Source organism: Nicotiana sylvestris, chromosome 3 (assembly GCF_000393655.2).
Source record: "Nicotiana sylvestris chromosome 3, ASM39365v2, whole genome shotgun sequence".
Taxonomy (NCBI): domain Eukaryota; kingdom Viridiplantae; phylum Streptophyta; class Magnoliopsida; order Solanales; family Solanaceae; genus Nicotiana; species Nicotiana sylvestris.
The window spans coordinates 162917124-162989212 of NC_091059.1; the positions used below are offsets into that span (position 1 = coordinate 162917124).

The 72089-nt window shown below is 38.4% G+C and overlaps 4 protein-coding genes across 8 annotated transcripts; 2 read left to right on the top strand and 2 right to left on the bottom strand.

The window, feature by feature from the left end:
• The first annotated feature begins 4328 nt into the window (after positions 1-4328).
• On the top strand, positions 4329-16750 carry LOC104237948 (uncharacterized). Of its 2 annotated transcripts, XR_713782.2 has the most exons (11): positions 4329-4884; positions 5626-6382; positions 7326-7935; positions 8856-9027; positions 10231-10591; positions 11411-11521; positions 11807-12167; positions 13945-14170; positions 14787-15008; positions 15651-16300; positions 16465-16750. XR_713782.2 is itself a non-coding variant. In XM_009792184.2 (10 exons), exons 1-10 carry the CDS (start codon positions 4376-4378, stop codon positions 15802-15804), a joined length of 3483 nt encoding a protein of 1160 aa, XP_009790486.1. In that variant the 5' UTR covers positions 4329-4375; the 3' UTR covers positions 15805-16750. The 2 variants fall into 2 exon arrangements, 1 of the variants encoding a protein (XP_009790486.1); XM_009792184.2 differs by having other exon boundaries at positions 15651-16750.
• A 197-nt stretch (positions 16751-16947) lies between these two features.
• LOC104237945 (tubulin-folding cofactor B) lies at positions 16948-30693 on the bottom strand. Of its 2 annotated transcripts, XM_009792179.2 has the most exons (10): positions 30651-30693; positions 30287-30313; positions 30073-30185; positions 29656-29807; positions 29368-29486; positions 28195-28256; positions 24996-25037; positions 23966-24099; positions 22544-22613; positions 16948-17427 (listed from the first exon to the last, which is right to left on the bottom strand). In XM_009792179.2, exons 3-10 carry the CDS (start codon positions 30172-30174, stop codon positions 17380-17382), a joined length of 729 nt encoding a protein of 242 aa, XP_009790481.1. In that variant the 5' UTR covers positions 30175-30185; positions 30287-30313; positions 30651-30693; the 3' UTR covers positions 16948-17379. The 2 variants fall into 2 exon arrangements, with proteins under 2 accessions (XP_009790481.1, XP_070027232.1); XM_070171131.1 differs by lacking the exon at positions 30651-30693 and having other exon boundaries at positions 30287-30465.
• On the top strand, positions 30608-39343 carry LOC104237946 (uncharacterized). 2 transcript variants are annotated; one of them, XM_070171130.1, is made up of 8 exons: positions 30608-30818; positions 30906-31004; positions 31504-31843; positions 32351-32485; positions 35768-35850; positions 37482-37587; positions 37688-37781; positions 39242-39343. In XM_070171130.1, exons 1-7 carry the CDS (start codon positions 30685-30687, stop codon positions 37766-37768), a joined length of 978 nt encoding a protein of 325 aa, XP_070027231.1. In that variant the 5' UTR covers positions 30608-30684; the 3' UTR covers positions 37769-37781; positions 39242-39343. The 2 variants fall into 2 exon arrangements, with proteins under 2 accessions (XP_070027231.1, XP_009790483.1); XM_009792181.2 differs by lacking the exon at positions 39242-39343 and having other exon boundaries at positions 37688-38777.
• On the bottom strand, positions 38868-42997 carry LOC104237947 (NAC domain-containing protein 54). Of its 2 annotated transcripts, none has more exons than XM_009792182.2 (3): positions 42733-42997; positions 42055-42335; positions 38868-39411 (listed from the first exon to the last, which is right to left on the bottom strand). In XM_009792182.2, exons 1-3 carry the CDS (start codon positions 42887-42889, stop codon positions 39118-39120), a joined length of 732 nt encoding a protein of 243 aa, XP_009790484.1. In that variant the 5' UTR covers positions 42890-42997; the 3' UTR covers positions 38868-39117. The 2 variants fall into 2 exon arrangements, with proteins under 2 accessions (XP_009790484.1, XP_009790485.1); XM_009792183.2 differs by having other exon boundaries at positions 42058-42335; positions 42733-42975.
• Between the last annotated feature and the right edge of the window lie 29092 nt (positions 42998-72089).

A 72089-nucleotide genomic window follows, 5' to 3' on the forward strand; every position in this document is an offset into this window, starting at 1 on the left:
TCAATAATATGATACATCACTACCACCAAAACTTATTCACCACCACCCAAACCCAATCCAGAAAGTCTCATGATATATCTCCGTATAGAATACTGACTTCCATGGATCACACCACTCTGACTCGCCCTCTTACCCTAAAGGAAATTTCCAAGCCATAAACTCTCTCTAATCACTCAAAGCTCCAGGGCCAGACGGTCTACACCCCTTGTTCTATCAAACCTACTACCCCCAAATTGCCTGCTTAGTGATAGACTTCTGTAATGACTTTTTCACTAATCAGCGTATCCCACCACAAATTAACAAGACCTATATATGCCTTATCCCCAAGGTTAAACATCCATCATCCATTACTCAATACCGGCCAATTGGCCTTTGCGATACTATCTATAATTATTATCAAAATAATAGTTTCTAGACTCAAGCCTATTATAATTAAAATAATTAGCCCCGAGCAGTCTGCTTTTTTAAAAGGAAGACAAGCTTCGGATAATGCCTTAATAGTCCAAGAAATCCTTAATTCCTTTCGTAAAAAGAAGGGTAAGTATGCTAATTTCTTACTCAAGCTCGACCTAGAAAAAGCCTTCGATAAAATAAAATGGAGTTTCATCAAAGAAACTTTGCACTTCTTTAATTTTCTAAGCCAATTCATAAACCTAATTATGTCATGTATCAACACCTCTTCCATTCTATATGATCATCCGACACCATATTTCTCACCCATAGAGGGCATTCGCCAATGTGACCCCTTATCTCCCTACATTTTCATCTTATGTATGTATGGAACGTTTATCACGACAAATTCATAATTTAGTTGACTACCAAAAATGGAAGGCCATAACGATCTCAAGAAATGGCCTAGAAATTTCTCACCTACTGTTTGCCGATGATATTACATTAATTTCCAGGTTAACCACTACAAGGTCCACTTTATTATAGATACTCTTAATTAATTCACACAAAAATCAGGACAAAGCATTAATTTTATTAAGTTAAAAATTTGTTTCTCTAGAAATGTAACTCAAACTGATAAATCTTTTGTCCTAACCTCCTTCAATAAGAAAGAAGGAGTCTAGTTTGGAAAATATTTGGGCTTCCCCTTATTTGTACAAAGACCCACAAAATTCGATTTTCAGTTTATCCTAGACAACTTTAAAGCAAAATTGGCGAGGTGAAAAGTGAATATGCTTACAATGGCAGGCGAACTACCTTCATTAAATCTACGCTAAACACTCCCTAATCATGTAATGCAAGTCATTAAACTCCCGCAACATGTCATATCCAAAATCAACCGGTATCAACGTAATTTTCTTTGGGGGTACTACTCAATACAAAAAGAAAATTCACCTTATTAAGTGGTCACTCGTTCAACAACCAAAATATCAATGAGGCCTAGGCATTCAAAATTTGAACACCAAGAATAGTGCCCTACTAGGAAACTTAGCATGACGACGTTTTAAATTTTCTGGCTCATTATGGGCGCCCTACTACTAGCTAGATTTACTACATCAACTCACCAAAGCCAAACCTCTAACATCTGGAAAGCTATCCAATTAGGCTGGAAGTTTGCCAAAAAGGAGTTATCTGGCATATCACTACAGGCCAACATATTAACTTCTAGAATGAACCTTGGATAGGACCAAATATCACACTTAGGAAAGTCATAGAAGGGCCATTACCCAACCACGAAGAAGATTCCAAGGTCAATCAACACATCACAAGTAATATGATCAATACTACTAATTTATCTTTTGACCTACCTATCCAAACCCTTTCATAAATCCGTAAAATTCATGTTCCAACACTTGCTAACTTCCAATCCGTTGATCAAATAATTTGGGGCCTTACATCTTCAGGATATTTCTCAATAAAATCTCTATACAACGTATTAACTGGCACTCATAACCAATACCCCTACGCTTGGCTTTGGAAATTAAATCTACCTCCAAAAATCATCCTTTCCTGTGGTTAATTTTCCACCAAAGGCTACCAACCGCCACTCATCATTATAAGATACAAATCACAACTTCGAACATCTGTTCAATTTGCTTACACAGCAAGGAAATAAGTAACTACCTCTCGTTCCAATGCCCAAATGCTCTCCGCATATGGACTCAACTAGGTCTCGCAAACAATCTACACTATATGGATATTCCAAACACACAACCTATTCAATCATCCACACTTTACTTACCATAAATAATCGGCCGTTAAATCTACCTTCACGATTATTAATTCCATATACAACATGGCATATATGGAACCTACACAATCGATTCATCTTCCAACATCAAACACCCACCCCAAAAATTAAGCAATTAGTTTCCAAAAATTAAGCAATTAGTTTTACAAGGAGCTGAATATAACTTTATTATTCAAAGTCAATCACAAAAACCAACAGTCACACCCATGTATATCAAATGGTACCCTCCTATATTGGGTACTATTAAATTAAATACGGACGGATCCTCTAAAGGCCAACCACCCAGAAATGGCATATGCAGAGTTTTCTGAAATGATATGAGACATTGATTACTTGGATTCATGGGCACACGACCAACAAGAAACTCTACATATATGGAACTATGTGCCTTATTACAAGGATTACAATTAGCATGTCATCATCAGTTCATCCCATTAGAAATCAACGTGGATTCTACAAAGGTAATCTCGATGCTAAACCATCATAGTTTACATTACTCATCAATACTAAGGGAATGTAGGTACTTGCTCCGGCAATTGGGTAACCCAAACATCAAGCACACATACAGGGAGCAGAATCGCATCGCAGATAAACTTGCACAATGTGGATCCACATAAACCCCAATGGAACAAACACTCATTCTACAACAACCACCCACCTTTTTGAATCAGCAACTTCTAGACGACCAAAGGGGTAGTGCTTACGCAAGAAACGTAACAATGCCTACATCAACAAACAACATGTCCTATGGTATGCATGAACATGACAGTGGCGATAATATTGTAGCTCAACCTAGGGATCATTATAATGGTCCATATATCACTTCTTTTTGTAACAATATGCAAAGCATACACTTTGCTTCTAGGTTGACTATCACTTTTAATTTAATATAAATTCGTTTGTTGACAAAAAAAAAACTTATATTCTAAGGGTCTAACATGTACACTCTTATCAGAAAGATTTGCAGCACTATCTTTTCTAAAGGTATCTGTTTAACCATAGGTGCCAAGTGCCAAATCAAAAGACATATTGCCAACCTAGCTGATTATCTATAGTAACGCCATGTTTGGATCATTGTTATTCATCATTTTATAATGTATTGTATTGTACTGTATTCTATTGTGTTGTATCGTTTTATGGATACAACGTTTGAATAGATTGTATCGTTTGCTGTTGTTAAATAACCGTTTTGTTGTTTGGTTTGACTGTATCGTACTGTACTGTAATTGATAAGTTCGCTAAAATACCCGCAATTATTTTAATAAAATTTATCAAGAATTACACATAAAAATAATTTGAGAAAACATCTTTCTACTAATTTATCATTAATTAGGTAGCTTGGAAACAAGAGAAAAAACTCTGAAGAAAAAGGTTAACTAATATTAGCAACAAAAATTAAATTAAAATGATGGAAAGAGACAAAGAATCGAATGGAGACTTGAATAAAAAGAACACGGCGAGCCAACTCTAGAAAAGATGGAAAAAATAAAGTATGTCAATAGGTTGGAGATTTGGAGTTAAAATAAAAAAAAATGTAAATGATAAAATAGAATTATAGTAATAAATAAGAGCATAATTAAAAAAGAAAATAGGATACAATCTCACCATACCAAAACGGTTGTTTCATAAAATAGGGGTTTTGATTGTTCCAGAACAATAAATTTAATAATACAATACAATCAATTTTAAATAAACAATCAAAACAAATATTATTTTGTGACAATAATACAATGCGATACAATAGGTAATGTAAGATTAACTTGTTAGACCCACTTCAAATTAATTAAATCACAACACGCTCTGGACGGGAATTGAAAGGGCTAGAAATGTAAATTGAAAATTTAAATTACGCTATTTAATATACCCAATTAGACAAAAAGAATAATTTTTTAAATGTCTACATTAATTATAGAATAATATTAACAATCTTATAGAAGAAATTTTATTTAAAATTAAAGAATAATTTGATAGATCTCCCGTTTTGGCACACTAATATCTCTTGTGGTTTATGCTAATTGCTAGTATATAGCTACCTATCTTATTTTGATTTTTTGTAACAATTATTTTAATCAATTTATTATTAATAGGTACATTTTCAGTAATATGACATTATGACTTGGAAAATACGCGGGGTTTATTAGTAGTTTATAGAAGAAGATTGAAACAGAGTCCGCCATGGAAGAAATCGAATCAAAAAGTTCATCGCTATTTCCCGTTTTCCCCCAATCTCAGATATGTGCACCGCCCAATCCCTCCACCTCACACGACGCCGTTCCTGAATGGCTTCGCAATTCCAGCTTCACAACCGACATCTCCGTTATAAACAACACCGTTTCAACGAACTACGGTAATATCCAGTTCCCCGAGAATCTAGAAGACGAAGAAGGAGAAGACATAGAAAAGGAAGAGGGAGCACGGTATGAGTTGCTGGACTCGTCCGCGTCGGAGCGGGGCCACTCGTCTACTTCTGATGATGATGAGAGAAAGAGTAAGAAGAAGAAAAAGAGGAGAAAGAAAAGGCAGCGATTGAGTGATGAGGGCCCACATTATGACTATGCACTTTCTTCTTCTAGAAAACGTGATGTTCGAACTTGGGCTTCTTCTTCAGCTACTGCTAATGATAAAGACTATTACTTTGACTCTCGTGGCGATCGAGACAATTTAGCTTTTGGTACTCTCTACAGGTGCGAATGCTGCTTTTCTATGCATTCTTTTAAGCTACGTAGAACAAGTAATCAGAAAGAGTCGTGACGCAACTTGCTTAATTTTTCTAATTTTACTGTACTTTGATTTGTTAGCTGTCAAGAGAATTTAAAACTACACATAATTGGAACTTATATGTGGATTTAGCAGTTATTGGTTCACTATGGGCAATGCAATCGTAAAACATAAAGTGAGATTTCTTCTCAACATCTACCACAGTGGGAGCAATTTGAAAATGTTAGAATGACGATTCAACCAGTTAACACAGTGGAATTGTCATCTGAAAAATCATTGCAGTGCAATTTTTTTTTTGTTAAACTATTCGTATTTGCAGCAAAGTCCATCAATCAATCAACTACGCCTCAAACACGGATCAGTTATGATTTCTTTTTTGTGTGTAGTAAAATAGAGTTAATGAGATTAGTGTCCATTTGTTATCATAGGGGCATGCACAATGATTTTATGAGTTACATATGGACATGGTGAACTCGTGCTTTCTTTTCTATTATGGTGAGGGTAAATAATGTATGAAGGAATAAACTGATTTTATGTAATTGATTTTTTGAGCTTTCGTAGAATCATACTTGATTTCATCATTGAGGAAAAGGATTTTTAATTTTGTTCTACACAAAAAGGTGCATTTGAAACACCTAATTTGTTTTAGGTCTTAGTTTGATTCACTTCACTTTACTAACTGTAGAATATTTTCTGCTGCACTGTAGAATGGATGTTGCTCGTTACAAGCTTCATAATTCGAGGAAAAACTCTGAGCTCAATTACTATAGGCTGAATGATAAGAGAACTTTTGAAAGAGAAAGTGATATTGATGCGCTGGACAATAAACTAAGGTCTGGAGGTCGCTATTGGTCTGCAACATACGCTGCAATTGAGCACCATAAGAACTTGAAACGTCTAAGATTTTTGGCTCCTCTCAAGCCCATGATGAGCATGCCAGCTGATTTCATTTCATTGCCAGATGAAGTTAAGTCAGATGAAGGAATCAGAGGAGATACTGTTTCAGGTAATGCAGTGGTTGAGGAATCTTGGGAGGATGAGGTCTTTCGCAAAACAAAGGAGTTCAACAAAATGACAAGGGAACGACCACATGACGCGCAAATTTGGTTGGCTTTTGCGCAGTTCCAAGATAAGGTAGCAAGTATGCAACCACAGAAAGGTGCCCGTTTGCAAACACTTGAAAAGAAGATCAGTATTCTGGAGAAGGCTACTGAGCTGAACCCTGACAGCGAAGACCTGCTTCTCTCTCTTATGAATGCTTATCAGAGCAGAGATAGCATTGATGACCTGATTAGTCGATGGGAGAAGATACTTCTCCAGAACTCAGGTAGTTACACATTGTGGAGAGAATTTTTGCGGGTTGTTCAGGGCGACTTTTCAAGGTTTAAGGTTTCTGAAATGAGAAAAATGTATGCAAATGCAATCCAAGCTTTATCTGGTGCATGGTCCAAGCAACATAGGCAGGTCCTCACCTTTGACACATTATGCTCTTTATTTATTTATTTATTTTTTTTTGGCATAAGATATTTATTAATTTGAGCATACAGACTTTCAGTTTTCTTGCTGTTCTGAAAATTTGATCTTTGTGTTGGGTGCTTGTGTGGCTTCTGATAAAGTCCTTATCATCTTATACAAGGTAAATGATAAAGATGATCGTGCCCTTCTGGGTCAAAACTGATGGTATCATTAACCGTCAAATAGATGAGAAACTGCATAGTAAAATCCTACTGCTTGCCGTAGATCCTTGAAAGTGCATTTGTCCTAAGAGCACCTTCTCTGGACTCTTGGGAGAGAGACTGTATCCAAGTGTTTATGAAGGATAAATCCTTGAAGTTGTTGGGGAAGGGTAGGGTGGGTAGTAGCTTCCAGCATGAACTTGGCGAGGACCAGATCAACAAATATTGGTGTGTGCATATCCTAGAATGTCCTTATTTGGTTGCTGAAGTAGGATAATAGTGAAAGATTTCCAAATAAGAAGTTGCTAAGTGAGGCCTTTGAATGGCTCAAGGGTCAAACTGTATGATCATTACTAAATTTATACATATTAGTGTCCATGTATATCCAGAATATTGGATTCATTCACAACTTAAAGATAAAAATTTACTGTAGGTGCAGCACTACCTTGTAAAAATGAAATTTTGCATGGATCTCATGAGCATTAAGTACTGTATGTTTCCACTGTGTTATATCTAGAAATTAATTGTAAAGCAATTTTGAAAACTTAGATCAAACTAATAGGAAGTAATCCTTTAAATAGTTCAGTATATTCTCTTTGATTTTATGTATGTGAAATCTTACAGGGTTAGCACATGCTGTGGTGCAAGAGTTTAGAGTTACTGACTACTAAATTCATCTTGATCTTTTCCGTCACTCCATTTGCTGATGGAGATGTATTTGTTGGATACAGGTTTCTGGAAGTGCTAATTCGCCTTCTATGGATCCCGCTATTGTAAGACTTGAACATGGTCTGGTTGATATATTTCTCAGTCTATGTCGGTTTGAGTGGCAGGCTGGGTACAGAGAGTTGGCTACTGCCATGTTCCAGGCGGAGATTGAATACAGCTTGTTCTGCCCTTCTTTACTTCTTAGTGAGCAAAGTAAGCAAAGACTATTTGAGCATTTTTGGAACAGTAATGGTGCTAGGGCTGGGGAAGATGGTGCACTCGGCTGGTCAAAGTGGCTGGAGAAAGAGGAAGAGCTGAGGCAAACTATGAGGGAGGAGCCTTCACATGATTCTGAAAAAGGTGGTTGGACTGGTTGGTCAGAACCGTTATCTAAAAGTAAAGAAAATAATGACGCTATAGAAAATATAACAGAGACAGATGGTGCTCTTGACGAATTAGCTGAAACAAAAGATGATGAGCAGACAGATGATACTGAAGCTTTGCTGAAAATGCTTGGGATTGATGCTGCTACTGAAGCTAATGGTGAGATTAAAGACACACGAACTTGGACTAGGTGGTCAGAAGAAGAGGTAGCAAGAGACTCAAGCGAGTGGATGCCAGTCCATGCTAAAAGTAATCCTCTTTATCCCATCCCTTTTCATTCCACTGATCTTTCCTTTCCTTATTAAGTTTAATTACACTTTTTTGGGAAGAAATATCAAGTGAAGGAATTGCTTGAAGAGAGGCCATCACTAACTAAATCAGGGAAAAAATATACAAATTAGGATATAGACTGAACAGAGGGATAACAAGGCTGGCATCCCCAAGAAAAAAAAAGGAAGGTTGATCTTTGTGCAAGGGAGAACTGTTCTCTGGAAGGTTCACTCGCTAGAGTGGAAAGCTGAAACATTCTCTGTACTAAATACTCTCTTTGTCACTTCATGGACCTTTTACTTTTCACTCCCAATAAAAGAACTGTTCACTTCTGAACACTTAGGGTCAATTTCTGTTTCAATGGCTTAGCTTCTCTATCTCTTTTCTTCAAAAAGCTTGGCAATTCTATCTCTTTTTACTGTCTCCAAAGGCTAAATGACAGTAGACATGCCAATAAAGCGGCAGTCCAAAATTATTTATCGTGTGACTGAGTCATGAACAATAGTAATTTTCTGGATAAAATTCAGTGTCATGCTCTCCACCCTGTACTTATAATAATAGCTCCCGTTTCATTTTCATTTTCGCTGTGTTGTTAGCAGCATTCACCTATCATGCTTAACTCCACCCAGTTATGTCTATCCATTGCCATGACTATGAATATCTATTATTTTGATTTTGGGGCTAATTTTATGCTTAAGAATGTTTTGCGTTTGCAAATGGAGTGTGATAATAGCTTGTTATTATTTTCCTTGTAAAGATTTTGAACTAACTGTTCTAAGTGTCAGTGTACTGCCTGTAGTTTCCAAGCGATGAGTTGCTTCCTGCCTCCTTTTTCTCTTCTTCTCTTTGCATCTGTTATCTGGTAGACAATTAATTTCTTGCGTATTTTTGTGAAACAGCTGGGAGTTCTCATAGCGAGGATCCTGCTGCTGCTCCAGATGAGGAACAGCTTTTGAGAGTAATAGCATATGAAGACGTGAGTGACTACCTGTTCTCGATAAGTTCTGAAGAAGCACGTTTTTCCATGGTATCGCAGTTCATTGATTTTTATGGCGGGAGGATGGCTCAATGGTTCGTCTTCTTAACTTGAATATTAGATTGATTTCACTAGTGCTCACATTGATTTTACTAGATAATAGAGTTAAACATGTCATATTGCTCCAATAAATGAAACGCAGAGGTCCATGTCACGCATTAGAGTTTCATGCTTGAGGATCTTATTACTGTGTGAATGTATCTGGATAGAAAAGGGTGGTCTTTTTCTAGCATACTTGGGAAGGATCTCATATGCTAAAGTTATGAACTTTTTAACTCTGAGAACTGAGAACCAAGTCATCCTGTCACATTTACAAGTAGGGGTTGGATAATGCTATCTAGGTTCAGCTTGGTTCCTGTAGAAAGCGCCTGAGCTTGCTATTACTTGGTGAGCCTAAAGCCCTAAAGTTTCGGCACTTTTGCTCAACTAGCTAGGATCATCCTTTTTATGTCCTGATACTTTTTTCCACCTTGAATGATATTAAATTGTTAAATTATTTGTGTTGACTGTTCTACATATTCGCATCTAGCATTGGCTAGTTAGTGCTTTGCCTAAGAATATAAAGAACGTTGTTTTGGTTAAAACCCTGAATCTGCCCTGCTTTTCCTTGACACTTTAGAAGGGAAAGGGTCAATATGTTAAAATTATATGCAGAAAAAGGATTTTGGATATTTCTTTGAATTTTTTTGGCTTAATTCAATTAGTTTCTCTCTCTCTCTCTCTCTTTGCAAGTCTCTGGATATAATCGACTTCCATTTAGAGGTTAAGGGAACCTAGATGGAGAACTGCAAACTTTTTAATCTACAAATTCTAATAATCGTTTCCAAAATGCTGTCTGCAATATGAAATCAAAGATTCAAGAGAAGATCTAGGAGAAGGATCGACAAAAAACTTGCTGCATTTAAAAGATGTTTCCTTGTGACATTCAATTAGGTCTTCTTTTTCTTGGTTGCTGAGGAGTGGGTTGTTTTTTTTCTTTTGATAAGTAAATATTTACAAGTTGCTGAGAGTGAGTTGTGATTCAGAGATTATTACTTGTGTTTTAGTTTCTCAATCATGTCAAAATATATGGTTTGATATGTTGGTTCTCTGTGTTACTATGGTTCTTCCTCTTTGACAATCGACACTGTTAACTGAGATCAGAAGCCACTCGGAGGTGCTTGGTAAACTATATAAGGAATGGAAACAAGAGTAATATACTTAGCTGTATGTAAGTTACTTCCTTTTAATGCTTGCAGGACTTGTACAAACAGTTCAAGTTGGGCTGAAAAAAGCCTTAGTTTGGAGGCAATGCCAGACTCTCTCTTTGATGAACTAAGAAGAGTGCACGATGTTTTAACCAAAAAAGGAAGGAACCAAATTGATACAAGTTTGGAGCAAGTTTTTAGTAGCTCCGATGATATCTCTATGAGGACTAGCATGATGGAATTTGTTCGAAATGCTACATTGCTTTGTTGCACTGTATTTCCCCAAAATCACATTTTGGAAGAAGCTGTTCTTATTGCGGAGGAGCTATCAAATACAGCGATGAATACTTCTAGTTGTTCAGTAACACCATGTCGAACTTTAGCAAAAAGCCTTTTGAAGAGTAACCGTCAGGTACATCTTTTATTCATCTTGTTGGTCAAGTATTCTACGTGTGTGGTATATTCACATTGTTTTCTAAAATAGTAGAGTACATGTCTTTAATCTTTCATATTGCACGCCACCTTTTTATAAAATAATTGCTTGCAAATAAATATAGAGGTAAATTTGAACAAAGAGGTAAATTTGAACAATCAAGAAATGGTAACTCGCTCCTGGTTATGTAATTTCATGATATCTTTGTGTAAGAACATCAATGCACGAATAGTGGTCTCATTGGTGACAATAGGTTATTGAGGTTTTGCAAGTCCTCATCAGAATGGTGCTTGTTTGTTTTACTGAGATGTCAGCTTTTCTCTTTCTCGCTCGTTTTCTTTCTTTAAAGCTTGACAGTAAATAAGGTGCACCTTTTATGCTCTTCTGTCAATTCCTTTGAACTTTATTGAATATGTTGGAGATTGATCAGGATCTCATGTGATTACAGCTGCTGCATAATTTGTTGATCAAAACTCAACTTTGTAGTTTACCTCATTGCTCTATTAGGTGCTTAGAGACAGTAGCAGTGTGATAGGTGTTAGAGACTTGATATTGATTTGTATCCTCGAAAATGATTGGTGTACACTTCACTTGGGCCCTGCCCTTCCCCATGATTGTCATTTTGGTTCATTTACTTTTCGTTCGTCCCTGTTCATCACGATTTTTTTTTATTAAGTTTGCGTCACAAATGGATTTGTGCTGTAAACTTTGTGTGCTTCTGATGCCTCCATTGGGTTTATGCTTCTGATGGCTCAACTTGAAAGTCACTTGTTTGTCTTTACTTTTTTTTCCTCACAGGATGTATTGCTTTGTGGAGTTTATGCACGAAGAGAAGCAGTATTTGGAAATACTGACCATGCTAGAAAGATTTTCGACATGGCATTGTCTTCAATGGATGGAATTCCACAGGTACATTCTATTTCCTGTTTAACATGATGTTCGCGTGCTGTATCCCTTCATTGGAGAGCAGTACCGCTTCAACAGGCCCTGTGATTTATAAGAGGCCTCTTCTATTCTCTAGATAGTGCCTAAATCACCATTTCCTTCACCATGAAATAAGGTTTTCCAGCCAATATTTTCTCCAGCAATCTCAGTCAATTACTGGTCTTATTTCTTGTTGGTTAATTTTTCTTCGCTACCTATAAATTTTTTTGTCATTTGATGTTGTAGTGTTACTTTTTATTGAATAAGTAGGATTTTCAGACGAATGCATCTCTCCTATATCTCTGGTACGCTGAAGTGGAGCTCGGAAACGGTACTCGTGGAGGCTCTGTATCAGCGGAATCATCTTTACGTGCTATGCATATTTTATCTTGCTTGGGAAGCGGTATGAAATACAGTCCATATAAATGTAAACCATCAAGCCTGCAACAGCTGAAAGCACGCCAAGGATTCAAAGAACAAGTGAATATGCTATGTTCATCATGGACACGCGGTTTAATTGATGATCAATCAGTTACTCTCATATGTTCAGCTGCTTTATTTGAAGAGATAACAATTGGATGGACTGAAGGTGTTCAAATTTTGGAGCAAGCATTCACGATGGTGCTTCCTGGTAATCAGTTTTTCGCTGCCTCTCATTTTCTCCCTTTTAAACATGGAATTTCATGTCCTTTGGGTCTATTGTAGCTAGCTGCGCCTGTTTGCATGCTCTCATTGAGTTTGATTTTTCCAAGCTTTGTTCGTTATACATTTGTTTCTGGCTCTTTAAAGCTATTGCACAATTTCATTTTTTCTAGCACAAATGGTCTTACCTAAAGAATATCGTGATGCTAAGGATAAACGTAAACTGCGTTAAGGGTAAACGACATTCTTGCTGATGCTATATCTCCATGCTCCATTTTATTTTACTATATTGCTTTCCGTTTCCTTTCTTTCATGAGGAGTATTAATTGGTGAACAATTGATGTGCCTTTATCATGTCATATCACATATTATTGTTATTATTATATACATACCGTTGTAATTGGTATTTTAATGAGAAAGAGAGTTAATGAACTAGACAGCAAATATGGGGCAGAGGACTTGTCCCTAACTTAGAAAACATTTCATTATGTTGAAGCAAAGCCTTTTAATCCCGTCGGAGATTAATCAAGGGGGATATGGATATCATAGTTAGACCTTCACGGCATTCCAATCTCTTGATTTCTTATTGTTTTTCCTGTTGAATGTTATGAATTTTATGTGAAAATATGTCTATATAATTGTTTAAACTGGATGCTCGTTTTCTTTTGTCCTTTTTTTTTGGGGGTGGTGGGGGGTGGGGGAGGGAGGGGGAGTATTGATTGTCGGAAATTCATCTTACTATTCCATGAGAATTTTGATTTCTCTTTTGGATAATGTTTTTCCTAATCAATGCAACTAGTAACATTTTCATCTAATGTAACTTGCTGATATGTGTTTCTGAAAAAGAAGCTGAAACCAATGAAAAGATAAATTTTGATTTTGTTAATATGCTATTTGAATCAATGGGGTTATTTTCTTTTCAGACCGTGATCACGGAATTTATATATTAATTAGACATCTGAATACTGGTGTAATATGCGTCTGGAATCAAACTAATTCTCTCGTTGGGTTTTGCTTTATAAGAGTGTTTGAAGGTGTAGAGATTGATTTTGTACATTTGAGGAGTAGCCTCTTATCTCTTTTTTCTTTTTGGTGTACCGATTAGGTTCCTTTATGTATAGAAGATTGGGTGTTGTTTGGAGAAAGCCATATCTTTGTGTAGGTTTCTACATTTTGGTATACTTCTTGTATACAAGCATCATTAACAAAAACGTATTACTTTATCAAAAAGAGGTCTTCAGTATAGCTGCTAGTTGGATACAAGTCCACTATTCGGTGTTCAGAGTTAGTTTCAATAGAGTAGGACTATATTCAATGCGATGAAATTCTACTAATACTTACGTTCAATTCAGGTGTAGAAAATATACTTTATATGTTGTAGACGTCCATGTAAGTAGAGTTTAGATAGTTGATGAGAGGGGAGGCATATCTGTATTGTTCCTGCATTTATTTGTAAATATTGCTAGACCTAAAAGTTGTGTTGACAGTACGTGTAAATCCTCCAAGCTACGTTAAGATTAAGTTATCCTTGTTGGGCATACCTTTCTCTAGTTATAACTTATTCTGTAGTTTGGAATCCTCACCTCGACGCCCTCACGGCCAAGAATTAAAAGAGAGAAACAGGAGTATGTTATTATTTTTTTTTTTTAAGAAGTTGTGTTACTAATTGATAATCTATGTGCTTTATCATTGTCTTGAATCTCACACATCTCTTCCGGATGGAATATTTCATCTTACTGATGGTTACTGCAATGACCTTGCTGTAGAAAGGAGGCGGAACAGTAGTCATCTGGAGCATTTGTTCAACTTTTACATGAGGATGCTTTGCAGACATCATCAAGAAATGAAGCTGTCAAAATTTTGGGAATCTATGGTGAAAGGACTGAATATATATCCATGCAGTCCAAATGTTTACAATGCTTTAGTTGAAATTGGCCATCTCTATGTGTCACCCAATAAGCTGCGGTGGATCTTTGACGAAAATTTCCAAAAGTATGGCCCTCTTAACTTTTCCCCCAATTCTATGTCAGTAGTCAGTCAATGTTAGTTCTCTTATTTTTTGTACGACTTCTCAAGCAGCTAAGTTTGCGAATCTTTACTTTCAAATGCATGTTTATACATGCGTTTTTCTATCTGAGTGCTTCTTAAAAGTATTTAATCTGACTTTCAAATGCATGTTTATACGTGCATTTTTCTATCTGAGTACTTCTTAAAAGATCTTTCTCTAAGGGCTCTGTTTGTGGCAGGCTTTTGGAATGAAAAGCTGTGTCAAGCATGTATTATAGAAGGTCTCCAACGTCAAGAGTTCCGCCTCTTTCATGTCGGAGAGCCTTATAATGGACAATTAGATCTAATTTCCGTCCTCCTTAAATCAGTAAATTCAAAAATGAAAATAAAACACGAACAAGAAAAGTTAGGATGACGCCTTTTTTGACGGTATTATAATCTTTCTTGGTTTGTATTTGAAATCTATCCTTTTGAAAGAAGATGCAGAAAGCATACATACCTAAACTTGTAGCTGTTTAAAGCTGTGTTTATATTGTTTTGCATCTACTGGATTCAAAGATTTATTCTCACTCTTTCTTGTGTCCCTTGCTTAAACTTCCAGGAAACCATCGCTTGTTGCTTGGCTCTTTGCATTATCATTCGACATGAGCAAAGGTGGTACAGAGCATAGAATACGCAGACTTTTTGAGAGAGCATTGGAGAATGAGAAGCTACGTAACTCAGTTTTAATCTGGCGCTCGTATATTGCCTATGAAAGTGATATAGCATGCAACCCTTCTGCAGCTAGAAGAGCTTTTTTTCGGGCCATCCATGCTTGCCCGTGGTGAGTATATTATTCATGATATGCTGTAACAGTGAAATGATTCAGGATAAAAAGGAATTTCATACTTTAAGAGGCCAAGAAGGAAAGAACTCGACATAATATTATTAAAACAAACAAAAAAAGAAAAAGACTAAGAGGAAATTGTTACTAGAGTCGGGTTCACGGGGAGAGGAAGGGAAATCAAACTCTTTATTTCTAGTCATTCCCCTCTTCCAACTGTTGGACAATATCCATGTACTTTGTATTAGAGCCTCCCATTTCACTTCAGCAGTTAAATGCCCTTGAGGGAGTGAGCCTCTGTTTACTCGTATCTTGTAGCTTTGGTGCAACTTCTATCGAGTCATGGATTTATTGTATAACTTTTTGTTTCCCATGGATGGCCTACCATTTTTGTCCCTCTAGCACTATGGTGTCAATTCCTACATTTCCCAAGTTGTCTCCTTGCTTACCATAACACACATGTCGCTCAGTTGTAGGGTTTTCTTACTCTCTTATTTTAATATTTCTTTAGCATTGACCTAACCTTAAAACTGTAGTTTGCAACGCTGAAAGATTGCAGTGTATTCATTTTAACACCAATCAGGTAATTTTTATTGCTGTGCTTTGTAATAACCTCATTACTGTTGCTCTACATTTTCACAGGTCAAAGAGGCTCTGGCTTGATGGTTTCATCAAGTTAGCTTCTGTGCTTACAGCAAAAGAGTTGTCGGATCTCCAGGAAGTAATGCGGGATAAAGAACTCAATTTGAGGACTGATATTTATGAAATACTATTGCAAGATGATGATGAATCTTAAGTCGTGAAAATCAAGATTTCGCCAGTTTGGGATGGGTTACATGCCTGTTATATGACGTGTCACATTCTGTTACATGGCTGTTGTCAGGGCTTAACTATGAAGCACCTGCCCTTGGTTGGCTTCGTACAAGGGCGTGAGTGATGCCTTTGCGCTTAGTATATGCTGTTACTGTCATGTTGTGAGTAGAAAGAAAGATTTTTCTTTCCAATGATGATAACAGAAACTGTAGATATTGTATATGTATTACTTGTGTGATTAGTTGTATGACAGCCTGGTGATGCCTTTTCTGTAATCATTCATCATAACGTGATTAAATCAGCAGCTAGTAGTGATACATTGGTAACTTGGTAAGTGGATGGTTGATGTTACAGCTACCCTCTGATGATATGCTTCAATCTTCTACCAACAATAGAAGAATTAGCAAAAAGAAAAGAAAGTGTCTTGCGAAGGATTACGGGAAACGCATGTCCTTCTCTTGACCCTGAGCATTTCTCTGGTATACATATTTCTGTTATGTTTCATTCTGTAGCTTCCATGGCTATAATTCCAGTTTGTGAAGGAAGAGATGACTTAGTTTGCATTGTTGAAACGCAGTTGTCTTTTCTTCCCCTTTTGATAGTGGTCTTAACTGTTTGAATAAACTCCCTTGTTTTTCCGCAGAGATGACTGATGGCTTCTAAATGCACTACCCAAGGGCCTCTAATGTGGTTAGTTAGGCAGATAATTACACCTATGCTATGCAGTGAGCAGCACTTCCAACGATGGGTTAAAAAAGACTCCTAAGCCAGCTTTTGTTCCTCTAGGGAGCCGCGTCTCCTCGACGGTTTCAAGCAAATTTTGGTTGCTGGAAACGCACTACGGCTTTTTTCTCTTCAGATTTTTGTAATAAGTCACAATTGCAGCATATTTACATTTATCATTATTTGAGACTCTGATTTCTTGTTTCTTTCAGTTCTTCAACATTACTTGTAGGTAGATAACCTCTACGATAGATAAGTATACACTGGGACAGCCAATGTCACATGTTCTTGCATTCAAGTCATTCCATTCCCTAATCTTGCAGACTTGCACCCTCTTGGAGAGGCTGAAAGTTAGCTTTAGTTCCTATCTGAAACCACACAAATGTTAAAGACAGTAGGACACTTTGCAGTAAATGATTTGAAAGGGATGAATATATTGATACAAGTGCTAAGGAGAATGTTCTCCAAAAGATGAAGTTTAAAAAAGAGGCTATCCTATATGATATATTTCACTTAGGTTGCTATGTCACCCCATCACTAGCTTCTGTCCACTGAAATAAACATCTCTGAAACTTGCCAACCGATTTGTACTTATGATCAACAGTTAGAACACATTCACAATCACAATAGCAATTGGTATACAACTGCCAAGCAAATGTTATAACTCACTCAGGTTTCGTCATCGACGTGAAAATTTTCTGAGTATTACCGTGACTTTCAATTAGGTAAGCCTGCTCATCTTTTCTGCTCAATTGTATATTTAAAACCAGCATTTCCAATCTATTAAAAGATCAAGCAAAGCAAACGGAGCAGCAGACTGGCGATTTCTTGAAATTTAAATTTCCTCTTCCTCAAAGGGGTCTTTTTCTGGATAATCTCCAATCTGCAACGCAAAATTTAGAGCTTGTCAAAAGGCCAGATCTAATGTAATAATTTACAACACTAACACAGAACTGTTTTCACATTTGCATCCCAAACATTTTTCTTGGGGAAGTCGGTCAAGGGGCTGCACTTGTTTTCCGGTAGCCATTTCTAATTTCTTGACTCCTTTATGAAAACGAAATTTCAAAAATTGTAGTTTTAGATCAACCAGACTATGTGAAGTCAACTACACACCCTGTTCTGTGTCCCCCAAGATCACAAAACTTAACAGCTAACCCACATTTACATTCTCCAATACAGCTTGACTTCTATTTTATCAACTTCTTAAAACTAAGGTAAGCCATGAGTCCTCCATGTTCCTCATTAAATTATCAGTCATTTGATTTTTTTTTTTTTTTGGCAATCCACTAGGCAAGCGCCTAGGGCTAGTTTTTTATTAATAAAAGAAAAGAAAAATACAACAATTAGGAAAAGTACAAATAAGGGGACAATAGCACCGGAATTGTTACCCATATGCCTTGGCTATATAATCACTCCTCTGCGCCTCACACTGCCTTATGATGACAGCCTCATGTAGAGGATTCATGGTGTAGCTGTCGGCAACGTCTCACGAGGGCATATAATCTCATAGCCGTGTGGATATTTTCCAAAGGCATAGGAACAAGGCAACACAAACCGGGCTAAACCTTACCTTACTAATCCTATTGAGGCAAATAAAAAGCCTCACTTACTAACAAGCATGTAAAAAGAAAGAACTGGAAAGTACCAAATATTTAATGATCATCACAGAGTTTATAACATACTCTGTGATGATATTACAAATGAGTATACTAACATAATGGTAGAATAAAATGATGAAGGAATTAAAATGTTGTCCTTTTTTGTCCGAACTTGTAATTTCTTCAATTTGTAATTCTTTTTCATCACAGCCCCAATTCTTCAAGATGTATTCAAAATTCATGATTTCTTTTTTGAACGATTGGACTTTGTAGATGCAGTTGGGGCGGCCTTCTTTTGTTTGGCAACTCTCATTGGAGGTCGCCTAACATTTAAAAAATCACTAACCTTGTCATCCCAACTATTTTTCCTTGTATGAGATTTGCAACTTTTTCCACTATGCATTGGTGATAGATCCCCTTTTCTTGCTGCCCTGCATTGTTGTATCATTGCATCGTCCTCTCCTTCTTCAAAAATTTCCCTCCCCACATTCACAGATTGTGGAGCATTTTGGACGATGTCTAGTGTCACCAATGCAGATTGTCCCTTTGTATTTGTCACCATTGCCTTGCTTTGATGTTGATCAGTTTTTTGCATTTTATTCCTGCTCTTACTCACAGGTCCAGTGCTATATGCATTTAGATTTACAGGATTTAACGAAGTAGAACTCCCAATTGCATCCAAAAGCTTTCTCTCCTCCTCTGAAATAACTGGGACAGTTGTAACAATTTGATTCTGTCCCAATTGCACTGCTGTGACTTCTCGATCACCTTTAGAACTAGATGCTGTACTAACCTTCGTTGTAGGTGGTGTTGCATATGTACTGGTTATCACACCTTGAAGCTGCCCATTTTTTGGTGGTACTATTGTAGTTCGATCACCTGTAGGATTAGTATTTGAGGAATTGGGATCAATTTGCTGCTGCTGCACAGTAACTGAAGGTGATCCTGTTGCTGCATTTTGCATACCAGAATTTGAATAACTTCTGGGAACAAAAGCAGGAGCATTGAGGTTCAGATTACTCTTGGCACTTGCTGCTCGTACTTGACCATGTTTTTTCATGGCCATTGAATCAATCTCTTTCCCTGCACTATCATGATTAACCTCTTTATCAGCGTCTTCTGATGAATAACCAGCGAAACCATCGCCCTAATCCTCTTCATCGTCATCCTCACGCTGCTCTTGCCCAAGCTTGGATTTGATAGCCATCAACCTCAGATTTGACTGTATCACCTCGTTATTATTCCCCGTTGACAACATGATCTGCCCAGATTCACCTTCAAAATCCCCAAACGACTCCACTGATTGAGATGGGACATCAAATACGGAAGTATTCAGCGTGACCAAAGGTTGTTTAACCAAAGTAGAATTCATCATCATTTCATTTTGGGCATTTTTGATGATTCGCTCTACATGATGATTGGAAAAATGCAACATAGGCACATTGGAACTATTAGCTTGGTTGCTTGTTAGTTCAGTTCCCAATTTGGTTTTAGAGTCACTTCGTAACACCCAAAATTTCTGCCAATTCATTTTTTAGAGTCACTTCGTCGAACACCCTGTCTTTCGTCACATTACCACTGCCTTGAACTGGTTTCCCACTGTTGGAACTCGGAATTGATTGTTGCTGTTGTTTTCTAGTGGCTGATGATTGCCTGGGTTTTATATTTGTCTCATGTTGAACCTGCTGCCCTTCCTTCCAAACATCTTCCAGATCTTGTTCATTCATCAAAACCTCAAATGAGTTCGAAACAGTAACATTGTTTGTTTCACTCGTCTTTGTTTTATGAACTGAAATATTGTTTTTGCTAGGTGAAGCAGTAGTTTTAATAACCCCAGCAGTAGCCCGATCAGCAACTGCCCTTGATGTACCAGCTTCCTCCAAATTTGAACCTAGTAGTTCCACATTTGTTTTGCTAGCCTTCACACCATCAGGAATACCAACAAAGGCTACTAGTTTTTCACCTAATATTTGCTGAGAATTAGACTGAATCCGCCTTGTATCAAGCTGTCTAGTAACTGAAGGGAAATTATCAGCATGAGAGATCAATGCAACAGTAGCATTCAAATTTGAACCATCTGTAGCTGCTGCATTTTTACGTGGTTTTGCAATGTCATTCAGAGTCGCATGCACCCCAGCTTGCACGTTCAAAGTCTGCTGCTGCATAAAGACCTGTGTAACAGCTGTAGCATTAGGAGTATCTTCAGCTGTAACAATTAACTCAGTAGGGCTATCCACTATTTTCCTTGACAAGCTGGTATGTTCTCCAGCACTTCGATCATCCTTATCAACAACACCTATAGAGACACCTTTAATTGTTTGATCAGATTCCTTGGCATATACAGCATTACTCTTGAAGCCTATACCAGATGAAAATACAGCTGCCTTACTAGCCATGTTATCATAGGCCTGTACAATTGGATTCACGACATTTGAAATCCTAGCTAAGGCTATGCTAGCAGGGACATCTCGTGAAGGCTTTGTTGGACCCTTATCCAATTTTGCAACATCACCTACAGTGATTTCTTTAAAGCCTGGATTATTGACATTCTGGTTGCTCAAGCTAACACTTTGTTTTCCTCCTTCAATTTGCAAAACCTGCTGATCAACAGCATTTTCTTTTGCTGTGTCAAGTCCTTGTTTATCATCCTTATTTGGTAAATCCTTACCTATTTGTCCAGCTCTAATAGCATTTAAATAATCCCTTGCATCCCCTTGTAACTTTTCTACATTAGTACCCTCCATAACAGGCAGATCACTGTTCATATGCACCCTCTCTGTCGTTCCCTCTGTTTCATCTTGTACTTTCATTACTCGACGCACATTTTTGTCATGCCCTTGATGCTTGCAACAATTGCAATACTTAGGAAGATTGTCATACACTATTTCCTGATAATGCACGACATATTTACCAGTAGCTCTATCCACAATCTGAAGCTTCACCTTTTTGGGGTGTTTGTCTAACAAATCAATTATAACTTTAACTCTAGCAGCACTAGGTCTGGTTCTTTGTTGTGTGGCCTTGTCCACAGCAAGAGGTTTTCCAACAGCTGATGCTATAGACAGTAAAGACCTCTTTGCAAAGAAATTAGGTGGAAAACCTGGTAATGATATCCAGACGACTGCCATAGAAGTCTCTTCCTTCGGATTGAAGCCTAGCGTCCATGGGAAAGTTCTGAAGAAGTATTCGTCGCCTTTGGATTTAAAATATCCAGTCGATCTCGAGAGGAACTGAACATAATCATTGAATAAATCAAACCTGACCAGCAGGTGATGATATTCCAACTGTCCAATATTGCAATAACCTTTGACGTCGAATTGTTTAGGTATCAACTGTCGCAACTTCTGAAGATCAGGTTTTCCATATGAAAACTTGATGATGACTGCTTGATGTAACCCTTCTTCTATGGTGAAAGCATTCACCTCCTCAATGGTGAATTCCACAGAAGGTTCACCATGTTCAAACGTAACAGGACATAACTCCAATTTTGACGATTTTGCGGCAGAACTTTTTTGCAACAGCTGCGATGCATATGACTGCATTGTATTCTGATTATGGACTGTTTCTTTGTTGTTTTGGATTGCCTCTCCCACAGCCAAAGGCTGGGGAGAGGTCGCAGCAGACACGAAGATCTTCAAAGCTCCATTGTCGTGAAGAAGCACATGAATTTAACTACAATTTCTGCGCGCTACAGTAATCGCTACAGTAATCGCGAAATGAAAATTAAGATCTGGAAAAATTGGCTATGAATTTGAGAGTGAAACCAATTAGGGATTGTGCGCAAAGAGTAGATGCTTCTTTTGACACCAAGATTGCGACAATCCACCGCCGGATGCCGGTGTTATGGCCCGATGAATAGTGACGGAATTACTATTCACCTTCTTCCTAGAGAGGAGGAGGATTTTTTCCCAGTCTTCAGAATTAGCAGTCATTTGATTTAAGATATATAACTCTGAATCTTTTTTGAAAAGGCCTCTGACTCTTCTTATCTTCATAGCATGCTCTTAAACGTGGACATTCAACTAAGCAACAAGGTTGTATAGCTTGAATTGCATTAGATGTCCCATAGCTAATATTGAATGCCTAGTATTAACAGCTGAGAATAATCTCTTCATTTTATAAATCACTAAAGGCACAGTGGAATTGGATGTTAGTTTACGACATTCTAATCACAGCATCTCCAACTTCTCACATTATGAATATTCCCAAATCAAGATTCTATGACTTGTAATAAGTGTAAATATATCCATCTCAAGAAGATAAACCATATCACATTTCAGCCCACGCATGAAACAGATACAAGCAACATTAACTGACAAGTATAATTTTTTTATCAGAAAATTATCCGGCAAGTTTGTTAGGGCATTGAAATATGGCAACGATACCCTTGATACAAACCTTTACTTTGTCTGGTCGGACCATTGCACCATGAAGGGGAGGGCAGTCAAAGTAACGTTTCCCTTTCACCCTGTGAAACATATGAGAAGAATTTGGTTTAGATGCAGCAATTATTGTAGGAACCTTTTGAACAGTTTCCCAAATATAGCATTTCTTCAGAAGTGAAATCGCAAGTGTGGAGTATACAACAACAACAACAACCCAGTATAATCTCACAAGTGGGGTCTGGGGAGGGTAATATGTACGCAAACCTTACCCCTACCCCGAAGGGTAGAGAGGCTGTTTCCAGGAGACCCTCGGCTCAAAAAAGCAATAGGAGACGATATATATCAGAGTAAAAAAAAATCACTTGTGCGGTGTGCCAATACACAAGGCAAGCATTTATGGCAAAAGGAATCTGCAGCAATAAACCTTTAGAGAACTCTGGCCAAGCATTACACTTTATAATGCAGCAGAGCAGATACATCATTTGCTGCTCAGGACAGGTGAGTTCCATATGACTTGTTACCTATAAATTGAACTTGTTACCTATAAATTGCTATCCCATTATTTTAAAATTCCCAATTTTCTGTTGATAATTATTTTCTTCACATAAATGAAACTTATCCCAACATCTTATGAAGCAAGATCTCGAGTGGATTATGCACCATCCGTGCTTTGGTAGTAACTCTTAAGTTATAACCCCATTGGAACTGGATCTATTCCACTCCTCTATATCCTGTAGCATCCCAATAGTTCAAATACAATTTTCCAATTAATTTGGTGAATGCATATACCAATAGCTATTTACGTGCACCATTACCTGCCCACCCACCCCACCAGAAAAGAAAATCACATTTATCAAAAATTAGTATGTTCTTTGCCATAAATTTGTGTACACCAACTTTAGGACGTGAAACTAAAGCAGTAAATAACTCTAGGCTAGTAACAGATTTTACAGTCAATTGACTAAATATTTGGTTAGACCTGGAGAAGAAGAAATCTAATGCTTCTGTTTGAAAACAGAATCGTCAACACCAGATTGAGTTCAATCATAACAGAAGGAACACGTAACTAGTTTATCATCTGAAATCTCCTTCAAAATAATTCATGCAAGTAAAGATCTATTAAGCTTGTGGATGCAAGGGTAAATTTTTTCTGACTATAATAAGCACCAAGGGTGAAGAATTGGTTAACGCATGTCTTACAGTTGAAATTGGACATGTAAACATGGCTAAAGTTTCTAAATCAAGGATTGGTGCAAACGAGCCAATACAAGCAAACCATACGATCTTTCACCGGTAGGCAAGTCATTCATAAGAGAGATGCATAACACATGCTTCCTCACAGAGTAAACTCTCTACTGCTAGTTACTACCAATAAAATATATGTATAGCTACTTCAAACTAAGATTTAACTAGGAAGTTTGTGTTTCTGACATACATGCCGTCATGTTTTCCTGCTGGTTCATCAAACTGAACTCCAACCCAAAATCCAGGTGCAAGTGTTTCTGCCTGACCAACAAATTTGACCGTCCCTCTTCTCTCTCCAGGTTCCACTTCACATCTGTCCCCTATCTGTGATCACGAAGATAACAAAATTGGAACCAAACAAGTTAACCATAACGCAAAACGATTATTCTTCTGAAACAGAAAATGCTAAGTTGCAGAAAGAAAATAAAGGAAAGAAGTATCCAGAAGAACATAACTCCTGCACCCCCACTGAGGGAAAAAAAATATCTAAAAAGGGGAAGAGGAAAACATAAAAGAGAAGGAAGAATCTTAACAAATTTAACAACAAAAGTACTGTATATGAACTAAAGAACCTATCTGTTGTGTTTCAGGTCAGGTAACAAATTGCAAATTTAATTCCATTCAGAAATAGAAGCACTCGAGGTATAAATGGTTTTGTCATAAACATATTGATGGCCTACCATCAAGTATCAGTAGTAACAACTATGAAATGGAAAGTGTTACTACAGATTATGTATCTCCACCCATAGTTACAAGTCAAACTATCAATGATCAATCAAAGAAAAAAACTAATCTACAATAACTACCTAATGTATGCTAAGTTAAACCTTTCTCTTTCTATTTATTTGAATGTATATATTTTCTAATTCGGGTTGGAGGCACTTTTAGTTGCAGGAAAATACATTGTTGCAAATTGTTTAAAAGGAAATATGCATACAAGGAAATTTCTTAGGGTACTTAGGGCAGGTATATTAGTCAACTATTTCATTAGGTATATAGCATCTTCTCTGACAATCAGCAAACAAACTCTTTGCTTCAGCAAGAGATAGCGTATACCAAAATAATGTACATAAAGGCAAGCCTCAATAACTGCATATTTAAAAGGCTCACGTGAGAAAACTGAAGTATGGTCAAGAATGTATATACTGCTTTAATATGAGAATGCAATAGACATATTAAATAGCTTGAAAGAGAACCGCAATAGGGAAAGATCAACTAACCTTAATATTTGCACATAGATCTCCCATAAAGTTGTCAGATATCTGTTAGAAAAAGCAAAGTGAGGAAATGAATAAAAGACCTAGCATCGCAAAATATAATAACATGACACAAAAATGACAAGCAAATAGTACTTTCAGCGACTGGTATTGTTCAGCACCAAAAAGCTCTTCCCAAAAAGAAGTAGCGAGGCAAGGAACTTGCTATATTTTAGTGACAGTGATTAACTTAAACGTTGCAGCAGTTCCATAACCACCTGACCTTCTCTTCCAAACATCCACTCTAGATGGCATCTAAATTTGGTAAGATGCCAAAAAATGCCCTTCATTTAAGGGTGAAGTGCTGAAGAGGTGGGTATAAGACAAGATATGTGGGAGGGAAAGGGTGAAGTGCTGGGAGCCTGGGAGGGTTGTGAGGCTAGAGCTTGTCAAGTGAAAGTGTTTGCTCTGAAAATGGGTGTGGGAGACTAAATATGCTGGGAAAAGGGGAAAGGGAGTGATCCAGTTAAAATAAGCCGGTTGAATTAACTGTTAATCAGCTAAAGCTTGAAAAACCCTTTCATCTTCTTTTTAGTTTTACAAATCAGGATAATTTTATTGCTATTGTTGCATCAGGCTGATGCCAAATACATACAGAATGATCTATCAACATAGTAACAACCTTTTTCTCTTACTCTCCACCATATGTTATTGGGGTAATATAATCGGATTGGAGGGTTAATTTGGAGATAAAGTTGAAATTTTCAAAATAATTTAGCTATTTAAGGTCCTAACTAATAACATAGTAAACTAAAGGGGAGATCCATGATATTTTGTTAAACTTGAGCAGAAGTCTTCTCTGGTGGTCACAAAGACGACTGGTGGTGGAATGAAGTGGTCCAAGGTAAAGTGGAAGCGAAGAAGGCGCCGTACTTGAAGCTAGTAGGGAGCACTGACGAGTAGGAGAGGAGAGCGAACAGTGAGAGGTATAAGGTAGCTAGGAAGGAGGCGAAGCTGGCGCTTACGGAGGCTAAGAATGCGGCTTTTGCTCATCTGTACGAGGACCTGGGGATCAAAGGCGGGGAGAAGAAGTCATTCAGGCTGGCCAAGGTGAGAGAGAGGAAGGTTCGGGATCTGGATCAAGTGAGGTGCATTAAAGACGTGGACAGTAGAGTGTTGATGGTGGGTGATCAAATTAAGTGGAGGTGGCAGACCTACTCTCGTAAACTTTTGAATGAAGAAGGGGACCGAGATATTGTGCTAGGTGAATTGGGGCATTTCGAGAGTCACTGTGACTTTAGGTATTGTAGGTGCATCAAGGTTGGTGAGGTCGTGGAGGCATGCATAAGATGAGTAGGGGCAGAGCTACAGACCAGACGAAATTCCGGTAGAATTTTGGAGGTGTGTGAATAGAGCAGGCTTGGAGTGGCTGATTGGGTTGTTTGATGTTATTTTCAGAACAAAGAGGATGCCGGAGGAGTGGAGGTGGAGTTCGGTGGTTCCGTTGTATAAGAACAAAGGTGATATCCAGAGTTGTAACAACTATATGGGTATCAAATTACTGAGTCATACCATGAACGTCTGAGAGAGGGTGGTAGAAGTGAGGGTGAGGAGGACGGTATCTATTTCAGACAACCAGTTCGGGTTCATGCCGGGGAGTTCTACCACGGAAGCTATCCACCTTATTAGGAGGTTGGTGAAACAATTCAAGGAAAGGAAAAAGGATTTGCACATGGTGTTTATTGATTTGGAGAAAGCCTATGATAAGGTTCCTAGAGAGGTTCTATGGAGGTGCCTGGAGGCAAAATGTGTGTCGGTTGCTTACATTAGGGTGATTAAGGACATGTATGATGGAGCTAAGACTCGGGTTAGGACAGTGGGAGGCGACTCGGAGCATTTCCCGGCTGTTATGGGGTTACACCAAGGGTCTGCGCTCAGCCCATTCCTTTTTGCCCCGGTAAGGGATGCACTGACACACCATATTCAAGGGGAGGTGCCATGGTGTATGTTATTTGCTGATGACATAGTGCTGATTGATGAGACGCGAGGCAGCGTCAACGAGAGGCTGGAGGTTTGGAGATAGACCCTTGAGTCTAAGGGTTTCAAGTTGAGCAGGACTAAGACAGAGTACCAAGAGTGCAAGTTCAGCGCTAAGCCGACGGAAGCGGGGTTGGATGTGAGGCTTGATTCACAAGTCATGCCCAAGAAGGGTAGTTTCAAGTACCTTTGGGTCGGTTATTCAGGGGAAGGGGAGATTGACGAGGATGTCACACACCGTATAGGGGTTGGGTGGATGAAGTTGAGGTTAACGTCTGGAGTCCTGTGTGACAAGAAAGTGCCTCAGATTCTCAAAGGTAAATTTTATAGAGCGGTGGTTAGAGTTAGACCGGCCATGTAGTATGGGGCTGAGTGCTGGCCAGTTAAGAACTCACATATCCAAAAGATGAAAGTAGCTGAAATGAGGATATTGAGGTGGATGTGCGGGCACACCAAGATAGATAAGATTAGGAATGAAGTTATTCGGGAGAAGGTGGGTATCGCCCCCATGGATGACAAGCTGCGGGAAGCAAGGCTCAGATAGTTCGGGCACGTCCAAAGGAGAAGCCCAGATGCGTCATTGAGGAGGTGTGAGCGGCTGGCTTTGGTAGGCACGAGGAGAGGTAGAAAGCAGCCTAAGAAGTATTGGGGAGAGGTGATCAGGCAGGACATGGTGAGGCTTCAGATTACCGCGGACATGGCCCTAGACAGGAAGTTGTGGAGATCGAGCATTAAGATTGTAGGTTAGGAGGTAGTTGAGAATATCTCTACGGCGTCGCAGAGTGAGGATAGTCTGTTAGGACTTGGTCTTCGACTGTTAGTGGTTAATGTTGAGTTCACACTATTCTTTCGTTCCTCTTAGTGCTGTGCTTTATCTACTGGTTATTGTTTTGCTTTTCACTTATTTTCTGGTTCTGGTGATATTGTTCCTTGCTCTATGGTTTCTATTGATGGTACTGATAGATTGCCTCTTTTCGCCTTCTTTTTGTCTTCTTGAGCCTAGGGTCTTTCGGAAACAGCCTCTCTACCCCATCGGGGTAGGGGTAAGGTCTGCGTACACACTACCCTCCCCAGACCCCACTAGTAGTATTTCACTGGGATGTTGTTCTTGTTGAGCAGAAGTCTAAGTAATTTACCATAAGTTTTTAACTTTTTATAAACATTGGAATATTAGTAGAAAACTTACTTTAGATTCTTGACCAGGCGGTTGCTTAAGCGGCAATTTTTCCTTGAATTTTCTGAAAGTACCTAGAAAGTCGCAGCAAACTTGTCAACTCAAGGACCCAACCCAGGAAGAAAAGACAGAGAGCATGGGACGCCACCCTAGGAGCCATCATGATTCATGTGGTTCTTGTGGAAAGAGAGAAATATCAGAGCTTTTAAGGGACAAAAAATAAGTTTAGCATGCCTTTTATACTTAGTTTCTGGTACCCATGAAATCCATGTTTTCTTACAAGATTGGATGCCATTTGTAGAAAGCCGTATTATCCTGTAGGGTATCTATATTTTGGTACACGACTTATACGCGCGGGTACTTCCACATTTATAAAAAAATTACTTTATCAAAGAAAAAAGATATTTGCTAGCATATTGCAGCATTTGGTCCTCCAATGAAATCATGTTAATTTAGCGACTGAAGACATACTATAAGCCATCGCAAAACTGTCATTTGAATTCTACAAATGGAAAAAAAGAATTACAGTCATACGGCTACTTCTTCAGTTCTTTGCATCTCCAAAGAGACTGAACATGCCTCCATTTTAACTTCATGGACCATGCAGTTGGATATTAAGACATAAGTCAACCAGTCAAAAATTACAAGAGTCTCATTTGTAGGTTAGGAACGTGATCAATTAGATAAAACTTGCACCTAGCGTAATAGCAAAACAAAAGATGTTTGATTGGACAATAAAATCTTGCTACAAAATTTATATCCTTTTTTTTGGAACAGGTAAAGTGTGCTCTAATATATATAATCATTTGTATCATGTGACTCCTTCCTGGTTAAACCATAATAGGTAACTTGTCATGTAAAATTAGAAAGATGTCCATAGTGACTTACGTCAGAAAAATGGAGGAAAACCAAAGATCTAAAGAGTACGAGTGTTCTACAGTCATCTTAGAACCACAAGGGCAAGAAACTGAAGCAAATTCAGGAAGATCCACTGTTTTCCAAAGGCTCTACATCTCACGGAATTATTTTTCAAATTATGTCATCCACTAATAAACCCTAATTGCCCGGGAAACAAATTGAGGAGTAAATTGACTTGAAGAGGCATTGTATTCGAGCCAAGGAGAAATAAAATTAAAGAAGACATTTGTAAAGCAAATATGCCAAGTGAAACTCGTCAGCATTTACCACCAAGTTTCCCATAAGCCTCGTCAGAGATAGTGTACTTCTCCACAAGTGATGTGTCCTCGAGCCAACCTCCAGAAGTCACTGATGATGGATCAAGATCAATGACATGCAGGCGATAACTGCAAATGCAGATTGGTTAATCCAAATATATATGTCCGTATTAGTTCAAGTTCTTTCTGCACAAAATGCAGACAGGACTTGATTTCAATACATAATACAGAGAGTTTGTTATCTAGAAAAGGACAATTAAAATATGCTAGGTCTTTGAACTGAAAGAATTTTACTAACCAGTCCAATGGGGAATAAAAACCAAGTGGTCTTGCATTATCACTTAGGACTGAGATTTTAGCACCAGTTTCATCATAGAGCTCTAGGGACATTGAATTGACAGAAGTACCACACTTTTTCCAAAGCTTCTCTTTAACGGCTTCCACTGTCATCTGAAAAGAAAGAGACATTGGACTGTAATGCACAGCACAAATACATTCAAATGAATTACGAGCCCCAATCGTTACTTCTATTATATCAAAGATGAGCCATTTGGAAGTCTAACTAATAAACTCATCGAGAACAGATGTAAAGCCGATCATATGTCTTTGCAGATTTGAAATTTAAGTCCAACTATACAATTGATCTAATTATAGTAATAGAGGAACCAGCATAACTGATACTACTACTAAGCAAAGGTGAGAAACTTGCGAGTACCTGAAGTGAAAACCGGATTTCAGGCGAAAAGCTCTTAATATTGGAGTGAGTGACCCGTACAAGTACGGATTCATCTCCTTCAATCTGTAACCGAGATCCCATTATCCTTCTATCTGTAACGAGAGTAAAGCTCACCGGTGAAAATCAGACAGACCAAAAGCAAATACACAAACCAACCACGTCTATTAGAAAACATCAGAAACCCGATTATTACCTGAACCTCCACAGCACCCAAAGAGGTCTGCAGAGAGAGAAAGCGAGTGAGGGGAACACTGATTTTTGAGAGAGAAAATCAAGGGATATGAAAAAGGAGAAATGTTTAGAGTCTCTATTTTTTTTTTCTTCCCCTTTTGTTAGAGGGCAAGAGTCACAGTTCAAGAAAAAGGAAGAATTAGTGTAACGTGGAAAAGCTTATTTAATTTTGATAATTATCTTTTATTTAAAAAAATAATATTAAACTGTGAATAGAAATAAAAGAGCTTTCTAAACTGAACGGCGTTATGAGCCTAGATGTTCTCCTTGTGTAGACATCACAGAGTTCCCAGTTTGATTTCCAAGTTCAGGACTACGTCTATTACCCCAGGAGAAACAAAACCGCCACCGTCAACCCTGATGAAGAGACCCGCAGTTCTTTACCATTACCCCTGCCCCGATGGAGCTTTTGCTGCTTTGGCCGCTCACCTTTATTTTTCTTCCATTCACATTACTCCCCTCTACTTCCCAAACGCCGTTTACTCTCCTATCAGGTAAATAGATATCTCTCTTTGTTTCTTGTACATTCCCTTTTAAGTCATTGTTAAATGGTATTTTCTACTTTATCTTTCTGTTTATAGGGTGGAAGACCTTCCTCTAAATGAAATTGATCATGTTTACCTCTTGGATTTTGTGGGTCCATCTGGTTTTGTTCACCAACTCCACTCTAAAGTTGACTGGTAAGTTTTTCTTATCTTCTCAGTTTTAGCATATCTGGTTTATGCTTACTTCAGCAAAGTTTAGACACACTGGTGACATAAAGATAATTGCATTAGAAGTCACTTTGATTGGGAAACTATAGCCTTCATAGATTCTATATTTTCTGTCTTTGTAGTTGTTGCCAAAATGGTGACTAATTTTTACAGTTTCTTTCTATTTTGACACCTTTTTTCTTTTCCACCCTCTCATCACTTAATTTTCATCTCGTGACTCATTTTTTTGAATTTTTTTTGTTAAAATTTTTATTTTTTTATTTTTTATGACGGTGGTGTCCAGGCAGCTTAGGCACACCTCGACTATTCCACTGGCTACCTGCTGACTCCCACTAGCACATTTTGTTTTTGTTTAAAGTTTATTCTTTTGGGCTAAATGTTTTTAACTGTATGTATTTGAGAATTTTATGAAATCACAAAATGCTTGCGGTTTCTATGCTCATTTCTATTTTTTTTTGGTATGCAGTGTAGTAGTATTAGACCATCACAAAACGGCACGAGAGCTGTTAGGTGGAGGGACATATGTGAGTGAAAATTTGATTAAAGTGATCGACATGGATAGAAGTGGGGCTACTATTGCTTATGATTATTTCAAGGAGAAGCTCATAAATGGGGACAATAACAAAGCTGCCGATGTCGATGCACTAAAGATTGGTGAATTTGACAATGTTAGGAGATTATTCGAATATATAGAGGACAGAGATTTGTGGAGATGGAAACTTCCAGACAGTAAAGCATTCAGCAGCGGCTTGGATGATCGTAATATTGAATATGATGTCAATTTGAACCCCTCCTTGTTTCAACAGGTTGTTCCTACTGCCTGTTTTATTTTCTAATGAGCAACTGTTTTGTTATTGAAGTGGTTATAAACCCAACTAATTGAGAGTCCTATTGACTGTGAATTCTGCCAAGGGAAGATACTATGCGTGCAAATGATAATTAAAGCGTCAATTTCCGGGACTGATATATTCATGCACACAGAATATACCCGTGGTTGAATAGGTTTTCTGAATAAAGAAGTGTCAGTGTATCACATGCCAGAATTAGATCCACTGGAAGTAAGGAACTGATGCAACAACTCAATATAGCTCTGACCCTTTTTGCTTCCGCAAATAACTGAGAGGCTTAGAAGTTTTGGGAAAATTGGTGATGTTCTTTGGCACAAAGTCCAGCAGATTCATTTGAATTTTTGAATCCTGGTTACTTGCACCAATTTCATATACTTGAACATAATCAAAGCAGTTTTCTATTGCCCAAATTTACTTTTGTGTCTTGCAGGCTGTTCCGTACTCTAATGATTTCCTTTCCTGCAGTTGCTTGCTTTGGATCTAAAATCTCTTATTGAGCAAGGAAAGATAAGTTTGTCCCACAAGCAGAAAAGAATTGATGAGGTCCTTGAGAAGTCGTTTGAGATAGCACTTGGAGCTGGAACATTTGGTTGTTGCCTGGTAAAGATCCAAGACCTGTTCATCTCGTGACTATGGAGGTTTTTCATAATGAACTTTTGGTTGTTAAATAAGCAATATGCCATCACGTGCATTTAATCAACACTAGTTTCTATTTCTAGCTATGAGCAGCTACATTGAATACATTCTAGGCTTTATGGCTTGCTCTTCACACATGGATAAACAAATGATTTTGTGCTAACTCCCAATGCTCACGGAAAAACTATTGATTGCTGAAGGACTCATACTGCATTCTGAATCCTTCTGAAGAATGATAAATGCAAGCAAGTATTTTTTTTTGTTTTTTTTACTGTTAAAAAGCAAACGAGTATTGTTATTCTTATAACCCATGATGCACCTTTCATGGCTTTAGAGCTTGTGAGATCACCTTAATAGTACTAGATCGCTTTTTGGAAGTTGTCAATGAGCCAAAGACTAAGTTTTTGCCATCACTTGTAATTGGAATTTAAGCTTTCAAATGAAAAATGATGGGGGCGGGAGCGGGTTCTAGGAAGTGGAACGTGTATATGGTATGAAAAATGATACTTACTTTTTTTCTTATTAAAAAAAAATTTACAAGGTGCCTTATGTATTCTACATCTGAATATCTTGGGATGTACTTAATGACTATTTCTTTGTGAGGAGGTGAATGAACAATTGAACAACGTATAGCATACCCTCCAATTTTTCAAGCTTCTACGATATAGGTTATGTGTCTTTTACTTCTTGGTTTCATATCAGAACTACTCTTTCAGGAGTCTGCCTTCAAGCTGTGTTAGAAGATTAGCTAAATAACTAGCCGTAAATCTTTTGTTTTATGGTAGTGTTCTAATATGATCTTTTCCCAATCTTACTCTTGGCTGACATGAACTAGTTGCCAAAGTCATGACAGTCAAATGATTAGGCCGGTTCCTCTTGTATGACCGGTCATTCAGATTTCTTTTGTTTATCATGCAAAGGCTGTTCTTTAGGGTTTTACGGATCATATGAGATTGAGCTATCGAAGTCTTATCGTTGTAGGGAACCATGTCCTTTAGCTGCTATTATTCTACTAGTGATCCTCTTAGTTATATTGATTCCAGAAGAAAACCCAAAGAAGTATAACAACTTGCGGAAAATTGTATGGCTACTTTATTTTGATTTGAGGAGACAATGAGAGCGCTGGTTAATATTGTAGAAGGTTGGAAGTAAGGTGTCTTAGCTGATTAGGCATAATACTAAGGATGTAGGCAACTCGTGTATGGAACTGGCGAAGTGAAGGATAATTGTCTGGAAGGACATGTTTTTCGCCAATAACCCCCCCCCCCCTTCCTGTCTGTGCTCTATGGAGCTTGAGTAGGTCATTTTCTTTGTTGTTTTTGATATGTTGCTTTTTTTGTTTTGTTTTGGTTGTTTCAACTTCTAGGTTTTGCTTCTATTGGCTCATTTGTGATAGACTTTTGACTCATTCAAAGGGGGCCAAAAACTAAAGAAAAAAGAGGAATACAACATTTATGTTAATCAGTTATATATCCAATAATGACCCCTGACACTTTAGGCACAAATTCTGTAAAACTCAGCGTCTTTTAAGAAAACAAATAGTCTCAATTTTCTACTGTGGAACTGCTTTTAACCATATTTAGAGCAAGAGGACAAGGTAATATTGGAAGTGTTTATATTCTTTCTTTTCTCCTTTTCGCTTTAATGTATCTCTTAAATACATCTTTATGTTCTTGCTCCTTTAAGGGCCTTTTCTTTGAATTTGTAAAATATCACCCCCTCCCTCCTGTTCCATGTGTCTAATCCCCTCTTAGGGCATTTAAGAATCTATATAATCTTACCAGTCGTACACATTCAGCTGGATACACAAGCAAAAGCTAAGGTAACATCAGATGGGAACTAGAAAAGTCAACTCCTTATGAACTTTCTGAGGTTTGGCTACAGAATATAGGAATTGAAAGCCAAAGATATCTGTATTTTACTCTTTAAGTTAATTATCCATCCTCCCAGTACCTCATATTGCTCTGGATTAAGGATAAGCAAGCTCAGCATACAGATAAAATCTATCTGATTATGTGAGATTGCTGCTTAATATCTTACTTTATACCAGAAATCAGATTATAATGTTGGAGAGATGTGGTTTGCAGTGTCAACCCATTCAAGGTTCAATGTAGTAGTTCTGACATTTCTTCGAATATTCTTTGCGTCATTGTAACCTGCCAATGGAATTCCTGACTAATGTTCATTTCATATTGGAGACCTCAATTGTAAAGTGGCCTTGGGCTGCCTGGCAAGCTACTGCCACTCTCTTTGTTTAAAGTGTATTCACAGAAATGTGCACATGTACATTTTCCAGAGTGATATGACAAGTTGTCATCATTTACTGCGCAAAGGTCTAGGAGACAAAGAGTGTGCTAAATCATCAAGGGCAGGGAAAAATGCAATATATTCCCCGCGCAAAGCTAGAAAAACATGCTATATTGCTTGCTGAGGTTTTCCCTAAATAAAAATTATCTTCTGTACATTTTTGTGCGATCTAAATTGTGTGCTTCACTCAGAGCAAACAAATGGCAGGAGTTTGAGTTAATCTGTTAGAAATAAGATAAGGTCTGTAGTAATCATGTGAGGTTGCTGTTTTATGTCTTATAGTCATCATACTTAATGTCCGTCACATAATTTAAGGTTTGTAGTTGAGTAGATTAAATTGTAGATTGGCTTTATTTACCCCTGGAAACTCCTGTTTGGTGTTTATCCCACTCATGTTAGGAATTCCTAAAGTTTCATTCATTTTTATATCAAGTGGAAGTTGAATCTTAATGTGTCATTTCTCCCTAGTGGCGTCCTGGTTATTGAAAAGGTCCTGCCTGTATAAGGTATGTGAAATTAATGGTTCAAAGGTGTGCGAGGGGATGAAGTCATTTTTTTATCTGATTCATTCAAGGGTATGGATATCATGTGTCTATTATTTGGAAGCTGTTTATGTCTCCAATTTGTCCCCAAAGGACTATGGAGGCTGTTTATCTGCAAATGCTCAATGGCTCAATGTACTACTTTATATGTATCTGGTGCCTTGGAAGAAAAGAATGAATATGCCCAGTGTTTATACATGAATTCTTTCTAAGGGTGCTCCTCTAATTTCACTTAATATTAATATACCCTATTTTGGTCACAATGCTTAAACTCAGAAATTATCAGCAACCAGATGTTATGGTTTGGTGCAATATTTACTATAGACTAGATTTATAAATAATTACATATTGCTCTGAGGATTTGAGAATGACAAGATGATTCAATCTTTTTCTGCAGGCAGTTAATGCAGATTCTTTGTCCGAGTTAAGAAGTGAGCTTGGGAACCAATTGGCTGTTAGAAGTCGTAATATGAAGTTGAGGTTTGTACTTCCCTGCTTCTTGTGTGTTTCAATTTCTATGATGCCTTATTTTTATTTTTTTTCATGCCTTATTTCTTTTCTTTTCCTCCTTTCCGACCATCTCTCTGTATCTTGTGATGCATTGCTCATTATATGAGTTTGACATAAGGTTAATATAATTAATTGCCTATCTTATAGTTGAAGCAAGCACTTTTGATTTCATGAACATACTTTATTCAAAGAAATTGGGATGATGTAAATGCACTTTTCGGTTTATTGAAATATATCACCTTATCTAAAAGCTTAAGTTGGTAGAAAGATGATATGTTTCTTTTTAATTATGTCTTAACATGCTTCCTAAGTGAAGCTTGATATTTTTCTTGGGTCAAGCACATGGAAATTTTTGATAGTTGATAGCAGTGAGACTTGAATCAGGATCTCTACCTGCGCTCATACTATGTTGAAGTACGCGATCACCTCATTTAGAAGCTAAATTGGTTGGATAGAGGACACTTTTAGTTATGTGATAAGTTCTTAATAGTATGTAGTTGTCTAAAACTATGAAAAGAAACCTTTTTGCATCACGAAGGTGCAAATTTGTTTTGCTAATGCCACTCATTTCATTTATAGGTTGGAAGTTGGATTAATGGGGTTTGTGTCAGAAAACAGTAAGGCTTTTACCTTGAAAACTAGATTTCAGGTGGTTACTTCAAATATACTTGTAACCTGAACCAGTATTGCTAGTTTCACTTTTCTGTTTCTGTTTTTATACTTTCCTTTGGTAGGTTGGTCGTTGAAAGATCTAAATGAGCTGCCATGTGTATTAGGCGAATGAAGAGTTCGCGTAACATAATAAGCAGAACTTGGAATATTAGAGAGTACAAAGCAGTGTGGTGTTACTCTCTTGACATAAGATGATTGTAGTTGGACAATGTTTACAAATTTTAGCATTTGGCCCAGTTTATTGGTAGAAATTCAGAATGACGTGACTTATTATTCTGGCATAGTATATAGAAGAATTCCTATATAACTGAAGGCTGAATAGATCTGTTTTGACTTGCATAAAGTTGAGGACTTGCGGAAGAAAGTTGAAAGAGCAGCAATTTGAGTAGCTGACCCCAAAGATGTTCATGCATCAATAGATTTATTTTTGATATGCATGAAGTTGAGGACTTGCTTAAGAAAGTTGAGAGAGCAGCTGTTTCAAATTTTTTGACAATGACAGGACAATAAGCTGTTGAAAAATATTGGAGGGTTTATGAAAAATATAGAGTTGGTCTTCGTTAGTTCTAACTTTAATAAAAATGTTCTTCATTACCACTGCACCTAATACCTACCAAGACTTGATTACTGTGTATATCTGGTATAGGGTGAGTGACAAAGTTTGCATCAATGTCGCTCGGTCCTATAACTCCAAAAAAGTGGATGATCATGAATTCATGAAAGAAGAAATTTTAAAGAATGATAACTTGAACTAATTTTAAAGAAAAATAGTCATGGTTTCTTCTTGAACCATACTTTGAATTTCGACAATCATGTCATTTCACGAAGCTTCAAAATCAAGCTAGCAATGATTATTAATCTTATTTTATTAATTGCCGAGTGATGCTTGTAGAAATAATACTTCATTGTTCTCGTGGACTGTATGTCAGGGGGATTGGAGCTGTTGTTTATAAGGTACCGGAGCTTGAAAATGATCAAATGTTAAAAGTTAGCCTGAGGAGCATTGGTGATGAGGACACAACATCTATCTCTCAGGTTCTTAGGGTATTCTTGCCTTGTTTGCTTTTCATGTCTTTCATTGAGTAATAAAATATAGTTTGACGTCATATATAATGTATTTCTTGGGATTTCGCAGGCATTTGGTGGTGGTGGGCATCGAAATGCCAGTTCGTTTATGTTAAACTCAACTGAGTTTGAGAATTGGAAGGTCAAATAGAACTTCAACATAGGTGAAATATTACCCTGAATTGAAATGCCAGATCTAACTGATGTTTGACCCTTTGTCTTGGCTATTTACTGTTTGGCAACTAGGTCTTAGGAAATAGTAACAGTCAAAACCGAATAAGCCAGAGCCTACCCATGTTGCACTTTTTTTCCATCTGTGCGCATGATCCCTACTAGCTATCTGCATACATCTTTTGTCCCATGACAATAGAAGTAGCATAATCTCTTGGATGCTAATGCAGTGGGGATTTATAGGATTGCTTGTTCATGCTAGAGCTAGACTTCAAACTCTACTGGTGTCAGTCTTAGAGTCAAACTATAGAGAATCATCCTTTTCTGTAGTGGGATCTACTTTTGCAAGGCATGCAGTGGTCCAGCCTTCTGGTGGTTTTCTTTGGGACCGAAATGGACAATTTTTCATTGATTTCCAGATGATAGAACGTAACCTAGAGAAACTAAGAACCGCGAGCATCTTCTCACGTCTAGGTAGTACTGATGTTTGATGCTCTTTCGGCAGTAACTTTCTTTTAGTAGTTGGATTGCATTTCAGTATGAACCTTTCTTTGCTTCCGCATGAAATATTGGAATACAGCATACATATTGTCACGAACATCCTATTGTTTTATGGTTGGCGCAATATTCTTTTGGTTTCTTTTCCAATTACAGAGCTGTTTCTGCTAGTACTGAATTTCATATCACATTGATTCTGTAATCTGAATTATGTTTAAGGATTGTCACATCCAAGTCAGGAGTCTTGTTGAGGAAATATGGTCTATAGAAATTGACGCATTTGACATTTTTCATATACCCTCTGGCCCATCATTAAGCTAGATTGTGCTCTAAAATTAGGCCCCTACCAAGATATCATCATTGATCAAGTATAGTACAAACAAGAAAGGCCAAGTATAGTACAATCAAGAAAGGCCAAAAAGAGATGTGATGCTCGTTACAAATGTATATAGAGTAATTGCTGATTGCGATTTTTAGATAGTGGCTATCGACAACCAATAGTCAGATTTTCACACATATTTGTACTGCTCTCAGAAGAATTAGAATTAGACGTAGAAAAAGAAAAAAGGAAGAAGAAAACAGGAAATAACAACCCATTGCCTTTTATTTCACTAGTATAAAACCATCATTCACAGCCTCAAGAAAGAGGCCAAAATCTGATCCTGTAAAGCCACAAGATAAACTGGCTGTACAGATATATAATTTAAAAAACCCTAAATACAATTAGCGAAATCATTGTCCATAATCAGGATAAACAAAAGTTACAAACTTTATCAAATAATATGGATTATTAAGAAGAATTATAAGTCATTGGTCACAGAAAACTCCTGTTTAGTTTGTGAAAGCAAGTGGAGAGATCTCTTCGCCTTGAAAGGGAGAGTTGGAAGAACACCATGCATCTTCTGTAATAAACTGCATCCATGAATCATCTTTTTCTTCTTCTTCTTCCATACAGGAAGATGATGCTAATGGTACATCAGGCGATGGCGTTTCGTACTCGTGAACATTCATGCTTTGGGTTAATGGGTATTCAAATGATGGTACAGTACTACTAGTTTGCCCTAGCTCTTCTATTTCAGAACAAACACCATTTTTCTTGAATACACGACACAGTGCATATGAATCCTGCTCGCATAACAACAAACAAATAAAGAAACAAACAAGAATGTCAATTAGGTATATTGCTACGAGTTTAATTAACTTCTATACAACGATAATGAAAAAAAAAATTATACTATAATGTCAGATAACTACAAGTAACCGTAACAAAAGTGATATGAGTATTATGTATGAGTTGTCAAATCTAGCATCTTTATTGTTTTCAGGGAGAGAGAAGAAAAGATTTTCTGCTAAATGAGAAGATAACAAGTACATTTGCTGACAACAAAAGATTGAGTCATAGACTTTGTACTAGTCAATAATTGGGGCTGCTGGATTTTTATTTGATAAAAATAGGTAGCTCCCTAGAAGAGATCCTAAAGGAGGGACAAATACTGAAAAAGGGAAGATCATTGCGCTTCTCTACTTCTATGTAAAACAAAGTATAGTTCACAGATTCTTCTTGTCCCTACTCCTTAATCCCCCACCCGCTCTCTTTATAAGAAATTACGTACAATTTCACTCAACATTAAATGTTTAATTGTGAATTATGATAGGGAAAAAATGAGTCTTTCTATTATTTAATTTCTTTTGGTATTAAGAGAATTCTAAAACCAGAAAGTTTGAACAAGAAGGGGAATTCAGTACTATGGTTAAGGTCATTGTTAATAGTGAACATCCATTGGCTTATTCAAGTAAACTGGAATAAAGTGAAAAGCAACCGACACCTTAGCTTCTTACAAAAAATGAAAGTGAATAGAAGGGTGGCCCCCCTTTGCTTTTAGGTAAAAACCAAATGATAATGATTTCAGTTTTTTGTGGAAGAATCTTTGATTGCACTAGATCATAGTGTTTTTTAATCAATGATCATAAAAGATGGAGAGAAAAATCAACAAAAAATAAAGCAACTTGATGATTGGAGGCTATAACAGATTCAGTCATAGGGAAGGATGTTACTTTTGTCTTACTATCCAAAAGACAAAGTGAAGCTACACACTTTTGTCACTCAAGTAACGAATATGTCAGCTATTTTGCTTATATAAAATTAAAATTATCATAAGAGAATCTTATCATATACTATTATATAATATAACACAAAATAGTAAAAAAGAGAAAAAGAATTAAAGAAGGAAAGAGAAAGTTAGTGTTAGTAAGAGACAAAAGCCCTAGCTTTCCATGCAATGCCATGCAGTCCACGTTCCTCTATCTCTTTTACTATCTCCTTATCAAATTTTAAGTTGTACTATCTTAGCTTATGATCTGAGAAAATGGTTTTTACACCCTTTCTCTTGCTTTCTTTGGATGAAAATAATTTTTTTTCACTCTTTTGATGTTCTTTTACTTTCGTTTTTTTCTCGTGTTTTTGCCTTGCTTTCTCAAATAACTCTTGAGAGAGAGAGAGAGAGGGTAAATAAAAAGCCAGATAACATGGGGCACATGGTAAAGACATTTAATCTTCTTGCTTTTATCCATCCTTTAACTGTAAAAAGAGGATTGATGAGACATATCGAGAGCTAATGCTTTTTTTAATTTTCCAGCAAATTACGGCTTACAAAATCCATGCTTTTAAAGTCAAATGCTGACACCTGCACCTAAGTGATGTTAAAGAGTAATTAAAGAGAGGCCTCGTTGGTAATTTTTCAAAGAGATTAAAAGTTTTGAAATCGTAATTAACGCATGAGAAAAAGGTACTAACAGGGAAGGATTTTAAAAGCTTAATGAAAAAAAAATGATTTAAATAAATATAGACTTAAATGATCTAAGATCAAATTTCCCATAAACAAGAAAGCGTTTCTTTCTGTTGAATTTACAAAACCAGAATTAGTGTGCTGATATTTAAACAGTAAAAAATTTCGTGCTTGCACAGTGTAAAATATATTTACATGATCAATTCACTTGCATGTATCTCTTGAAAAACTAGCATTATTTGGTAATCTCATAAAAATGATAACTAATCTAATGTCACATATTAAAATCCACGGTAGTGTATAAAATTTCACATTATCGGTGTATACAGCTTAAATTCTAAGAGTAATTAGTTCTTTTTTAATTTTTTTTCTTTGTTACAATCTCTCTACATGCATTTCCAACTATTTGGAAGCTTCCAAATATTAAAGCAGGAAAATCATCAATAGATAAAAAATAAAGACATGGTGCAGAAAATTGCAGGAAAGTCAATAATGATGATGATGATGATCATGTACTTAAGGGGCCAAATCATAATTATCTAGCCAAGCAATCTTTCAAAGCACATATGGTACATTCTGTTTTAATGATTAACTTTCTATTCTGAGTATATTAAGAAAAGCAGAAATATGCAATAATGTAGTTATTAATATGAATAAGAATCACAAAAATAAATAAACAAATAGGAGAACCAATCATAAAAGAGAAAGAGTAATGAAGATTTTCATGAGTACGTGTTTGTGTGTATGTTGTTAGATCCATAATCCAATAATGATTGTTGACTATGTTGTTCGGACTCTCCAAAATATTTATCGCACCCGTATCAGATTCTTCGAAAATGTACTATTTTTAAAAGAACCAACACAAATCCGACGACATCTTTTATGAGTCCGAGCAACATAGATTGGTGTAAACTAATTAAGATACCTGTTATGATCCCAATGATTAGGAATATTAATTGTAAATTGGAATCATAATACGAACTACCTGAATGCTGGAGATTTCGTCGCATTCTTTATCATCCAGTCGATATTCATGCATTACCCAATCAGTCCTAATCCCCTGAGGTGCTCTTCCCCTGTAGTAAACCAGTGTCTTCTTCATTCCAATTGCCCTATTCTGTGAACTTACTCTCCGATCTTTCCCTGTAGATTTCCAGTATCCAGCTCTTGTCGCTCTATTCGTTCTGAATCCATTTGGATATTTCCTGTCCCTTGGACCAAAGAAATACCATTCTGGATCCCTACTTGGCAAAAATGATTTCTCTGCAAAAAGAAAATGTTGCAAGGTACTTTAGTGAAATGATTACATTGTCGAGAATGACATATTTAACGCTGAATAAAGGTCATGGTAGTCTAGTCAAGAAATTAAAGTGCAACGTTGAACTAATAATTAAACAAATCTATCGTTAATATATTGCTTCAAAGCACAGCCCGGTGCACCAAACTCCCGTTATGCGCGGGTCCGGAAAAGGCCCCGACTTTAAGTGTCTATTGTACGTACGCAATCTTACCCTACATTTCTCTCCATGGCTTTAACCCGTGACATCCTAGTCACATGATATCAACTTTAGCAGTTACGTAAGGCTCCCTTAATCATTAATATTGCTTGTTAAGGACAAAATATTGATTGAAAATGGAGCGTAAGAGGAGGAAATTGAACCTGCTAATTCCCAAGGCTCACATTTGTAGAGATCAACTTCAGGAATAATATCAAGTTCAATTTCTTGACCATGAATTTTTCTCTTGAGATAATAATTGACAAGCTCTTCATCAGTGGGATGGAACCTAAAACCAGGTGGTAGTCCAACGGGTGCCATTATCTCTTCAATTCCTCCGCCGCCGTCAGCCACTGCCACCACCGCGAACCTCACGGAGACTCCCTATTGAATGATCAGGGCCTTTAGTTTGCTTTAGGATTAGTATCTATGATACAATAATGTAGTGTATATATATAAAAGGGATTCAAAGTCCTTTGTCTTTGATTGAGTCATTTTTTTTTTCCTTCACTTTATCTCTTTTCCAGATTCTCATAAAACGTTTCTCTCAAGCACTACTAGTACTGTCTTCTTTCATACTACTGGTTGGTTAACGCTACGTACTACTTCTTTAGTGGTTATTTCTGCAAAAACTAGCTCTTTAATTTTCACTAAATTATAAAAACTGCATGCGGCAGAGAGCCCAGTCAGCCACCCTTTGCTTTATCTCGTGAAGTTTAGCGCCTAACGCAAGGAGAAAACATGAAAGGTTATTCAAATCGGCTGTCTCTAATCATGTGCAAATTAATTAATACAGCCTATAAAACATTAAATCTAAAGTTGTTTTTTTTTCTTTTCTTTTCTTTTTTTTGGTTTGAGCTTCATTACAATTGTTAAATTAGTATAGTGTGAGTACTGTATCATGTGTTGTAAAACGTGTGTATATCTAAGTGACAAGTGAATTCGTTTATAGAGCAATATGTGAAGATAATTAATCAACTTGATTAATTCGCGCGGTTCAACCTGCATATTGTGTATTAGGCACATATATATGAATGGCACATATAGCTTTTGCTCATACCATGTATTTTTGCCTAAAAGATTATTAAATATATATAAATAAAAAATTTTGAATCCATTAAATTAGATGTGATATGGTAAAATTGTGAATCTGAACTCCTAAAATTCAAATCCTGAATTCGTCTCCGGACATATATGTGTTATGATCGAAATAATCAGGTGTCATGTGGAAGCTAGTAAAACAAACTTTGAACGATGATAAATCAGACAACAAAACAGAAATACACCAAAAGAGATACAAACATTAACGTGGTTCGGTCAATTTACCTACGTCCACAGGCGGAGATGAGCAATCCACTATATAAAAGAAAGTACAAAATATCGAGAGAACAACCTCACGAAGAGGCAAATACAAATGGTAGGCTAACACTTGTCCCAAAATTCTCCCTCTAAACAAGACTCTCAAACCCCATATGGCTACATTGTGGATGCTGCCGAATGACAAAGAAAGATCCTTAATTTATAGAAGTCCAAATATTTTCCTACAAGAATAGGGACTAGCCAAATATGAGAGATTTATAATTTTCTTCTAAGAAAAGAAAAACTCAATTCTGGTAAATATGTTGCCCTTTCCTTCAAGAGCTAACGAAATATGGTAAGAAAATCAGGACAAACACCTAACAACTCTCCCCTTGGCCTGGATTTTATGACAAAATAAACTTGATCCACCTTCTTCACATAAACTTCAACATGCCGCATCTTCAAATCTCCACCACAAAATTTTTCTCAACATAAGTAGCATTTTGGTCAAATTTCTCAGACAAAAATCATGATTACCGTTAAATAGATTGCGGTTAGAACTAAACCCGCCAAGATGAACCTGTCTTAAACCTTGCTCTGATACCACTCGTTATGATCGAAATAATCAGGTGTCATGCGGAAGTTTGTAAAGAAAATCTTGAACGACGATAAATCAGCCAACAAAAGAGAAATATCCCAAAAGAGATACAAACATTAACGTGGTTCGGTCAATTGACCTACTCCACAAGTGGAGATGAGATGCTACCAAATGACAAGGAAGGATCTTTAATTTATAGAATTCCAAACCTTTTCCTACAAGAAAAGGGACTAGCCAAATATTAGAGATTTATAATTTTCTTCCAAGAAAAGAAAAACTCAATTATGGTAAATATGTTATCCTATCCTTCAAGAGATAGAAAAATCAAATTGATAAGAAATTCAGGACAAATATCTAACAATAGGCACCAAAGAGAATATCAATAATTTTATTGAGAAAAATGATAAAGTAACAGCCAACAAATATACTTTATCAATCCGAAAGCGTTTTGAGTTTTGACACTTTTCACTTGATGTGGTTAAACTAAGTGAATTTGATTATTATTTTAAAATAAATTATTTCAGATATTTTTTATATGAGAAAAAAATGCAATGTATAATACTCCTATTTTTTTTTGCAGTCAGTACCACTTTATGTTATAATATTTGGGGAGGGGGGGGATTAATCCAGTCCCGTCAGTTTCAGAAAATTTGTCAAAGTATTAATTCACAATAAGCGAAATATGTCCAGAAAAAGTTAGATTGGAAGGTGTACGATATGCCATTAACTCGATATAATATCATGATATTGAGGTGGCAAGCTATGGAAAATCTAAGCCAATTGTGCCAAATTCCTCCCAAACCACCTGATATAGACCCTAAACTACTAACATCAATCCTAGTAATCATGGTCCAAGTTTCAAAGACAAGTTAATAGCAGGTGAGCATGATACGTTAATCAATGTTCACTCCCCCTCTTTTGTTGATTACCCATCATTAGCACAAGGATCAAGTTTGCCGCTCTCAATTACAAGCTCTATTGGAGGTCACCAAATTCAGCTTTCATTAGAAGAACATGAATGCATCTATCAACCATGGAAATTTTTTATCATCATCAAGCTTCACGGTAAAAGAATTCAACACAATCTTCTTAAAACAAAAGCACAAGAAATTTAAAAAATCCTAGAGAACTTCCCCTTAATCGACCTAGGGGCGGACTATTACATTACCAAATTTTATTGTGAGGAACACATGTTTAAAGTACTACATTATGGTCCGTGGTTTATTTTTAGTCACTTTCTTTCAGTCCAAAGGTGGGAACCAAACTTTGTAACAACGGAAGCTAACAATTCACTAATAGCGGTTTGGGTTCGATTACCATAATTGCCAACCGAGTTCTACGATGGAATCATTCTAGAGAAAAATGGTAATACCATTGGGATTCAATGTGAATCCTAGTCCAGTCCCCTTGGGTTGCAAGGGAGTTCTTTGTCGTGAATGAGTTTCTTCAAGAGTACAGAGAATGGTGTGATCTACACCGATCGCTTAGAGCCTACTTCACTCGTTTCTTTTTGATACAATGCCTCACCAGTGTTGTTCTCTCTTTCTTCTTTAACTTGTTACACAATAGATTTAGTAGAGCTATAATGTTTGTTTGTAGTAGAATAAAGAGAGGGTATTTGGTTCGATCAGAGTATATGTGTCTAAGGCTTGATGTTGAGTATAAATACTTTGGTGAAGGCCATTTGCTGAAGATCTTTGACAACCCAAGAGATTTGATCCTTGGAAAGAGATTGATTCTTTCCAAGAATAAAGTTATTTGCCGTTGCTCTTCCTTGATAGGGCATTGATAGCTTTCCTTCTACAGATCTTGATGATGCGGTTTTACTCCTTGATTGTTGGTCCTTCCGAAAATGGCAGCTTGATTAATCATCTTGCAAGATCTTCGATGCTTCTTTTCCGCTTCAATCTTTCGGATTGAATGCAGTGGACTTGATTGATTCCTTAAGTTTAGGCTTGATTGATTCCTTCCATCGTAGCTGTCCATTGATTTCGTGATCTTTGTTGGTCTCAGATTGTTTTCCTTAAGTTTCCTGATTGATTACTTCCATCTCATAGTAACTCCTTGATTCCTTGATCTTCTCTAATTGATTCCTTCAATCTTTGAATTGCTATCCATGATTTCCTGCACAGATATATTATTTGCATCATTAAAACCAGATCTAACAATCTCCCATTTTTTGATGATGACAAAATAATATATATGTATAAACAACAGTTGACTTCCCTGTGTTTTACCCCCCCTCAATGTATGCAGTTGACTGGTTCATAGTACTCCCCCTTCGTTCATGCTGTTAACTGGTCCATGGTTATAGATATTGCAGTCGACTCCTGACGCAGAGGATGCTAGCGTACAGTTACCCTTTAATCGACTAACTCCCGTATACCTGTGCATACCTGTACAAATACATATACTTTATTCCCCCTTTTTGGCATCAGCAAAGAGGGAATAGAAAGAACAAACCACGAACTAAAACAGAGTATATAGCATTATGCATCAGAGTTATAGTCCAAAAAGCAACCAAAACAAAACAAGAAACAAAAACAGAAATTGTCCAATGACTGAGTTAACAGTCCAAAAACAGCACAACAAAAAAAATTATCTTAAGCAACCCTATTAACAACGTAGAAAGTAGGTAAGGGTATTGCATATGGCCTCCTTTAGTTGATCAAAGCTAGCATTGGCTGAGATGCTCATTCCATGAAACCTGTCATAAATCTCCCTGAAAGCCTTGACAGCATTCTCCCTTACTCTGAGAACGACAACTCTTATCTTGGACACATCAAACCCTATTTCTTTGGAGATAGCATGAATGTCAGGCACGAAGTTTCTCACCAAGATCAGGATCACCAAGACTGGAATGAGAGGCAGAAGGTTTAGGTTTAGGATCTATTGGAGCATGCTTTATATCGCCTTCGTGCTTCTTAACCCAGGAGCCCTTCACACTCACATATCCCATACTTGCAAAGGCTCTGGAATTGTAAGATTTTGAAACAGTGATAAAGGGATAAGCGGACAGGAAAATTTGGTGGGCTTCTAGGATGTGAGTGATGGTCATATCATAAGGTAGACTGGTGGGATCTTCAGTACTTTCAATCATGAAGTTAATGACCCAGGAGGATAAATTAACTTTGAGTTTGGTCACAAGACAGTATACCAAGAAGGTGTCTCTTTGAGAGAAGGTGGAGAAGGAACCAATGCGGGGAAACACAGTAGTTTCTACAGTATAAGCCAGGACTCAAGTTTCGAAACTAACATCACTAGGGCTTAACTGGTTGGGAGGGGATTCAGAGGAACACTTAGCAATACACTGTTTAGCTTGATCAAAGGAAATTTCAAAATCATCGGGCCAGGTATTTTTGAAAAGCATGGGAAAATTAGATCATTTACACTGAAAGAGTCATGGCACAATCAAGAACAATGCGCTTACCTAACACTAAGGATTTCAACTTATCAGGTTTACTAGAGCGAAGATTATCATGAAACATCTTTACCAGGGTTCATAAACCTTATGTGTAGGAATAGAGAGGAACTTAGACCACCCTTGATGAGCAAAAAGATTTTTTACCTTACAATTTAGGGCTTCTATGTCGTCAAGGTCAAATACCCTTCCATGAGCAATGGGCTTGTCTTTCAAGGCAATGAAAAGATCCTTGTTTGGAGAATCCTAGAAATTCAGGTCAGATTCTAGAGATCCAGAAAGATCTATCTTGGATTTCTTTGGAGTAGAGGAAACATGGGGTCTTCCACAGGTCGTTTTCCTAGGGCTTTTTCTCTTTAAGATTTGAGAATGATCAGACAAATCGCCCTGTGAAGAAGCGAAACCCTCAGAATGATCGGACCCTAGGTCTACTTGTTCTAGAGGCATAGAAGGGGGTTTTGCTTTGGAGCGGGTACTTTTTCTGGTGGAGGTGGATGAGTTCTTGGGGTGTTTGGCCATTGAAGAATAGTGGTTTGAGCAGAGCTTTGGAGAGGACTTTTCTAGATGATAGGGATGAAAGTGATTGAAAGGAGATCTCTGCCTTAAGAAGAGAATTTTTTGACAGTTGAGTACAGAAAAGGAAAAGGCATCAGTTGAATAGACGTGATGATTGGCTTTCCAACTTTGAACGATGGAACTGATGTGAAAGAAAAGGAAAAGAGAGGGAAAACGGAGGCGTAATTAATGCAAGAGTAAAAGAGAATTATTAAACCTACAAAAGTAACTAAATTATACATAGGTCCTACAAGTTATTATTCAAGTAATTAATTCCAAGTAATTTTCTCAAAGCACAGAACCTATCCTCTAATAAAGGCTTAGTAAAAATATCTGTTAATTGATCAGTTGTTCCAACAAAATATATTTCTATGTATCCCTTAAGAACATGATCTCTAATAAAATGATGCTTGATATCTATATGCTTTGCTCTAAACTAATGCACAAGATTTTTTGAAAGACATATAACACTAGAATCATCACAGAAGATTTGAATAGGCTTAAAAAATAGTTCATAGTCACCAAGTTGATGAGACATCCATAGTAGTTGTGCACAACATTGTCCAATAATAATGTATTCAGCGTCAGTCGTGGATAGTGCAACCGATCCTTATTTTTTTACTATTCCAAGATATCAAAGCTTTGCCAAGAAATTGACATGTCCCGCTTATGCTTTTTTTTGTCTTCCTTATCACCTGCTAGATCAGCATTTGAAAAACCTTCTAATTTAAAATTGTTAGAGCGAGGATACCATAATCCACGAGAGACAGTTCCAATGGGATATCAAATGATTCGTTTTACTGCAGTCAGGTGAGACTCCTTAGGAGCTTACTGAAACCTGGCACATTTACAAACGCTGAACATAATATTTGGTCGATTAGCAGTCAAATAAAGAAAAGAACCAATCATTCCATGATACTTAGTTTCATCAACAGATTTTCCATGTTCATCTTTGTCGAGACTTGTTGAAGGACTCATTGGTGTGCCAATAGCTTTGGCACTGCTAATGCCGAATTTTTGGATCAACTCCTTTGTGTATTTAGTATGACATATGAATGTTCCTTCTTCAGATTGTTGAATTTGAAGTCCAAGAAAGAACGTCAGTTCTCCCATCATACTCATTTCGAACTCACTTTACATAAGATTTGAAAATTCCTTGCACATAAGAGGATGTGTACTACCAAATATAATATCATCAACATAAATTTGAATAATGAGACTACCTTCTGATGATATTTTAATAAACAGAGTAGTATCTACTTTACCTCTTGTAAATCCATGATCAATAAGAAAAGATCTTAATCTTTCGTACCATGCTCTTGGAGCTTGCTTAAGCCTGTATAGTGCTTTGGTTAGCTTATACATATGATATGGAAACTCTGAGTCTACAAACTCACGGGGTTGCTTCACATATACTTCGAATTAAATGAAACCATTTAAGAAGGCACTTTTAACACCTATCTAAAATAACTTGAATCCTTTAAAAGATGCATATACCAACAGAATGCGTATAGATTCCAGTCGAGCTACTGGGGCAAAGGTTTCGTCATAGTCGACTCCTTCTTATTGTGAATATCCTTGAGCAACTAATCTGGCTTTGTTTCTTACAACTTTTCCATCCCCATTGAGCTTAATTCTGAAGACCCACTTTGTCCCTATCACAGAAACGTTTTCAGGTTTGGGTATCAGTTTTCATACTTGATTTTTTGTCGAATTGATCTAACTCATCCTACATCGCTTGCATCCAACTTGATTCTTTAAGAGCTCCCTCTATTTTCTGGCTCAATCTGAAAGATTAGAGCTATGTTTGCTTTCTTCTTGAGAGCTCCCCTAGTTTTCATTGCTTCATTTGGATCTCCTATGATGAATTTTTGAGGATATTCAAGTTCACTTCTACCACGACCCAAAACCCAACCCGGCCGTGATGGCGTTTTTCGTGAAGACAAGGCCAGCCAACTAAACCCAATTTACTTTTTTAAAATAGTTAATCATTATATAAGCAGTCTATACATGATTTATGATAATTATTAGTGGAAGTACAACCCGACACAGCCCAAACCGAGGTGTCACAAGTCACGAGCATCTATTAGAGTATAAATACAACTAAAAGGTCTGAAATATAAAAAACAGGACTAATGAACGAAGAGGGAGAAAAGTGGTGCTGCGAACGCCGACAACCACCTTGCTAAACTCCGATAACTCTGCCTCCGATCAGCCAAAACTCGCTACCGGGTGCATAAATACCTGAATCTGCACACAAGGTGCAGGGAGTAAAGTGAGTACTCCAACTCAGTGAGTAACAAATGTAAATAAAGACTGACGACAAGAAATCACGTAAAACCAATCAAGATGATGTATAGAAGTAGTTCAAAAACCAGTAAGAAAGCAGTAAAGCTGTAAAATCTCTTAAAACATTTTAGCTCAGTTTAAACTTCTTTGAAAATGGCTTTTTCAACAGTTACATAATGAGTGCAAAACGATTAGTGTAGATTAGCACAGAAATCCGCCCCTCGGGCACAAATACCATAGTTTAACAGATAAAATGACAAATAAATATGAAAGATAAACATATAAAGGTTCGCCCCTCGGGCTCAATGTAAACAACTCTGCCCCTTGGGCAATATCTCTGAATAATACCAGCCCCTCGAGCAATCACATAGAATAATACCAGCCCCTCGGTCTATCATATGGAACAACATCAGCCCCTCGAGCTATATCTCACATCATAATGGGTACCCACGCTCACTGGGGGTGTACAGACTCCGGGAGGGGCCCCTTACGGCCCAAGCGCAATATCAAGCCATCTTGTGGCATCAAATCTAGGCCCTCGGCCTCATATCAATCAAGCCACCTTGTGGCGAATAAATGTATCTCAGGCCCTCGGCCTCATATCAGTATCTATCCTCACAACTAGGTCCTCGTCCTTACTCAGTCCGAAAATCATCACAAACCCCTCGAGCATTAGTAAAACAGTATTTCTCAGCCCAAAACATCATTTAAAATATCACTTAAGTCCCAAAACTGAGTAAAAATTGGCTGAGTAGTAAAACAGTGGAAAATAACATGACTGAGTTCAAGTAATAAGTCAAAGCAGTGAGGAAATAATAATAAAAATCCCCGAAGGGTTCAAATAGTTGGCACGAAGCCCAAATATGGCAATCAGCCCAAATCACGATGATAGCAAATAAGTTTCAGTCAAATACGCGGTAAAATCATTAATCGGAACGGACCAAGTCACAATACCCAATAGTTCATGACCCCACGCTTGTCATCAAGCGTGTGTCTCACCTCAATATAGCACTACGATTTGCAAATCCGGGGTTTCAAACCCTTAAAACATCATTTACAACCATTACTTACCTCGAACCGGCTAAACTCTAGCTCGCGACGCCTTTGCCCTTCGAATCAGCCTCCTCGCGCATCGAACCTATCCAAAATTAGAACGAATACGTCACAATATGCTAAGGTAATAAAGCCCAAGCGAAAACAATCGAAAAATACCAAAAATCTCAAAATTAGCAAAACCGGAGCCACGGGACCACTTTTCGAAACTAAAAATTTTTCACATCATTAGATTCCTTATCTCCTCGCGAGTTCATACATATCAAATTTACCAAAATCCGACCTCATATGGTCACTCAAATTCTAAAAATTCACTCTCCAATTTCAAGCCCTAATTTCCCAACTTTTCCTCTAATTTCCACAAACTTTCATGATTAAACAATGATATAATCACCATAAATACAAGGTATAAAGCCCAAGTAGCTTACCTCTGCGGATACACTTGATCCCCTCTTGAAATCATAGCTTGGAGCACCAAAATCGCACAAAAATGATGAATAAATGACTGAAAATCGCGAAAGGGCATTTTTATACCTTCTGCCCAGCTTTTTCGCACCCGCGATCCAGTAAGCGCATCTGCGCTTCCGCTTCTGCGCTTCCGCTTCTGCGGAAAAACATCTGCTTCTGCGGATTTCACTTATGACTCAGGACCCACATCTGCGGTCCAAACACGCACCTGCGGTACTGCATATGCGGTTCTTCCTCCGCTTCTGCGGAAATCACTTGACGGCCAAATCTCGCATCTGCGGCTTCACAGATGCGGTCCACATAGCCGCTTCTACAGTCTCAGCCCATCTGACCCTTTTTTGCTTCTGCGATGAATCACTTGCATCTGAGGCGCCGCATCTGCGGTCCCTAAACCGCAGATGCGAAAATACCAGAAGCAGCAAATCTGAAGCTGCAACCAACATCTAACTTCTCCGATAACCATCCGAAATCATCCCGAGGCCCCCGGAACCTCAACCAAAAGTACAAACATAACCCAATACCTTATTCAAACTTTTTCCAATCATTAAAACACCTCAAACAACATCAAATCTATCAAATCACATCGAATTCAAGCCTAAGTTTCTAAAAATCTTCCGAAATACGCTTTTGATAAAAAACTCAACCAAACTACGTTCAAATGACCTGAAATTTTGCACACACATCCCAAATGACACAATGAAGCTACTACAACTCTTGGAATTCCATTCCGACCCTTATATCAAAATCTCGCCTATCAACCGGAAATCGCCAAAATATCAATTTTACCAATTCAAGCCTAAACCTTCCATGAACTTCCAAAATGCATTCCGATCATGCTCCTAAGTCATTAATCACCTAACGGAGCTAACCAATTCATAAAAATCCCGATCCGAGATAATATACAAATAAGTCAAATCTTGGTCAAACCTTTCAAATTTTAAGCTTTAAACTGGAAACTGTTCTTCCAGTTTCATTCCGATTACCCTAAAAACCAAACCAACGATTAACATAAGTCATAATACATCACACAGGGCAAGTCATGCCCGAGAACTGGCGATCAAAGTGCAAAAGCTCAAAACGACCGGTCGAGTCGTTATATCCTCCCCCACTTAAACATACGTTCGTCCTCGAACGTGCCCAGAGTTGTTCCAAAATCTAGCCAATTGCCGAATAACCTTACCATGCATATACCTGGGGGTGATCCCACGTCACCCTATCTCACATAGGTTTGATAACACAATATAACTGACATTTCACAATCTATCTTAGTCCATAAACCATAGAACCACTTTTCTGCTTCTAAATCATCAATACGATCAGAATCTCACATTTATACTGTGAATAAGTCCGACAAGCTATAACAAACCATATCTGCTATCTCAGGTGAAATCACATGATATACCACATAACTCAAACACTTGTAGTGATAACTTCTATTCCCAGCAGCTGCCCACAACAACCGAATACCGGTAGAAAATTTCTTATCAACTAAAGTTTCATTCCAACACTTTTATATGCTGCCAATGATGACTAAAACACGCAGTAAGCCATAACCATTTCTCAGTCAACCATTCATGAAACCACTCCTCCCTAGCAATTACCATAGCAATTTTCTGCGTCGAACCTCGATGTTATCCTTCCAACATGCTGAAATCAAATCCATTTGCAGTCATTAAAGATCCCGACAATCTCATCTAATCCAACACACCACTATGGTGACATGACACATCAATATAGGCCTAAGCCACAACTTGCATAATATGCGCACCAACAAGCAACGGTCCGAACATACTCAAATCATGAAAAATGCCTGAAATGAAAGAGCTGTACCTCAAGCTCACTAGTACCACCACTACACAAGGCTGAGAACCTGTCTCACATCATAGAAATAGAACATACGAGTCTGACCCGCAAGGTCATATCTCCACATAGCTTCGCTGCAATGCGCGATCCTATCCAACACTACTCCACATGAAACACCTTAAGTACCTATGCTCGAAATCGACAACCACACACAATTTGATGTTTAGAACCAAAGCAAATCGTTACACCCATGGTGAAACAAATAACATATACCACGCAAACTCGATAGGACATAACCGATACGCCATTCACCGAGCAACACTCAATTACTCTCCCCGCTTGACTTCCACTATGAAGCCCCAATAGAACTGCACCATATGTGCCAATAACCAACAAGTCATAACGTCTCACACACAGAAAGGTAACTCATGGATCTTCCTTGATCACTAATAAGCTCAATAACGGTCGAATCAACACATCCCTCAACAATACAATTCGAGGCCAACCAAGCCAACTCAAGCTAGAATCACGCATCCACATTGGCCTACCAACGAAACCCCTTATCAAGGAAACCTGAAGCTGCTCCTTCAACTCCTTAACTCTGACGGTGCCATACGATACGGTGCCCAGTACTAGATCAATACCGAAGTCAACAACTCTATCTGGCGACATGCCCAACAGTAGGAAACACATCCAAAAAAGTCCCTCACCACCAGAACTGAATCCATTTGAGGAGCCTCTACACTGACAGCCATCACGAGAGCCCAAATAAGAAAGACACTCCTTCCAAGCCATCCGCTGGGTCTTCGAAATATAATACCACTCTACTAGGACATGATCGTCGAACCTCGCCACTCAACCCGTGGTATTTCCGGCGTAGCTAACAACGCCACCTTAGCGCGATAGTCCAGAATGACACCACACGGAGACAACTAGTCTGAACCTAATATCCCATCCAACATCTAACATACCAAGCAACAACAGATCCGCTCGGGTCTCCAAGCCCTGGTAGTCACTACACAGTGCCGATACATGCGACCCATAACCACAACATAGCCTGAACATAAGAACTCCCAGTCTCCAAATCCGTATGGCACATGAATCAACACATCTGATCCCAATTCCTCCGTCCGAATGTGTACCACACCTCAAATACCCAATCATTCCACGAAAGATACTCCAAAATTCCCTTATGCCATCAAGCAAACTCGAATATCTGCAGTCGATCTAACAAGAAAGTGCCACAATATTACCGAAGTACCATCAACTTAATCTCATTGCCTTTTCTGAAACATATACCCTCGTCAAATCATTCCAATTAGCAATACCATTCCCTTAATCATCTGAAGATAATTCATCTAATTATCTGAAACTGCCCGCTGCCTGAGAATTTTATAACCTTCCTTTCAGAACTGAACCGCAGCCTTACACACGTAATTCTCAATCATTTACAACATACCGCATAACCCATACCATCCTAGGATAACCATGAGAACTTCATCTTCCTTCCGAGCCACAACCATCTATGCACCCAACTAGTCAAGAACTTTCCATTGATCCCATCTAGAAAAGAACCACTATACATTCCATGCTCCTCATGCCAATAGGAAAGTATACATCTCCAACCAAGGTAGGAACCATCGAGAACTCCCCGAATTCCATTTGCACAACCCTAACTCATCAGGACTGAATCCTTCTAACTCAATCGAGCTACGCATGACTCTACAACCCAAAAGAATTGCCGCGAAACACCTGCAGAGACTCCTTACTCTATAAGCATCCAAAGAGTCAATCATATCCTTACCATATCGATCCGACCCACTACCAAGCTATACCGTCTATCCGAGTTTCCTTCTGATTACCTTCAACTTGATACTCCTTCTTGCTATAACATCACAATTCCTCTACCCAAACTTACCACATGGGACCCAAGCATACAGCCACACCGTCTAAGGCTCATAAGCCACTAAATACCTTCGCATATATTCCCACGAGCACCACGTTCAAAATGCTTTACTCTGAAGAGACTTCCTACGAATCTAAATCCGTTACCTTTATCGTCCTGATACTGATACATAGAATCCCATAATTAATATAAAAATTTGCCACAAGCCTTGACATCTTCTAATGAAAACTCAGTCTCTAGCCACATATACAACTTTAAAATACCCAATTGTTACATGTAGAATCTTGAATACATTAGAACCATTCTCGAGAGTCATTCACTCTATTCAAATTGCAATCAGCCTGATCAAACGAACATAACCACCCGTGCCTTACTAGCACTTTGACATTGCAGAGTGTAACCTCATCCTAGAACAACCAAGCCACTTCCTGCTCTATGCGCCGAGCATTGATAACTGTGATTCCTACATGTTTTATACCCATTCTTACCTAAGCTTTGTGCATTAACTGCCAGAAATTAGTCCCAAAATGCTTACAAGTAGCTCTTGATTGCAGGTTTGAGCGACAAGATGACAAATACTAAAGATCGGCTCAAAAAGGAGTGAAATCTGCCAAGTGTCAAAAGATAACTGAAAGGGGGGATCAAAAGGACCTGCGCGGTCTGCACTATTTTGTCACGCGGCCGCACAGGAGAGTTCAGAAGCTGGACATCTTCAAGTTCAACCTGCACGGTCCGTACTGTTCTGCCACGCGCCCGCGTAGGAAAGTTCAGAAGCCATGATATCTTCAAGTCAAGCTGCGCGGTCTGCGCCCCATTTTCACGCGGTCCGCGCCGGGGAGTTGATAACTGTGATTCCTACATGTTTTATACCCATTCTTACCTAAGCTTTGTGCATTAACTGCCAGAAATTAGTCCAAAAATGCTTACAAGTTGCGCTTGATTGCAGGTTTGAGCGACAAGATGACAAATACTAAAGATCAGCTCAAAAAGGAGTGAAATCTGCCAAGTGCCAAAAGACAACTGAAAGGGGGGATAAGCGCAACTTGTAAGCATTTTGGGACTAATTTCTGGCAGTTAATGCACAAAGCTTAGGTAAGAATGGGTATAAAACATGTAGGAATCACAGTTATCAAGCATCTATTACCAACAACAACTCATGACATTCCGTGATTCTCATACACCTATGAAGCATACTATAACTTTGTTAAGAATTTTCCTCTACTCGAGCCATTCTCGGTCTCAATTTCCGCAAGCCATAGCTGATTCACTCGCATGCCTCAAATTGGGACCAACATAGCACCTAACCATGCAATCAACTATCAATAGCAGACTCCCCTACTTGGCTCAAAACAATAGATCAAAACACACTCGATAACTCATAACGCATGTACTCTCTTGCTGCCATAATACCATAGTGAGGTTAAACTCAAACCTTCATAAGTTTGTGAAACCCAGACCATCTGGTACCTTGAATCTTCTGCAAATCTCGCATTCATCCTTGCAACTGTCAAGCCCACTCTCTAAGTGACCCAATTTAAATTGCAACACATATCTTTCACTTACAAATGAGATCTTCTAAAAGACACATAAGGATCACACAACCTCGGAACACTTCGCAGGAGATGGCCCACCTGCCTTGCCTTCAATTAACATTTCTATATACCTTCCATCGTCACAAATGTTATGCAGTCACTTAGTCTTCTATCCTCTAGTAGATCCTTCTCGTCCCTTCCAATCATATGGATACATCTCGTAGTACTAACATACTCATAGCATAGCCATCCAGCCGTCACTTCCACTAATAGGGACAATACCGAACATATAAGTTCAAAAAGACTTGCTCACAAAATCAGCACCTCGGTGCTCAAGCCATAGGAAAAGATCCGGCCTCAAGTCCTCTAGACTGGCCCAACATCAACTCACAAAGATCACATCTCATCCCTCGATAAGGGAATCACAAGCCATCAATGCACATCTGATACTGAGCGCTCATGCACACATACGAACAGGTGGAAGGAATTTCAAGAGTTACATTTCAAGTTGAATCAAGGACGCACGATAAAAATTCAAGAACATGAAGTTCTCCTAAAGGTTCTACAACCTCTCGAGGATAAATACAGACGTCTCCGTACCGATCTGCAAGACTCTACTAAACCTGCTCATGACTCGTGACACCTATGTAACCTAGGCTCTGATACCAACTTGTCACGACACAAACCCCGACCCAGTCGTGATGGTGCCTCTCGTGAAGACAAGGCCAGCCAACTAAACCCAATTCACCTTTTTAAAATAGTTAATCATTACATAAGCAGTCTATACATGATTTAATGATAATTATTAGCGGAAGTACACCCCGACACAGCCCAAACCGGGGTGTCACAAGTCACGAGCATCTATTAGAATATAAATACAACTAAAAGGTCTGAAATAAACAAAACAGGACTAATGAACGAAGAGGGAGTAAAGTGGTGCTACGAACGTCGGCAGCCACCTTACCAAACTCCGATAACATTGCCTCCAATCAGCTAAAACCCGCTACCGGGTGCATAAATACCTGAATTTGCACACAAGGTGCAGGGAGTAAAGTGAGTACTCCAACTCAGTAAGTAACAAATGTAAATAAAGATTAACGGCAAGAAATCATGTAAAGCCAATCAAAATGCTGTATAGAAGCAGTTCAAAAACCAATAAGAAAGTAGTGAAGCTATGAAATCTCTTAAAACATTTTAGCTCAGTTTAAACTTCTTTGAAAATGGCTTTTTCAACAGTTACGCAATGAGTGCAAAACAATTAGTGCAGATTAGCACAGAAATCCGCCCCTCGGGCACAAATACCATAGTTTAACAGATAAAATGACAAATAAATATGAAAGATAAACATATAAAGGTTCGCCCCTCGGGCTCAATGTCAACAACTCCGCCACTCGGGCAATATCTCAGAATAATACCAGCCCCTCGGGCAATCACAAAGAACAATACCAGCCCCTCGGGCTATCACATAGAACAACGTCATCCCCTTGAGCTATATCTCACATCACAATGGGTACCCGCGCTCACTGGGGGTGTACAAAATCCGGGAGGTGCCCCTTACGGTCCAAGCGCAATATCAAGCCATCTCATGGCATCAAATCTAGGTCCTCGGCCTCATATCAGTCAAGCCACCTCGTGGCGAATAAATGTATCTCAGGCCCTCGGCCTCATATCAATCAAGCCACCTCGTGGCGAATAAATGTATCTTAGGCCCTCGGCCTCATATCAGTATCAGTGTATCCTCACAACTAGGTCCTCGTCCTTACTCAGTCCAAAAATCATCACAAGCCTCTCGGGCATTAGTAAAACAGTATTTCTCAGCCCAAAACACCATTTAAAATATCATTTAAGTCTCAAAATTGAGTAAAAATTGGTCGAGTAGTAAAACAGTGGAAAATAACATGATTGAGTTCAAGTAATAAGTCAAAACACTGAAGAAATAGCAATTAAAATCCCCGAAGGGTTCAAATAGTTGGCACAAAGCCCAAATATGACAATCAGCCCAAATCACAATGATAGCAAATAAGTTTCAGTCAAATACACAGTAAAATCATTAATCGGGACAGACCAAGTCACAATCCCCAATAGTGCACGACCCCACGCTCGTCATAAAGCGTGTGTCTCACCTCAATATAGCACTACGATGTGCAAATCCGGGGTTTCAAACCCTCAGAACATCATTTACAACCATTACTCACCTCGAACCAACCGGCTAAAACTCTAGCTCGCGACGCCTTTGCCCCTCAAATCGGCCTCTTCGCGCATCGAATCTATCCAAAATCAGAACGAATACGTCCCAATATGCTAAGGGAACAAAGCCCAAGAGAAAACAATCGAAAAATACCAAAAATCCCGAAATTAGCAAAACCCGAGCCCCGGGCCCACTTCTTGAAACTCAGAAATTTTTACACCATTAGATTCTTTATCTTCTCACGAATTCATACATATCAAATTTACCAAAATCTGACCTCATATGGTCACTCAAATTCTAAAAATTCACTCTCCAATTTCAAGCCCTAATTTCCCAACTCTTCCTCTAATTTCCACAAATATTCATGATTAAACAATGATATAATCACCATAAACACAAGGTATAAAGCCCAAGTAACTTACCTCTGCGGATACACTTGATCCCCTCTTGAAATCATAACTTGGAGCTTCAAAATCACACAAAAATGATGAACAAATGACTGAAAATCGCGAAAGGGCATTTTTATACTTTCTGCCCAGCTCTTTCGCACCTGCGATCCAGTAAGCGCATCCGCGCTTCTGCTTCTGCGGAAAAATATCCGCTTCTGTGGATTTCACTTACGACCCAGGACCCGCATCTGCGGTCCAAATACGCACCTGCGGTACCGCATATGCTGTTCTTCCTCCGCTTCTACGGAAATCACTTGCCGGCCAAATTTCGCATCTGCGATCCTTTCCCCACATCTGCGGCTTCGCAGATGCGGTCCACATAACCGCTTCTACAGTCTCAGCCCATCTAACCCTTTTTCGCTTCTGCGATGAATCACCCGCATCTGAGGCGCCGCATCTGCGGTCCCCAAACCGCAGATGCGAAAATACCAGAAGCAGCAAATCTGAAGCTGCAACCAACATCTAACTTCTTCGATAACCATCCGAAATCATCCCGAGGCCCCCAGAACCTCAACCAAAAGTACAAACATAACCCAATACCTTATTCAAACTTGTTCCAATCATTAAAACACCTCAAACAACATCAAATCTACTAAATCACATCGAATTCAAGCCTAAGTTTCTAAAAATCTTTCGAAATACGCTTTTGATCAAAAACCCAACCAAACCACGTCCAAATGACCTCAAATTTTGCACACACATCCTAAATGACACAGTGAAGCTACTGCAACTCTCGGAATTCCATTCCGACCCTTATATCAAAATCTCACCAATCAATCGGTAATCGCCAAAATATTAATTTTGCCAATTCAAGCCTAAACCTTCCACGGACTTCTAAAATGCATTCCGAACACGCTCCTAAGTCAAAAATCACCTAACAGAGCAAACCAATTCATAAAAATCCTGATCCGAGATTATATACAAACAAGTCAAATCTTGGTCAAACCTTTCAAATTTTAAGCTTTAAACTGGGAACTGTTCTTCCAATTTCATTGTGATTACCCTAAAAACCAAAACCAATGATTAACATAAGTTATAATACATCACACTAGGAAAGTCATGCCCGAGAATTGGCGATCAAAGTGCAAAAGCTCAAAACGACCGGTCGGGTCGTTACAACTTCTCCATTCGTTTGGGCGAGCTGTATGAGTAGTCGACTCTTTTAGTGGTTTTGTTGGATTGTTACTAGTTTCATTAGTTGACTCTAACACAACATCAGATCCATCAGTCGACTTTTGTGATTTGCTTATCTCCTGATTTTCTTGAATTTGTTATTCATCACCTGCAATAGTACCTTTCTCTACCGAGGAGTTATTTTCATCAAATATAATATGCACAGATTCTTCCACACATATCGTGCGTTTGTTGTATACTCTAAAAGATCTACTATTTAATGAGTAACCCAGAAAAACACCTTCGTCATTTCTTGGATCAAATTTTCCAAGATTGTCCTTACCATTATTGTGAATGAAACACTTACTTCCAAAGGGATAAAAGTAGCTAATATTAGGACGTTTGTTGATACCCAATTTTTTCCTAGGTATTTTTGTGCCCAAAATACTTCCAAAATAGCATGTATGTGCATATATAAGCACACCCAAGAGTTTTAGTATTTTTTAACGATTTTTAAACCGATTTACTACCTATTTTAATACCACAAAATCCAATAATTATTCTCAAAAAAATCATTTTTGGTGAATAACTTATTTCATTCCTGTATTTACACCAAAATATAATTAAGGTGATTTTTGCATATTTTTTACAAATTTATTTGGCATTTTAAAGCTAATTGCATGTAATTGCAATTATGGCCTATTTTATGATTAATAGCATTTTATAATTATAAAACTGATTCCAATACTTTTAAATTGATATTTATATAGTATTTGTTTGCTCAGTATTTTTAATTTACTTTTAAAATCATTATTACTATTTTTATAAAATAAAAGGGGAAAATTGGCTATTTAACACTTAGCCTATTTCTATTTCAATAACAGCCTTTCTCCCTTTCAATTGTAGCCTCAATTGGCCCAACTTCCAGTCCCATTTCGATTGGAACCCGACCCGTACCCAATTCAATTACCTGGTCCAGCTCCGATCTAATCTGAGTCGTTGATCAAATGAGATCAACGACCCAGATTTTATTTCCTAAAATTAAATCCCAACAACCTCTCCCCCCAGACCCCTCATTTCCAAGACGGTCTCTCTCTCTCTCTATACTAACTCTTGCTCTCCCTTCCCTCTAGAACCTTCTGGTTCTCTCTGATGAATCCACCACCTCCCCGGCCATCTCCAGCCACCTCCCTTCAACCCCAAGGCTCCGATGGACCTCTCATCGTCCTGTTCAACACCTCGAGGACCTTCGAGGCTTATGGGCCATGGCGATTTGAGACCTAGGGTTCCTGGTTCTTCTATATGCGAGTTCTCCGGTGTGATTTCAGACGAAATCACACCCTATATGTCACGATCTATGAGGTTACGACATGTTTTTCCCACTTTTATTAGGTTTCTTTTTTTTGAAACCCTAACTCTCTCCTGAATCTCTCAAAAACGGTGTCATTTCATGCTATTCTCATGTTTTCCTCCGTGCTCTATTTATTCTCGAGTTTATTCTAAAAGATCCTTTGCTTTGAACCATTTTTTTTTTACTTTCTTCGAAATTAGGATTTCTGGGATTTCTTTTTATGCATGCTTCGATTGATTTTCTTTATGATTAAAACCTTTTCGTTGTTTATTCTGACCGATTTCTATGCTTTTACTGTTTTTTAGTTTGACTCTGCTAAAAACCCTAATTTCTAGAAAATGTTTCTTCATTCGATTATGTGTGTTAGCATGTTTCTTTGCTTCGATTACCTGTGTTAGCCTAATTTCCTTTGTCTTGTCTCTATGTGTTAGCATGTTTCCTCGTTTGATCGTGTGTATTAGCCTGATCTTCCTTGCTTTGGTTCTGCCTGCTGGCCTATTTGCTTGATTCTTGTTGATGTTTCATAGTCACCATGCTTCGAATATGTCTTGCTGATTCTTAACTTGTTTTCACTATCTCTGAGTGGTTATGTTTGTTCATCCCTTGCTCCTTCCTAGTTAACTTTGCTCGCTACTTTTGTTCATTTACCTCTATTTATATGTTAAAAATGCAGAATCATGACTTCACATGATTGATTCTGATTTTCCTTGATTGATTGGTAATTCAAAAACTTTCTTAAAAAAACCTAACATTCTACCCGCCCGTTTGAATTAATTGGTTTTGTTACCTCATTTGTTATAGTACTCTATTCTTTTAAGCCTTTCCTTAATTGGAATTTTCCTGAATTTGGTCTTACTCGACTACTATATGCAATACTGAACCTTTACTCTTTCCTTATTTAATCCTACGCTGATTTTTCCTATTTGCCTTATATGGTGCTGAATCTTTTCGTTTGATTTTGATTCCCTTAATTAATGGGAGTACTTCATTGATTCGTTGATTAATTGATTCCGAGTTCTTCAATTAACATATTTCCATGATTGTTACCTTATTTTACCACCTACTTTGACTATAAATACCCTGAGTCTTTACAAAAAACAGACAACAGTTTTCTGACTTACACACACCACTGAATACTTTCAAAATCTGCATTCTCTTTTGCTCTTTTGCTCTACTGCTGTTCTCTGCTCCTTCTTATTAGCCGGATAAAAGCCAAGGCTAATATACTATTACTGCTTTGTCTTTGCATCCTACTCTTGCTCTTTTACTGGTATGTCTTAACTCAGTTCCCAGCAATCATCCTAATGTGTTTACTTATAGTCTTTATATCTATGCCTATTACCTGCAGAGTTTGACATGTTCATATGCTATTGTACGCTTTACTTTCCTGCAAATGCTTGATCCCTACTCCCTTACCCTCCATGTGTTTATAAAAGGGGATTCAGGGAATGACAACATGAATTGTTGTCCATGAACTAAATTTTGACCCCAAGTAAAGAGTGTGTCAGTATGTTTTATTACTGATCATGCCCTTTGCCCCCCCCCTCTTCCTTTGTTTACTGTGTCTGGTATGAATTCCCTATCATTACCCCCTATGTATGTTAAGTTAAAGTTTATGGTCTGGTAGCCTTTAAATGGCTATCCAGGCCTGAACCTGGCTTTCAATAAGTCATAACTCCTCAATTTGAAAATGACAAATTGGTCAGGGGTGTGCCAACACTTCAAATTGCTTGGCATGACCACCAGCTTATCATTTCCCCTCCCCTGCACTTGCACTTACTCTTAGACTTTAAGTTCTGCCCCTCTCATATGAGCCTTGCCTTGGGACCTTGAGTTCCCTCTAAACTTGGACATTTGAGGGCTGGCTTTTCCGCACTGCACTTTACTATAATTCTGGAATGATGTTTGGGGTGTAAGCACTGCCTGGAGTTCTGATTTCGGATGTATTTTATTTATTTTTTGATTAATTCTAATCTGTAATAATCTTGTAATAAACATTTGGGGTTGGCTGGTGGAAAAGGGCAGGGAACTATGCATGCAAGGGATAGATATCATACCTATAGGGGTTATCATTTCTGAAATTCTGTATCCCATCTAGAGATCATGCTTGTAGGAATTACTATCTCTAAAAGTTCTGCATTTTACAAATCACTGAAACTCTGCATTTTTATATAGATGCCATGTCCATAAGAACTCTGCATTCTCATACTATGCCTATAGGGTTTTCTGCACTTTCATATAGATACCATGTCTATAGGATTTTCTGCAATTTTGCATGTGCATCCGTCATTAGGCAAACTTGCTATAGGATTTAAACAACTAACCAATTGCATATAGATGACCTGCCTATAGGATTTCTGTATAATAATAACAGTGTTTAAAAAATAGTGTTTAAAATCAGTGACACTTAGAAAGCATGCCTATATGAGCTATTAACTAACTTGAATCGTCAATTCGTCTAAAATCAGTAGCAATAACGCGTAAGCACCTGCAGAACTTATGTTTTTGTAACTGACAATTCTTTTCTGCAATCAGTCTACTTCTTTATTTCTTAAACTTATAGATATCATGCCTATAGGTTCTGTTTAACGCATAGGCAAGCCTTAGGGTAAAATTTTATAATTGCATCAGTTTTGATAATTACAACCAGCAGGTAGGCCTAATTTGGACCTCTTATCTGAAAATATGTGATAAGTTAGCCACCCTTCCTACGTTAAGTTTAATACAGACCAAACCAGTATTTGTAAGTCATGCTAAATAATCTGCTACTTTGAATAAGGAGGCCGACTTGAGCCTTAACTGCTATTTGTATCCCTTTTAACTGCTATCTGTTATAGCTTGTCGCCTAGATTTTTATCCTTTTGAAACTCCGCAAAAGCCCCAACTCCCTCCCCTTTAGGATTAGTAGTCCCATATGCCTTCGGGACTGATAGGATTGGGACGGGTAATAGCATGCAATAAGTAACGATACCATTTCGCGCTTTAACACCTTAACGGGGTGGGAAGGGTAGATATGGATATGATGATCGATGCACTAATATCACGTGTGACCCCTCTTCCAAGGAGTGATCGCTGGGTATTGCATTGAAGTGATCCATATTAATTATAAACTTAGGACCCCCTCCCTTTATTTGCTTTCATCTCTTCTTGTAAGACTGTTCAAATCTCTTTCTTGAATTTCTGCCCTCTCTACTTACCTTCGACAATTTTTAACCTAATTGCAATGTTATATGCGAGCCCTTATTTGAGCTTTGATTGTTTACTTGTAAAGTCACAATTGTAACATGGCCGGGAACCACACTAGTGGATCTTGAGGGGTGCCTAACACCTTCCCTCGGGATAATTTCTAGCCCTTACCCTAATCTATGGTCTCTTCATCTCAAGCCCTTCTTAAAGTGTCCTAATGCACTATAATCATTAGGTGGCGACTCTTCAACTTCTAAACCCAATTCTCAAAACGGAATAGAGTTGTCATCCCAATGTCGTATACTCGATTTCTGACCCCACGGTTAGAGAAAAATGGGGCGTCGATAGCATGGCGACTCTGTTGGGGATTTTCTTTAGGCTTTTACCATTGCATGTTGCTTGTGACTTTATTATCTCATTAATTGCTTTATTTACTATCTTTTATTCTTTCACTACGAAACTGACTTGGCTCTTCATGTCTTTTCTTTCCTTTAGCTGCTTTCCTTTGCTACTTTATTTCAATGCTGTTGTAATTACTGCAATTATCGTAATCATTTATCTTATGAACGTGAAAATATATGTCAATTTGTTTCATTCTTGTAAACTGCATCTTCAACATCATATTCCACTCGTTCCAAACAAACACCATAGCAACTCTTATAATGAGTGGTTGCGCTCTTCCAATATTATCACCCTTTAAATTCGGCAAAGGCGTATTTGCGATAAAACTAGTCGATCAACGGTGCAGTCGACGATTCCGTGCCTTTCCCTCTTGAGTTGTACGCTCAAGGGTACCTGTCTAATACCCTAATAGAAACCTTACTCTGTCTAACTGTGCATGCATCATGGTCAAACCTAGGTGAGTCAGTTATTTTGTCCATATAATGACTCATTAAGATAGTCTTGTCCAAAGTCCATCGGGTTTCCCTGAAACCTAAACGGACACCTACATGTTCTGTGCATTTATTTGGAGAACTAAATGCTTTTTATGCTAATTATTGGTTTAAATAGTCGAGTCTGGCGGGGTAAGGGTCTAACACTCTGTTTTGCAGAAAATGAGGCACGAAGTCCCCAGATTTGGCATGGTAACCAACATTCATCCAAGGCTGCTGAATTGGTGGGAAGATCTCCACTCCAGTGATCAGACACTCGTCCGCAAATACTTAGGGAATCTGCCTTCTCTTCTAGAAATCCAGCCTGACAACAAAATCATAGAGGCTGCAACTCTGTTCTGGGATAGTGACAGGTCTGTATTCCGCTTCGGGAACCTTGAGATGACTCATTTGCTCGAAGAAATAGGAGGCTTAGCTGGTATTCCTTGGGAGACTCCGGGTTTGCTTATGCCAGAGAATCGCAAGGCTAGGGGTTTCCTTAAGATGATGGGACTGAAGAAGAACCCAGACTATACCTATTTGAAAGATTCCTACATCCCGTTCGACTATCTGTACGAGAGGTACGACCATAGCAAGTCATACTGCACCTACTCAGATGAATTTGCCCTCACCTCACTAGGGCATATTCACAGAAGGGTCTTCGTATTCATGTTTTGTTTCCTGGGGATGATAGTGTTCCCTATGAAGGTTAGGATCCACACCAGACTGGCCATGGTAACCAAGACTCTGATGGAAGGAATCGGCGGACAGCCTTTCAGTATATTGCCCATGATTGTTGCTGAGATATACTGGGCTCTGGACAACTGCCAGCGAAAGGCCAGTCATTTTGAGGGATGCAATTTGTTACTTCAGCTCTGGCTCATGGAGCACCTCTAGAAAGGAGAATACCGACAAGAGATCTTACGCAGAGACTGGGATGATCACATTGTCTTCCACCAGCCAAGGCGTATGAATTATATGCCTAACATGTTCGCTCAGCTAGAGGACGCTGGAAGATGGGTGGAGCTATTTGAGAATCTAAAAGAAGACCAGGTACAATGGATGGTCGAATGATTCCCTACGGAAGAATTCATTGTTCGATCCCGAGACGCACCATTTCTCATACTCATTGGTCTAAGAGGAACTTATCCCTACGTTCCCCTCCGAGCCATGAGGCAGGCGGGAAGAAAGCAAATCATACCAAGGGTCGACAAAATGAGTCACTTTAGGGCTGATTTCCAGGACAATGATAGCCCTCACAAATGCCAAGCTCAACACATGTGGCATTGCAAGCTCGTTTTGGGGAAAGAATCTATTGAGCCAGACAGGTATCATGCTGGTTGCATGCCGTACTATTCAGGTTGGTTGGAAGATAATCACAATGGTATGGGTCAGCCCAGGTTCATTCACGGACATAGAATCATCGATAAAAAAGCTGAAGCATGGGATAAGTACAATTACCCACACATACACAGTTTGTTGCACCGAGGTGTGCTCGTTTGTTGACATTGTCACGACGATGATAGTGGATGACACAAGCGCAATGACAAAATAGTGTGGACCGCGCAAGTCCTTTTGATCCCCCATTTCAGTTGTTTTTTGACACTTGGCAGATTTCACTCCTTTTTGAGTCGATCTTTAGTATTTGTCATCTTGTCGCTCAAACCTGCAATCAAGCGCAACTTGTAAGCATTTTGGGACTAATTTCTGGCAGTTAATGCACAAAGCTTAGGTAAGAATGGGTATAAAACATGTAGGAATCACAGTTATTAACTCCCCCAAACTTAAACCTTTGCTTGTCCTCAAGCAAATAAAATGAGACCTACCCTTTAATGGACAACACTCGAGTAATTCCTGCTTATCCGGATGGACCCATGAGAATGGTAGTCCCAATTAACGGGTTAAACCTCGAGAGAGTAATTACCCAACTTGAACCATAAGTTGCTTGGGCAAGTTGGCCTACCCAATTGGTCTCGAGAGAGTCAATTGGGCAAAATCACTCTCTCTACCGAGAGGTGTGAGAGTGAGTGCAAAAGTGCAATGGTTATAGCATAAGTCCCATAGTCATCATTCTTGCATTAGGAATCTCTACCCGTTAGTTGACCACCTAGGTACATGCCACGACCCTAGTGCCTTTCTCTATATTGCATACAACTTAGAATCATAATTTTAGCATAACTTAGTTTTACAATTGTAGTTGATAAATTGTAGCTATTAATCAAAAGAAAACCAAAAATGTTAGAAGATCAATTTGGAGCTAAAACATAGTCCTAGACTATACAAACACGCAACTCCAAATTGAAGTTCCCTGTAGAAAATTGACCCCGATACCGCTATTGGGTAAAAGTATTAGAGCCCACTCTTCCTCAGGTTGAGTCCGCTGCGATCACTTTTTGGCGCCGTTGTCGGGGAACTTTACGGTGTTGACTATTTGTGCAGCTAGTATTGTGTTTTGCTTCTCTTTCCTTGTTAATTACTAACTTTGTGTGTGTCGATCTATCAGGTACAAGGGCTCTTAATGCAAATGACCCTCTCGGCAATGTGATAGCGGGGGAGGAGGTAGAAGAACTAGAACAAGATGAGGTCTTAACTCAACTTCCATGGAGAGGCCGAAATGTCAATATAAATGCAAATGAGAACATCAACATTCCAGATCCTCCTCCACAACCGCCGAGAGTGGCTCCCAGAGTTCTACCAAATCAAGGATACACCAGTGCTATTGTTCCTCCACAAATCCGGGCGGGGAACTTTCAAATCACAAATGTTATGCTGACCTTGCTCGAGCAAAGAGGTTATTTCACGGGTGCCTCCGATCAAAATGCCTACAAGCACTTGAAGGGGTTCGTGGATACATGTTGGGGTAGCAAGTAGACAAACGTGTCCGAGGATGCATTGAGATTGAGGCTTTTCCCGTTTTCTCTTCGGGGTAAAGCATTGGATTGGTTAAAAAGGCTCCCCAATCATTCTATTACAACATGGGATGAATTGGCGGACAAATTTATTGCCAAGTTCTTCTCTCCAAGTCATATGGCAGCTCTTCGGGATGAAATTCTAGCTTTCAAGAAAGAGCCAACGGAACCTTTGCATGAGATATGGGAAAGATATAGAATAATGGTGAAAGAGTGCCCTAATAACGACATGACCGAGGCTATGATTCAACAAACCTTTTATCGGGGCATCAACACCACAAATCAATGCATTGTGAACCAATTGGCCGGAGGGAATTTTATGAAACTTTCTTACCAAGAGGCATGTGATGTACTTGATGAAATGGCCGACACCTCTTCAGCATGGCAAAGCCGAGCAAACGTGCCCCAAGGTGACCCCACGGTCATCCATTTGCACAAGGAATTGCACGATCATGGCCAAGCTATAGCCGAACTTACAACAACTATGAATCAATTGGCAAAGGCGCAATTGCAACAAGTCCAAAACTCGCGCCAAGTCAACGCAATGGAAGGTGTTTCTATGTTGAAAAGGAGGCAAAGGGGGCAACAACCTCAAGGTAATTGTTAATAATATGACAACAACAATGATGGTAGTGGATATTCGAATGAAGGTTTTGATGACCAAAGTGAGGAAGTCCAATATGTCAACAACTACCAAGGGAATAGAGGTAATCAAGGGAATCAACAATGGAGACCCCAAGGTAATTGGGGCAATCAACAAGGTGGCAATTGGAATTACAACAACAATCAAGGAGGCAATTGGGGGAACAATAATTCGGGGAATCAAGGTAATTGGAACAGGAACAACAATTGGAACAACAACAATGGTGGTCAAGGTGGTTAGAACAACAATGGTGGACAAGGTAATAGGGGGCAAGGCTTTCAAAGGCCCCCAATGTATCAACAACCCAATAACCCGCCTCCGTTTCAATCTCAAGGGTCTAGTTCGTCGGGCAATGACATGGGTCGAATAGAGAGCATGTTCGAGCAAATGATGAAAAAGAGTCAAGATTTCGAGGCCCAATTAGCTTCGCATAACAAATCTATCCGGAACTTGGAAGTGCAATTAGGCCAAATCTCTCAATCTTTAAATACTCACCCAAAGGGTGCTCTACCGAGTGATACGGTAGTAAACCCCAAGGGTGGGCACAACAATCATGTGATGGCAGTGACAACGCGAAGTGGAAGAGGCGGTGATATGCATGCCTGAAGAGGAAACCAAGTTACGGTAGATGAAGATGAGTTGCAAAATGATGAGATCCCGTTGGTAGTTGAGGATGTTGTTTAACCAAGTGCAAATGATGATGTGAGAATTGAAATTGATGAAGGTGAGGAGGAGACTCAAGAGGCCGTGAACCCGTCTAGGGAACACGTCATTAATATACCCGAACCGGTGGTGCCAAAAGCCAAGGCACCCTTACCTAGATCTCCTCCGCCCTATCCTCAACGGTTGGCCAAGCAAAAGGGTGACAACCAATTTAGAAAATTCATTGAAATGATGAAGAGTTTGACTATCAACGCGCCTTTGGTGGAGGCACTCGAGCAAATGCCGGGATACGCAAATTTCATGAAAGATTTGGTTACAAAAAAGAGATCAATAGAGTGTGAGACAATCAAGATGACCCATCAAGTGAGCGCAATTGTGCATTCTATGGCTCCAAAACTTGAGGATCCAGACACATTCACTATCCCATGTACCATTGGAAGTGCCGACTTTGCAAAAGTCCTTTGTGACTTGGGGGAAAGTATCAATTTAATGCCATATTCAGTCTTCAAGACCTTGGGAATCGGACAACCCCGTCCAACTTCTATGAGGCTTCAAATGGCGGACCGATCAATGAAGCGGCCTTTGGGAATTATTGATGATTTCCTTGTTCGTGTTGATAAGTTCATATTGCCGGCCGATTTTGTAATTTTGGATTGCGAAGTGGATTTCAAGGTGCCTATTATTCTTGGGAGGACCTTCCAAGCTACGGGGAAGGCCTTGGTTGATGTAGAAGTTGGAGAATTGACCTTCCGTGTTGGTGATAAAAAGGTGGTGTTCCACCTCAACAGGAATTGACTTGAGCCGATTAGCATAACTTAGTCCCAAAATGCTTACACGTTGCACTTGATTGCAGGTTTGAGTGACAAGATGACAAATACTAAAGATCGGCTCAAAAAGGAGTGAAATCTGCCAAGTGTCAAAAGACAACTGAAAGGGGGGATCAAATGGACCTGCGCGGTCCGCACTGTTTTGTCACGCGGCCGCGCAGGAAAGTTCAGAAGCTGGACATCTTCAAGTTCAACCTGCGCGGTCTGCACTGTTCTGCCATGCGTCCGCGTAGGAAAGTTCAGAAGCCATGATATCTTCAAGTCAAGCTGCGCGGTCCGCGCCCCGTTTTCACGCGGTCCGCGCCTAAGACCTACCCATCAATGGACAACACTCGAGTAATTCCTGTTTATCCTAAAATAACCTCAACAAACATCACTTGGGACTAACAATTACCC

Excerpts from the sequence above, each read along its gene's own strand:
- LOC104237945 (XM_009792179.2), bottom strand. The coding sequence starts at position 30,174 with ATGGGATCTCGGTTACAGATTGAAGGAGATGAATCCGTACTTGTACGG. Across the intron at positions 22,614-23,965 it reads GCAGGAAAACATGACGGCAT|GGTGAAAGGGAAACGTTACT; the intron begins GTATGTCAGAAA and ends TATGTTTCACAG. Across the intron at positions 17,428-22,543 it reads TCCGACCAGACAAAGTAAAG|ATTGGAGATTATCCAGAAAA; the intron begins GTTTGTATCAAG and ends TTTGCGTTGCAG.
- LOC104237946 (XM_070171130.1), top strand. The coding sequence starts at position 30,685 with ATGAAGAGACCCGCAGTTCTTTACCATTACCCCTGCCCCGATGGAGCT. Across the intron at positions 31,005-31,503 it reads CTCCACTCTAAAGTTGACTG|TGTAGTAGTATTAGACCATC; the intron begins GTAAGTTTTTCT and ends TTTGGTATGCAG. Across the intron at positions 37,588-37,687 it reads ACACAACATCTATCTCTCAG|GCATTTGGTGGTGGTGGGCA; the intron begins GTTCTTAGGGTA and ends GGGATTTCGCAG.
- LOC104237947 (XM_009792182.2), bottom strand. The coding sequence starts at position 42,889 with ATGGCACCCGTTGGACTACCACCTGGTTTTAGGTTCCATCCCACTGAT. Across the intron at positions 42,336-42,732 it reads TGAGCCTTGGGAATTAGCAG|AGAAATCATTTTTGCCAAGT; the intron begins GTTCAATTTCCT and ends TTCTTTTTGCAG. Across the intron at positions 39,412-42,054 it reads AAATCTCCAGCATTCAGGTA|GATTCATATGCACTGTGTCG; the intron begins GTTCGTATTATG and ends TTATGCGAGCAG.
- LOC104237948 (XM_009792184.2), top strand. The coding sequence starts at position 4,376 with ATGGAAGAAATCGAATCAAAAAGTTCATCGCTATTTCCCGTTTTCCCC. Across the intron at positions 4,885-5,625 it reads GCTTTTGGTACTCTCTACAG|AATGGATGTTGCTCGTTACA; the intron begins GTGCGAATGCTG and ends GCTGCACTGTAG. Across the intron at positions 7,936-8,855 it reads GATGCCAGTCCATGCTAAAA|CTGGGAGTTCTCATAGCGAG; the intron begins GTAATCCTCTTT and ends TTTGTGAAACAG.